At 54.9% G+C, this 68,661-nt stretch overlaps 4 protein-coding genes across 4 annotated transcripts; 3 read left to right on the top strand and 1 right to left on the bottom strand.

The window, feature by feature from the left end:
* The first annotated feature begins 20,673 nt into the window (after window positions 1-20,673).
* On the top strand, window positions 20,674-24,010 carry LOC123628827 (paraneoplastic antigen-like protein 6B). Its single transcript, XM_045538787.1, has 3 exons — window positions 20,674-20,859; window positions 21,126-22,370; window positions 22,440-24,010. The coding sequence occupies exons 2-3, from the start codon at window positions 21,264-21,266 to the stop codon at window positions 22,725-22,727; spliced, it is 1,395 nt and encodes a 464-aa protein (XP_045394743.1). The 5' UTR covers window positions 20,674-20,859; window positions 21,126-21,263; the 3' UTR covers window positions 22,728-24,010.
* Window positions 24,011-30,127: 6,117 nt separating this feature from the next.
* LOC123628826 (paraneoplastic antigen Ma6F-like) lies at window positions 30,128-32,566 on the top strand. The gene is made up of 3 exons (XM_045538784.1): window positions 30,128-30,515; window positions 30,966-31,325; window positions 31,488-32,566. Exons 1-3 carry the CDS (start codon window positions 30,128-30,130, stop codon window positions 32,564-32,566), a joined length of 1,827 nt encoding a protein of 608 aa, XP_045394740.1.
* Window positions 32,567-39,842: 7,276 nt separating this feature from the next.
* On the top strand, window positions 39,843-42,659 carry LOC123628825 (paraneoplastic antigen Ma6E-like). The gene is made up of 3 exons (XM_045538783.1): window positions 39,843-40,521; window positions 41,230-41,448; window positions 41,611-42,659. The coding sequence occupies exons 1-3, from the start codon at window positions 39,843-39,845 to the stop codon at window positions 42,657-42,659; spliced, it is 1,947 nt and encodes a 648-aa protein (XP_045394739.1).
* Window positions 42,660-63,133: 20,474 nt separating this feature from the next.
* Window positions 63,134-65,572, bottom strand: LOC123628824 (paraneoplastic antigen Ma6F-like). Its single transcript, XM_045538782.1, has 3 exons — window positions 65,185-65,572; window positions 64,375-64,734; window positions 63,134-64,212 (listed from the first exon to the last, which is right to left on the bottom strand). The coding sequence occupies exons 1-3, from the start codon at window positions 65,570-65,572 to the stop codon at window positions 63,134-63,136; spliced, it is 1,827 nt and encodes a 608-aa protein (XP_045394738.1).
* Between the last annotated feature and the right edge of the window lie 3,089 nt (window positions 65,573-68,661).

Genomic DNA, 68,661 nt, shown 5'->3' with positions numbered 1-68,661 from the left:
TTCACAGGGTGCACCCTCCCCGGAGTTCCTTGTGTGGCATGTCTTTCTGAGTGGCCCTCACATCCCCAAGTCTCAGGAAACATAGAGTCCCAGGACTGCTCCCTACCATTCTTTCTATTATTGCTCCCTGGAACGAGTCTTCTTCAGAAATGTCCTGCCAGGAAGTTGGTCCTTAGTCTCAGGGCTGGTTCCCCGTTCTCAAAGAAAATACAAAAGTGGGAGTTAGGCCAGGGCTCTGGGATGAAAAACAGGGCCTCTAAGGCACGCCTGCTATCAGCACTTCTCAGTACTGGCTCCACACTTGCAAGAGGGGGTTCAGACAGGGAAACGTGAACAGGCAAACAGGTGAATAGGTGACACAAGTGGTGCCAGGAGAGCACAGCGGGAAAGAAAGCCACAGGAGAGGCCGCAGAGAAGGGCTGAAGGTACTGGGGGGTGATCCCAGGACTCAGTCTGGGACTGGGAGAGAGGACTGGGCAGGGCAGAGCCCCTTCTGTGTCGTGGTCTCTGTTTGCTTGGCCAGATCCCTTCCCTCCAGGATCCCCTATCCTAATCAATCTTGCACATTGTCAGGGCAGAAAACTAAAAACCTGGGGGTAGAGGTAGAACTTTCATCTCATAGTATGGCTGATAGTTAGCTTCACCTGAAAAAGGAATATACAGAAAGCAGAGAGCTGCTGTGCCTGTGCTGATAAAGATTTGGGAACATGTGTATACTGCCAGAATGGTGATCTCCCAGCAAAGACAAAGAGCCTATCTCAGAATTACTTTGAACGTGAGTTTACAGGAGATTCATCAAACTGATAACGAATGAATTAAATTTTGAAGGCACTCAAGAGCGGTATGCCCTACAAAACGAACACAAGGAGCCATACCCAAATGAGATGGCGAGGGAAGAGCAGATGCCACTGGCCATGCACAGAAGCGGACGGGCTAAGAGCACAGAACACGCGTGTGGACTGTCTGTGTGAACTGGCGGGGGAAGGCACACAGGCTGAGCTGCAGTTGCGAACCTCTGCAGCTGGTCTGGTGTCTCGCTCAGCCACCTACCTGCTCCGTGAACTTGGACAAACTACTTACTCTCTCACGGCCTCAGTTTCTTCATCTACAAAGTGAAGATAATGGGATCTGCTACCTAAGGCTTTTTGGAGAATTAAGTGAGTTGTATTTGCAAAGTGCGTGTAAGTGTGCATGCCTGGTGCACTGTAAATGCTATGCAAGCGCTTGTGGTTGCTGTTATTTGTTCCCATTACCTGGCAGACTGATATGGGACCACCTGAGATACAAAGAATGCATGCTAAAGGGGCTTGGTACGGAAATGGAAGAAACCTTCAATCTGTCAGGGAGGCCCGAGGAAGTAGAGACAACAAATGAGAGACTCAGATGAGGAGATTAAAGGGAACCCTCCTCACCCCACCAATACCCATCTTCCTCACATGCCTAGGGAATTTCTGAGAAACTGTTGCAACTTTTAAGATCAACTCAACTTTGTTTTGCATGTAGTTGAAATAACCCAGGAGTGTTGTGAATGGAAAGGAAATAATGTATTTCAGATATATCACACTTCACCATTTGCCCACACCTAGGAATTTACCCATAGGAGATAGCCTGACAAGTTTGCAAAGATGTAGTATAAGGTTGTTCCTCAGTCGTTCATCTTAATGTTGTTTAGAATAATGAAAACCTGGAAATAACCTAAAGACCTATCAATAGTAGACTGGTTAAATATATCACAATATGTTGGTACAGTAGAATCCTATATAGCCACTAAAGAGGATGAATCATTTGTCTACACCTGTATATTCACTGACATGGAAACCTGTCCACAATACATGATTGAGGGTAAAATGGCAGGCAGAGGCTATAGCACATGCATCGGAGTATCCACATCTGCACACACAACTGCAGAGACATGCTTGGAAGAATGCTCATACAAAGGTGGACAGTGATTGCCTCTGGGTGGTGGGATTTCAGGACTTTTGTGTTTTCTTCATGTCTGTATTTTTTTAGTTTCTAGAATGAGCACATATTGTCTTTTGTTATAAAGCAAATCTGATGGGGTAAAAAAAATTGTTAAATGAATGAATGAAATGAATGAATGTTTTAAAAAGCACAAGACACAATAAATAGTTTCCTTTGTTACCCTCCTTCCACTCCTTTCTTGGGAGTTAAGCCGCCATCATTGACGTGTTATCCTTTGAACCAGAAGGGAAATGTCCTGGAAAGGAGAATGCAGTTGGGAACATCTCGTGTATAACGATGAGTTCTGAATGTGGGTGGGTAACAGAGACCAACAAAAAGCTCACACAATATTTGGAGTCCTTTAAATGTTCATTTTTCATCTCAGAACTGGAATTGCAAACCCCAGTTCAATTCATGGCTTCCAAATGGTCATTTTCCACTCTTTCTATGAATGGATCAGGTGTGAGTGTTGCCCATGAGTGACACGAAATAAATAGCAAACCACCCCCACTAGCAGAGCTTGAAAGAGGCTGTGCGCACCTTCACTGAGCAGCAGGCACTGATTTATCCGGCGTTCATGCACTTGCCTGCACGAGAGCCTCACAGCACTTCTCTTTGCAGCATCCATGGTTCCTCTGCTGGCTCTAACTGGGACATCATGGCTGCTTTGGAAATTGGAATCCCTGGCTTTGGGGAAAGAAAGGGGACTTAGCTATTTGTGCTGAGACACTATGGTGTGCCAGAGTTCCATTACAATCATTTAGTATTCAAGGGAAAAGGGCACTCTAGCAGACCCCAGAATGTTCCAAGACTATCTCCACAGGGCTCAATGCAATTTCCGAGAAGGGGTGGGAGATGGGCATGGCATTAGGGGTGGGAAACTGTCAGTTGCAAGAAACAACTGGCTTTGGTCTTCTGGATAGAAAGGGAACCTGAGGTCATCTCAGGCCTTACAGAAGCACCCCCAGCCTAGAAGATAAAAGGACAGAGACAGACCAACGCCTCTGAGGCAGCTTAAGTAAGTTTATCAACAACTCCATTTGACACTGGGCTTTCAACTAGAAAGAGAAACAGAAACGATCTGGTTTTGGCTGCCAAGGAAACAGAAATCTGACCCCTGACTCTCCAACCCCAGCTCAGAGGGTACATGGGAGGTCAGGGGCCTGTACCTCACTAGCATCTCATCCTTACTTATGTCCCTCTGTGCAGGGTCCAGGTACAACCCCCTCCTCCTGGCAGTAGTCTAAGAGCACAGCTGTGAATATCAGAGACTCGTAAAAGACCCAAACCATTCCTACTTACCCTGAGCCTCCTTGGGGAGGGCTGACGTTGGCAGCATTGTAGGAAGAGGTGAAGATGGACAGGAAATGGTCCAAAAGCATTCAGGGGCCCCTCTGCACCAAGTCCAATGCCTACTGAGCGCCTCGTGTGTGCCTAGCTGAGTGCTTTATTCCGTGGAAGCTACGAAAAGGAGTAAACACATCTCAGCTCCTGCGAAGAAAGTCATTTTAGTAGGAAGAAAAGAGTTAAAGCAGATTCCAATGAGCCCCTGTGTGCAGGCATGTGGGGTGGGAAATTCTCTCAGAGGCAAGGAGCTGGCTATATTTGCCCCTAGGACTACACTGAGCACTCCCAACTCCAGTCCCTGCCAGCCCAGCTCTTTGTCAGCTCCATAAATGTTTGTCAGGTGAATTAAAACAATTTGAGAATGAAAGCCCTGAGTACAAAGTCAAGTGGCTAATTCTATGGTAGAGGTCTATGAGGGGGGAGAGGTGGTGGTGCTGGATAAGGGACAGCGGCTTGATAGAGGAAGGTGAGACATGGAGAGAACAGTCATGCCTCTGGCCCATGGCACCAGAAGTCCTTGTAGCAGGAGTCCTGGACCTTTCACTTCCACTGCTTTGCGGGGAGACATCCCCGCTGCCCTGGGCTCCACCCGCCTTCTGCTGGGTCATTGCTACTGCCTAATCACTGGTTCTCTTACCACCTCCAATCTCACACGCTGTCGCTCCATTGTCTACATTGCCACCAGGGTGGCCATTCTGAAATGCAAACCTAGGCATTGTAGGCTTCTGCTTCAAATCCTCTGCAGGCACTGCTTCTAGGATGAAGCCAAATTCCTTGAAGTGGCATTCTAGACCTTTCCCATCCTGCCTGTCTGGCCTCCTCGCCCCCCACTCCTGCCCCCATAAGGCACCATGCTCCAGGAAAATTGTCCTTTTCACTGTTTCCTGAATATATTATGCTCTTTTATGTCTGCAATGCTCCTGCACTTGCCTTTAAAATCATTCAGGTTCGACAGCAATTAGTATCTGGTCCTAAAAATGCCCTCACTATCTTTTCAGGGATTTCAAACATCTAGAACCTCAAAATTACATGTATATGTGAAAAAGGAGACTATGATAACAAAATAGATATGCAATTAGAGAAGCCTAGAAGGAAATACACAAATTTAAAATTAGCCATGTTAAGTAACAGGGTTATGAACAATTTCTTTTTCTTCTACAAGTTGTTAGTGTTGCTATAACATATATTTTAATAATTAAAAAAGACAGCAAGCAATAATGTACTAAATGCTAACAAGGCTTTATTTAGGTAAAAAATCCATTTTGGGGGTAAGTATTCAAGTGAAAGAACATAGTGCGCTGGACTGACCACAGACAGCGTCATGGAGAGAAAAGCCATGAGTAACCTTGGGGGCAGGGAGAAGGGCTCCAAGCGAGTGATAGCCTGAACTACGTCACAGGCTGGAATGAGCAGCCAACGTGAACCAAGACTACTGCCTGTAAAAAGGATGCCAAGGTCCAGAACAAAGCTGGGCGCAGTGGCTCACGCCTGTAATCCTAGCACTCTGGGAGGCCGAGGTGGGAGGATTGCTCAAGGTTAGGAGTTCAAGACCAGCCTGAGCAAGAGTGAGACCCCCATCTCTACTAAAAAACAGAAAGAAATTATCTGGACAACTAAAAATATATAGAAAAAATTAGCCGGGCATGGTGGCGCATGCCTGTAGTCCCAGCTACTCGGGAGGCTGACGCAGGAGGATTGCTTCGGCCCAGGAGTTTGAGGTTGCTGTGAGCAAGGCTGATGCCACGGCACTCTAGCCCGGGCAACAGAGTGAGACTCTGTCTCCAATTTTTTAAATAAATTTAAAAAATATTAAAATTAAAAAAAAAAGGACCAGAACAAGCTGGCTCTAGGAGCACTGGCAAATGGACAGAAGTCAGCCAAGTCCTGGGCAAGAGACAACGTATTTGCACTTGGTGCTGCTATTGCCACCCACGTGGCCGGTACCTGAGAATAAGCTCAGGTGCTAGAGCCTCTGAGCATTTCCAGAGGAGCTCACTTTGTCAGAAGCTGCACTCTTAAATCCCAGGCATTTCCACGGGACCAGCTAGGAAGACCAGTAGCCCAGCGTTCAGCAAGCCCAGTACCCCACAGGCAAACAAAGCGGCTCCCAGTCCCTGTGCACCCTAAAGCCGTAAGTAAAAGTGAACAACCAGTCTTCAAGAGGAAAGACTAAGGCTGCAGCTTCGAGGTTAATACCAGCCAACATGTTTACAGCACACAGCCGAATTTTCACAGCATATTCTAAATGTGATGCAAAACACAATTTATATAAAGGGGGAAATGAAAAACTAAGGAGGTTTTTATTATGCTGGGTAGGCACTGGCTAGTCCCTAGCATGCAGCTGAACCTTGTTTATTCTAGTAGCTGTAGGAGAGCTGATTCTTCAAGCTGTGTCTCTCCAACTGCGTCTTGGGTGTGCAAGTCATGTTTAACAAATGAGCCTAAATTCTGGAAACCAAAAGTCTTATTTAGATATCAAGGTCTCTTAAATCCTCGTGCCAATTCATATCTCCAACACAAGCAATCAAGATAAAGGAAACCTGAAATCTACTCATTTATTTTCTGTTCTAAATCCATTTACCTGGTTTTGAAAAGAGTCCCACTGACATTATTAGATTTGTAGATCTTATATTCTATGTGAACTTTTAAAAAGTTTGCTACTTTGAAAATTTATCTAAATTTCTTAATTTGAAAACTGACCTAAAATCTTTGGGACTAAACACTTTCTTTATTGTGGCCAATTCAGCAGTAAAAAACTAAACTCTCTTCTGCCTGTTCTCCTTGCATCCAGTGAAAACTAGCTGGCACCAAAGAGCAACCAATTATTTCCTTGGGGTCTCTGTACCCCATTACTGGGCCATGGGAAATCCTCCTGGAATCCATGAGCTACTACCTGAGCTAACTGACCAGGACAAAGTGGTGGCTTTTCAATATTTTTTCTCTTACAGTTTGGCATGGTTCAGCAAACTTGATCTTTGAAACCTTTCCAATGTGGCTTCCTACTGCCCACTAATGGTTTCTCACTTAAGTAATATGAGGACTCATTCTGCTAGCCTTCCAAGCAAAAACAAAACATTAGGTCACTGGATCTTCCCTCCTCCACACACCCTCTAGGCATACCCTAAATTACCATTTGTGACAAAGCAATCCTCATCTGAAACTTTTCCCTGCTTCCCAGTGCCTGCACAGTAAGGTCCAGTGAAGCTGATAGCCAGGTGTGTAGACACCAACCTTAAGGACATGATGCTCAGTGAAAGAGGCCAGACATGAAAGGACAAATAGTGTAGGATTCTACTCATAGGAGGTCCCTAGATCAATCCAATCCATAGAGACAGGCAGTAGAATGCTGGGTGCCAGGGGCTGGGTGAGGGGGAGGAGGCACTTTGTGTTTCATGGGGACAGAGTCTCAGTTTGGGAAGATGAACAAGTTCTGGAGATGGATGGTGGTGATGGTTGCACAACACTGTGAATATGTACTTAATGCCACTGAATTATATTAATATACTTAAAAATGGTTAAGATGGTAAATTTTATGTTTTATAAATTTTACAACAATACAGAAGTTTTTTAAAAAGAGCATAGATACCCTGGGGGTTCACTGTATGCATGAAACCTGGATCTTTGCCCCAACACACCTTCAACTGTAGCCTGTCTTCTCGCTAGTCTCTGGAAAGGCCATGTTCATGTCTGTGCTTAAGTCTTTGCACATGACTCCTCTAACCTGTAACACCTCTGCCTGTGACTTCCAAGTCTGCAAATGAAGCTTACATTTCTCCTTCTTTTCTTCCCCACATCACTTACTGTTTAAACGTCTGATGGGGCAGTTAATCTTGCAGTTTCTTGTTATTTCACCATTTTATGCACAGAGTTTGTCCTGCAACCTCTTCCCTAATTTCCCTGATGGTCAGGACTGGGTCTCACGTGTGGCATAATAGAAAACTTCGAGGCACAGAGCAGGTTTCAAAGGTATGATGAAGGATCAAACGGTGAGTGGAAATCAGAAAACTACAGAAGGGTGTCCTATGGGGGCCATCTTCCTCTGAAATGGACAGTCTGCGGAAGTGAAGGATTGGAGCTCCTGGGGAGAAACCGGCTCAGCAGATACACTCCAGGCAGAGGAGGACAATGCATCCTCTATGAGTTGAGGGAGCCTTTCAAGGGGAAAGGGAAACCCCAGCTCACCTCTAAACAGACTGTCAGGAGCCCATCAGCCTTGCCCTCTTCTGGATTATCACTCTGGGGAGCAGCAGAATCCTGGGAATGCAGTGCTGCTGGGAGGGGAGGAAGAAACTATGAGAGAGACAGAGAGACCCGGCCCTGTCCTGCAGCCAGCACACTCCTAAGTGAAAATGTCCATACTGACCAGGTACTCGTCACCTGGGAAATGGCAGCATCAGCTGTCTTACCCACTTCACAGGCACTGGAGTTCAGAATGATATGGGAGACACCGTAGTACTTTGTTAAGTGGAACCGGAATGAAAGTAATGATCACAAGCCAGGATGGCGGAAACCCTAGCAAGGTAGGGTTTTGGTGAGTCTGAATTGAGATACACTGTGCAGGTCAAATACACACCGGATTTCAAAGAGTTAATGCAAAAGAAAGAATTTAAAATATCTCACTGGCGTGCTCGCTTCGGCAGCACATATACTAAAATATCTCACTGGTAAATGTTTATATTGATTATACATTGAAATGATAGATAACACGTTAGGATATGTTGGGTTTAATAAAACGCATCGTTAAAATTAATTTCACCAGTTTCTTTCGACGGGTAAATAAGGCTACTAGATTTAAAAAGCACACATGTGGCTCGCATTGTTTCTATTGGACAGCGTGGGCCCCAAAGGGACACTGCCTAGTACACCGCCCTGTGGCGGTCTGACATCCCCAAGGCAACGGACAGCTTCTTTGCCTCTCCACCCCCGCCCCCCAGGCCCTCTGCCAGCATTGATTTCCTCTTCCCTTGGTCTGGAGAAGGGGCTGATTCCCTCTTTGCCCGCCATAGCCCGAGGGTCTCATCTCTCCACTCCACCATCCGGATTGGTTCCTGCATGGTCACCCTCCCTTCCCATTTGAGGAGTGGGCTCCGCACCAAGCTTCTGCTGCAGTGCCTGGCCCTTTACGATCCAAGCAGTGGGGCAAGGGGAGCCAGTGTAGGGACAGTGGGCTCAGGCCACACCCTCCCCAGCCACTCCGATCTCCTCCTCCAGCTGTCACAGGCGCCTAGGCTTGGCGGTCACTATGGCAACCCGGCCATACAGGCCACCGCAGTCACCGATGGCTGGGCAATGGGCCTACCTCCCAAGCTCCACCAAAGACAGATCGGGGGACGCCCAGCATGGCGCATGTGCACCGTGACAAGGCCACAACGAAAGCCACCACCACCGCCACCGCCGCCGCCGCCGCCGCCGCCGCCGCCTCTCAGGCTCCTTTAGGACCCGCGGCAGCGGCTCCGCCTGGTGCACCCTCAGAAAGCACTGTTCGCCCCCGCTAGCCCCCAAAGGCACACGGGGGTGCACGAGCCCTCCCAGAGGATCCTGGGACTCGTAGTCCGTGGCCCAGACACAGGCCGGCCCATGCTGCTGCCGTCCCTCCACGCGCGCGGGGGCGGGGACTTTGAAGACGAGGGTTCCCGCAGACTAAGCTCTGCGCTGCCTGCAGCCGCTTGTGGCTGGGCGGAGAGGGGGGACGGTGGGCGCTGGCGTTCCCCCGCCGCGTGGCCACCCGCAAAGGCACGTGGCGTTCCCGCGGACGGCGGGGATGGAGCCAGGATCCTGTAGATTGCCTCCCGCCCGGGCTGTGGGTCGGGCGCCTCCAGTGCGCCAGGTAGGCGCGGGGAGCCCGGACAGGCACAGATTCCACCCCCGGGGAGTTCAGCAGTGGCAAAGCAGCAGCGGGGCGACTCACCAGGACCGGCAAGCTACTGAGAAGGGTAGCTGACCCCTAATCCACGGCCGCAGGAGAGGTGAGGCGGAGAGGGAACCTCCTACTGGGGCGATGCTCGGGTTGCTCAGACCTCACTCCCACGGAGCCTCATTCGGCTCTGGGTCTCAGGACCACCCGCATGGACCACAGCTCTGTTTTAAGGACCAATACGATTTAGCCAGGCGAAGGTGAAGGATAATTATGAGTTACACCAACCGTCTCCCTCAACACCCCCAATCCTCATCCAATCCAATACAAAAAGTTCCCTTGATTCCACCCTCCAAATACTTCTCAAATTCGCTTTTCTCCATTTCCATCGCTGCCACCATAGTCCAAGCTGTTAATCTTTATAAATCTGGTTCATGTGTCTCGGGCGTGTGCAAAGACGTTCCAAGGGTTACGTGGGCAGGGCTAGTTTTAATTCCCTGGAGTTTCACGTTCAGGACACGACTTCCTAGACTCCATCTGCTTGGTATCTGGTGGCTTCTTCATGCCAACTCTCCATCCCACAGCCCCATCCACAAGTATAATTTCCCGCCTTCCAAAAGAAAAGCATACACCTTACTCAGCCTGAACTACTCATCCTGATGTACTCAAGTGCATCGTCCCAGGATTTAAAAGTCAGCAGGGCTGGCAAACGAAGGGACAACTGGAATCACTGTTTTAGGGGAGACCCCTTCAGTAATTAATGAAATCACTAGACACTGGTTTAGAGCTTGACTTTTCGTGTCTTACACAAATTGTATTTCTACTGGGAGTGAAGCTCAGTTCTAAACTGCCAGCATTTTAGCCTGTGTTGAGGTATGAATTCAGATATATTGTAGAATGGAGCAGTGGAAATGATTTGGCATCTGCTATCCCACAGTGTTATTAAATAATTTATTTATCTTGAGACAGAGACCCCTGTCTTTTTTCATATACTGAATTTTCCCAGTTATTCTTGATGCTCATGGCTAGGACATGCCAATAGCTAAGGGGAAAAGGCACAAACAATTAAATTTGATTAGGATACTCATTGTTTTCAGTTTATCTGGAATATTCTCTGGTCCTTCCAAATAATCTAGATACAGTGGCTAAAAGCCACAGATTAAAAGGTTTACCTTTTTTTTTCAGGAAGGATGTACTTCATATTATACAGTAAGGTAATTAAAGCCTACTTTTACCAGATCAAATGATGAAATATTTATTCCAATTATAATGGCCTTATTTCACCTTATAAAATGTTTTATATTTTCTACCCCTTTTAAATTGGAAAAAAATTGCTAGATATCACACCAATTAATTTTGAGCAGTATATACTTTCCTCTTTCATTAATGACAAGGGAAAAGTTTGATCATTATATCTAATAAAATCAATGTATTTGTTTCTGAGGTTTACCTGGTTCTTAAATATTTATTCTGCAAAGACCAACACTAAAGTTGAATACAGGCGAGGATGCATACCATGATTTCCATTATAATACCTTCTTTAATAATATAAAATTTAAGTTACAAATCACATAGCTTTATCATAAATTAGGAGATGAGAAACAGCATTATTACCTTGTTTTGCAATTTATTAAAAATGGATAAATTCATTTTATTACCTATATAACATTTTAATCTTGATATTAATGTTTTTGGTAATATCTATGTTAAAAGAAATATGGTTTTTAAATATATTTTTCAAATGGATACTAACACAATTATTTAATTTGAAAAATAAAGTCAGACTATTCTGACAGAAATTAGCACATTAAGTGCCACGTGAGTTGTATTTAACATGCTAGTTTTGAGCCCAGGGCCTCATAAAGCATATGTAACTCACAAGTCTCTTCACCTTGGGAGTTGCGAGAACTATTTTTCAAGTTCCATTAAACTCACGCACAGAAAACAATTAAAAAAAAACAAATTTTTCATTAAATTAGAAAGGATCATTTTGTTTTCAAAATTTTTATTCTATTTTTGTAATAAAACACCGTGGTCCCAAGGAAAAAAAAATTTTTTTCTAGTGTGCCAGTCAGTGTGTTAAGGCTGATTTAGCTCATTGGTATGACAATGATGAATGCTTTTCCCAGTAAAGTTTTATGGTATATATTTGCAATATACTGAATGAGCTAAATCTTCAGATTTAATGTTTCAACAAAAATATGTTTAAGACATATGTAGGGTAAGAACATTTCAACAAAAGCTAGTTATCGGCCGGGCGCGGTGGCTCACACCTGTAATCCTAGCACTCTGGGAGGCCGAGGCGGGTGGATCGTTCGAGGTCAGGAGTTCGAGACCAGCCTGAGCGAGACCCCGTCTCTACTAAAAATAGAAATAAAAATTATGTGGACAACTAAAAATATATATAGAAAAAATTAGCCGGGCATGGTGGCACATGCCTGTAGTCCCAGCTACTCAGGAGGCTGAGGCAGTAGGATCGCTTAAGCCCAGGAGTTTGAGGTTGCTGTGAGCTAGGCTGATGCCACGGCACTCACTCTAGCCCGGGCAACAAAGTGATATTCTGTCTCAAAAAAAAAAAAAAAAAAGCTAGTTATTGTCAAAAGTGTGTTTAAATTAGTAGTCAATGTGCCCAGCCTTTTCTGAGTAAACCAGATTAAACAAAGTACCTCTAAGTGGAAGAATAAGAGATAAAATCTATAGCCATGTCTTTGCAAAGACTTTTTGGTATATTTCTCAGAAACTGCAAAACAAAGGACTCTGATGACTGGGTAACAAATTCTTTTGCATGTCAGGTTGTTTCTAATTCTTTGCAAAGGGACCTATTTGGATTGTCAGGTGACTAGATCCTTGAAATTAATTTTTGAGGAAAGATTATTGTGTGATTGTTGGCAGATACAGTGGAAAGAATTAGAAGAAATAAATGACATACAATATTAAATCTTCTTTTGCTTTCATCTGCTTCTTGAGGTAAAAAAGATAAGTCAGATGAAAATTAAAGCAAAACCCTGTCTCATACTTGCCATACCTCATACTTGTCCAAGAATACATTAATTCATTTAAAAAATTCCTATCAATCTTGTTTTAAAGATTTATTTCTAACAAAATTTTACTTTTCATATTTATAATTATTTACCAAAAATTTTACTATCATTGTTATTTTTGAACAACTGAGTACTACACTGATACAATTTTTTTAATTTAGAGTCTTAAATCACAATGAATAAAATAAAATTTCATTGCCTTTGGGTATATATTCAACAGAGGGATTGCTGAATCATCATTATCATATGGTAATTCAATTTTTTTTCTTTAGGAATCTCCATACTGTTTTCCATAATGGCTGAGCCAATCTACATTCCTACCAACAGTGTATAAGGGTTCACTTTTTTCCACACCCTGGCCAACACTTGTCTATTGTCTTTTTGATAATAACCATCCTACCAGATTTGAGATGATATCACATTGTGGTCTTGATTGCATTTCCCTGATGATTAGTGATGTTGCTCTTTCCATATACCTATTGGCCATTCGTACGTCTTCTTTTGAGAAATGTCTATTGAGGTCCTTTGTCCATTTTCTAATTGGGTTAATTGGATTTTAGGGGGGGTTATTTTGTTTGTTTTTTAGTTGCTGTTTGTTTTTGCTTTTGAGTTGTGTGAGCTCCTTATTTTGGATATTAACCCCTCACGAGATATGTTTCACAAATATTTTCTCACGATCAGAAGGCTGCTTTTTCATTTTAGTGATTGTTTCCTTTGCTGTGCGGGAACTTTTTAATTTGGTATAATCCCGTTTGTCTATTTTTGCTTTTGTTGCCTCAGTTTTTGGTATAATAATCAAAAAATTGTTGCTCAGGCCAATATCAGGTAGCTTGTCCCCCCTATGTTTTCTTCTAGTGTTATGGTTTCAGGACTTACATGTAAGTCTTTAATCCATTTTGAGTGTATGATGTAACATAAAGATCCAATTTTATTCTTTTGCATGTAGATATCCAGTTTTCCCAACACCATTTATTGAAGAGACTGTCTAGCCTTTCTCCATTGTCTCTTCTTGGTAGTCTTGTAGAAAATTAGCTGAGGATGGATTTATTTCTGGGCTCTCAATTCTTTCCCATTGGTCTATGCGTCTCTTTTTCCGCGAGAATCATACTGTTTTGATTACTATAGCTGTGTAATGCAGTTGGAGTTTGGGAGGTGTGCCTCCAAATTTGTTTTTCTCTCTCAAGATTGTTTTTGCTATTTGGGGTCTTTTGTGGTTCTCTATGTATTTTAGAATTGTTTTTTCTATTTCTGTAAAAACTCTATTGGAATTTTGTTGGGACACTTTTCTGTTTCAAGCTCCAACAACCAAGAGTCATGGTTGTCAAGAGGATTGTCTTAGCCAGGCTACATAGAAGTTTAAGAGCCGAGAGTTACACTCTTTGTGCTCTTTGGACCTCCCCCTCGCTGCTGAGATCTCTCAACTCTAGAGCTGCACCTGATCTGCAACAAGCATTTAATAAATACTTGTTGAACCTTTGCATCTCTGTAGCATCTGTTCGCTGAAGGAAATGCATAGAAAAAGATTTTGCGGCTGGGCATGATGGCTCACAACTGTAATCCCAGCATGTTGGGAGGCCAAGGAAGGAGGACTGCTCAAGGCCAGGCATTTGAGACCAGCCTGGGCAACATAGCAAGACCTTGTCTCTACAAAAAAATGCAAAAATTAGCCAGGGATGGTGACACGCACCTGTAGTCCCAGCTACTTGGGATGCTGAGGTGGGAGGATGCCTTGAGCCCAGGAGTTTAAGGCTGCAGTGAGCTATGATCACACCACTGCACTCCAGCCTGGGTGACAGAGTGAGACCCTGTCACTAAAAATAAATAAATAAATAAATAAATAACTTTTGCTTGTCACCTGAATGGACACTAGGACACTGGGGGGTGGGGGTGGGGGGAGGTGGATTCCCTTGATGGATAAGGCAGAGTTTATCTGGTACATTTGCTTGGGGGATAATGTCCTGATGGTTCGTGGTCTACCCTTAGACTGTGCACTCAGTCACAGCAGGGTCTATTTCTGCTCTGGCCTGCAGTCGTGGGTTCAGCACACACTGTAATGAACGCAGTGGGTAACTCCTTCTTGGATGATTAATTAGGGCCATCATTTTGTTTGGGGAAAGCTCTGAAGCCTCCCTAATGTTCTTCCTTCCCAAGCAGGAGGGACAGGAATCTCCTTCACCCCAGGCTCCCTGGAGGCATTTGAACAAGGTCAAATGGGTCAATCAGGAGAGAGAGGGACCATGAAGGAGAGCCACGGACAAGTAGGCAGAGGCTTCAGAGCTCACCGAGGGACCGTTGGACTGGCCTGGGCCCAGCTCCAAAGGGCGGAATCAGACTCTGTCAGCCCGATCAGTGTGGTACTGGGCAGGAATGCTGTCACTCCAAGCATTGATGTGGCCGGTAGGAAAGACAGGCCCGCCCTCCTCTCCTGGGCTGCTCTCCTAGGAAATGGCTGGATTCTGAGAAAGCAGAGCTAGAAGAAGAAAGAGAAAGAAGCCTCAGAGAAAAGCAGGCCCCACTGCCTTGCAGTAGCACAGCCCCACAGCCTGGAAATCGGTGTGCCCACAGTCTCTCTGACACAGGCCTCTGAGATTCCCCTATCCCTGCACTTCACCAGTTCTCACTCTGACCATCCACCCTGCCTCTTAAGAGAGGTGGAGCCTAAATAGGGGTGAGGTACCCATCTATCCACCAGGTGTTCTATGGAAGAAACACGCTATCACAGCACATGAATGCAGAAACGTCTTCAAACCTTTATGACATACACTCTCCAGGGGGGTTCTCGTGGCCACCCCATGAGACAAGCGGGTAGCTCCAAATGACAGATGAGGACATAGGGGGGTTATTTCCTCAGGCAAGCACAATGAAATCCAGGTGCTCTGCGACACAGCCTCGAAGAAGACAATTCCTTTAACAGCCAACTCTCTTTGGACTGCACAGTTCAATGAATGTTGACAATTGCATATAGCCAGTAACTAACCCAGACCCCTATTATGATACAGAAAATTTACGTCTTCCCACAAAATACACTCAAGCTCATTCCCAGTCACCTGAACCTCCCAGAGAGAATCACCCTCTAAATTTCCCACACCAAAGATCAGTCTTCCTGCTCTTGCATTTCACGGATATGGAATCACACACCAGCACTCCCTGTGTCTCACTGATGTCCCTCAGCATGATGTTTGTGAGATACATCCATGCGGTTGCCAGGGTGAGGAATGCACGCCTTTTCACTACTGTGGAGCCCCGCACTGCAGGGATTCACAGAAACTCCCTTCTCCATTGTCACTCACACAAGCATGTGGCTTGGATCGAAGTGGGAAATGGCTATAAAAGGATGCAAGCTTCCTTTGTGAGCATGCCTGCGGGCATTTGTTTCCATTCTCCTTTAAATATTAGAAATGTAACAGATGGATCCTAAGGCAGTTCTACGTTGAGATTTATATTTTTAAAAAAGTAATACACATACTTGAAGGTCTTAGGACAATTTACACTTTGATACTTAACAAGAACTCCATCTCAAGCTGGAGAAGGATCCGAATTGTAGGGGAATCGAACCTTTCCCAGGTGAGGGTGTGAGCAGGGGTGGTTGCTTCTGGAGGCTCTGAGACACAATCTGTCCCATTCCTTGCTCCCAGTTTCTGGTGGCCTCAGGCATAACTTGGCTCATGGCAGCATCACTCCAGTGTTCACATGGGGTTCTCCCTGTGTGCATGTCTCTCTGTGTGTCCGAATGTCCCCTTCTCATAAGGACGCCAGTCATATTGATGATCAGGGGCCCATCCTACTCCAGTATGACCTCACCGAGATCTATCTAAGTACATCTGCGGCGACTCTGTCTATCTCCACATAAGGTCACGTCCTGAGGTACTGCGGGTTAGGACTTCACCGTAGGAATTGGGCAGGGAGGCAGACTCCGTTCCAGGCGCTGGGGATCCCAGGGTGGGAAACACGGTGCTACGCTTTGAATGCTTGTGTCCTCTCTGAGATTTATGTTGAAAGTTAATTCCCAATGCAATAGTACTAAGAGGTGGGGCCTTTAGGATGTGATTAGGCCATGAGGGCTCTGCCTTCATGGATGGGATGAGTCCCTTGTAAAAGGGCTGGAGAGAACTAGGTAAGCCCCCCTCCCCCCACCTTTTGCCCTTTGGTCCCTTCTGTCATGTGAGGACACAAGCGTTCGTCCACTCCGGAGGGCACAGCCACAAGGCACCATCTTGGAAGCAGAGGCCGGGCCCTCACTAGACACGGAACCTGCTGGTGCCTTCATCTTGGACTTCCCAGCCTCTAGAACAGTGAGGAATAAATTTCTGTTCTTTACAAATTACCCAGCCTCATATATTCTGCTGTAGCAGCACAGACGGACTGAGACACACGGGCAAGGCCCCTTCTCCTGGGGTGCCAGCTTGCCATCTGGGAAGGGAGCCCCTGATGCTCAGAAGCAAAGACCCAAGCCAGCATATGTCTCGTGAGGACACACAAGTTGGCACTGCTCTTGAGGGTGTGAATGGAGGGGATTCTGGGGTCTCCTTCTGATTGGTGTGGCCAGGCAGAGGGGGCCTATGGGAGGAGGGGACTGTTCAGCTGAGACACGGGGTTGGGGAGGAGGAGGAGGTGGCCACCACAGGAAGTTCTTGGGGCAGGCTGTCCCACACAGAGGGAGGAGGGAAGGCAAAGGCCGCAGGTGGGAACAAGTCACATGTGCCGCTGGGCCAGGTGAAAAGGCCAATTCTCCAGGAGTCTGGTGAGAGGGGGCTGGGAGCAGGTGGCATGGCACGAAGAGCATAAGGAGAAGCCAGCTCCGGGGGGGGGGGGGGCTGTTGACCAGGACGGGGACTTTGAGTTTACTCTAAGGAGACGGGAAGCCGTGGGGAGGATGTCTCACCGGGAAGGAGCAGGGTCTGGTGGTGTTGCAGAGAGATCAGCCTGGCTGCTGTGTGTGGGGGGAGGAGGTAGAGTAAGGAGGGGCCAGAGTGGAGCCCCAGAGAGCGGGAGATGGGGCCAAGGACCGTGGAGGCATGGAGAAGGGCAGCAGTCATGGACCAGGGCTGACAGAATCCAATGACAGGTGGGATTTGGGGGTGAGGAGAAAAGGAGAGGGGAGAAAGAACGCTGGCATCTTTGCTTGGGCAACCAGGTGGAAGGTGTGGCCCTGTTGGGGAGACGGGGAAGCCTGGGGAAGCAGCGGGCATGCCGAGGGGGGCGGAGCACTCCAGCATCCAAGGGGGCAGTTTGCTGCGCACCTGTGGGGCTTGGGGGAGAGGTCACGTCCAGAGACAGAACATTCGTGAGAGGTGCCAAAATGTCCCAGGGCTGAGGCTGGGAACCCACCTCCACCACGCTGAGCTTGAGCCAAGGAGGAGGAGGAGGAGGAGGAGGAGGGAGGGCCCAGGATGGACAGGTAGGCTGAGAAGGAGGAAGTCAGTCCAAAGGTACGGGGTGGGGGTGGTACCCACAGAAGCTGAGAAAAGAAAGAGTTTAGAGAAGGAAGGAGAGTCAACTGTACGGAGAGGCGGAGACAGTGGGGGCAGAGAAGTGACAAACGAAAGGCAGTTGAGGTGTCACAGCCCAGCCCTGGGGAGGGTAAGAGGTGGGAGGGGATGAGCATCCTGCAGAGCCCTGGACTTGGAGTCAGCAGGTACGGAAGGAAGAAGAGTGGGAAGGGACAAGGCTGAAAACAGGGGAAATTAGTTGACAGTCGGCCTGCAGGCCAGCTGGGCCCGCTGGTGACACCAGCCCCTCATACGTTCCCCATGGGAGTGCCCTCTCTGAGGAAGGGCTCCAGAAAAATCATGGCCAAAACCAAGGAAGAGGACAACGTGTGGTATAAGCCATGGCAGGTCTAATGTCAGGGGCTCAATAGACTGAAAATCTCACAGGGGACATTAAGAGCAGCAGTTTGCCTGTATTGGGATGGGCTGTCTTGGCCCTGGGGGTTGGGCGGGATGGGGTGGTTAGACACGTGAGGCCAATTTAGGAAGCTGGTTTGTGACGGAAGACACATGTTTCTTCCTTTAGCCAGTGTTGACCTGACCGCCCAGGAGGTGGAAAAGCCTAGGGGGCAAGACCACGTCAACCGAAATAACAAACAGAGAGAGGTTCTCTGAAAGAAAAGGATGTTTCTTCGGGAATAGAGCACCGCAAGGGGAATACATGCACCATGGTAAACTACGTGTGTGTACTCAGGGAAGTAAAGGAAGACAAAAGCTTTTAAAGGAAAAGTGAGGAGGATCCCATAATCGTTTTAAGATAATTATCCCTGGCTACGAGGATCAGAAACACAGGTGGCCTCAGTCTGAGGTTGGACAGACGGTTGCTGGGCAGACGTCCTCGCAGAAGTATTTGTAAGATTGCAGTGGCCTTTGTGCAAGATTGTAGTTTTTGCAGAGTCTTTTGTGATAGGTTTTTTTTTAACCAGGCATTTGTGCATGAAAATCCTCCCTTCATGGCCTTCCCCAGCTCCATTTGTCAGGCCTCTCTCTCTCTCCCTCTCTCTCTCTCTTTTAACACAAGTGATGCCATTTTAATTCTGACAACGTTCACAACCATGCAGGCAAGCCAAAGTCCGATTATGAGGCCACCTCCAATGTGAGCTGCTTCTGGGCAATGGCTGAGTGTACACGATGAGAACGCCTTCGACCTTGACCCTAGGCACTTTCTCCTAGACACAGGCCAAGCACACCTCTCTGGGATGACGAGGAAAGGAGCAGAGGAGATTCACAGAAGAGGAGCCGGGAACCGGGCGATAGACTTGGGAGAAGATGGCCAGCCTCACTATCTATCAGGAACACGCAAGGCACACAGTGACGAGGTAGTGTTTCTCCCCGTGGGAGGGGGAAATGGTCAGGGCTGGACAAGACCAAAGGCTGCTCAGGCTGTGGGGCACACAGGACCGCTCCCACACTACCGGTGGGAGGGAACACAGGTGGTAACAGATTAGCAGTGCCTGGCACAGCCCAGGTCCCAGCAGAGCCACTTCTTGGTGTATATCCCAGAGCCTGTCCTGCTGACAGGCACGCGAGGTGCTGGTGGCAGCAGTGTCTGTAGCAGCCAAATACTGGGAACAGCCTGAATGCCCGTCCGTAGGGTTGTAGACAAATAGTCCGGGGCTGTGATTCAGCCAGGAGCAGGAGCAAGCTGGGCCGCCTGGCGGGGAAACTTTGACGAGCGAAGCTTGAGTGAGGAAAGCAAGCTGCCGAAGAGGATGCCAGGCAAGGAAAGAGAAGGGGGCTAGGGAACAACACCCAGAGGTGTGACACCCCCCCCCCCCGTGGGAAGCTGCTTGCCATCTGACTGGTGGAGATGTTGTTCAGAAGGCCCTGGACTCCCGTGACGGGTCAGGTGCAGGGTGGTGAAACCCGCAGGGACTGGAGCTCTCTTTCGAGCCTGGTTGCAGTGTGTAGCTCAGGCAGCAGAGCAAAGGGGAAGGACCTATGGAAGGCCGACTGGGGCCAGACAGGTGGAGGTCTCTGGGAAGGTACGACACCCATGCTGCCCTCAGGGCCAAGAGAAAAACGTCCCAGAGCCCATCAGGCCAGCCGGGGCACAGGGGGCAGGGGACAAATTGAGCACCCCACTCCCAGCGGACTGCCTCTCCATTCACACACTCAGGCAGAGACCCAAATCCCATCTCTGAGAAGGGGCAAGGACTTAAGGACTTGCCCAAGGACACACAGTAAGATACAGGCCCAAGGGGCTAGGCTCTAAGCAGCAGAATGGAAAAGACCCTGACAAACCTGGGTGCCGGCCGGGTCACCCTCCTTGGGGCTGGCCACTGGCGCTGGGGCAGCAAAGCAAAGCCCGTTGGCCCGTGGTGTACCCATGGCGGCCGAGGCCTGTGGTCCCCTGGAGCCAGATGGGCAGCGCCGACATGTCCGACTCTGGGGGAGCGGGGGGAGCGCACGTGGCATCTACTCCAGGGAATCACACCTGGACCAGGTGCTCCTTGCCTCCCCTCACCCAGGCTAGCCACAGAACCAGTCCCAGGTGGGGGTGGGGAGGGGGAGAGCAGGTGAAGAAGCCCCAGAGCCACCCCATCCCCCCTGCCCCTGTCCGGAAGGCAGCACTGGCGGGCACACCCCACACTCAGACCGCTCGCTGGTGGGCTCCCCGCCCCCCCCCCCAGCCAGGGCACATCCAGAGGGGGGCGGGAGACCGCGCTGGGTCTGGGCCGAAGGCGGGGGCCGAAGGAGGGGGAACAACACGGGGAGAGCCAAAGGCGCGGGGACTCGTGGGTACAGACTCTCTCCGACCCCGACCCCGACCCCGACCCCGGGGGTTGGGGGGAGGGGTCCCACCTGTGGCAGGACCCGAGGGGGGGCGGGGAGAGGAGTAGGTGACGTCACCCGCGGTCCTGGGGCGCCCGGGGCGGCGGCGGCAGCCCGGCCGCGTGACCCGCGTGCGCCAATGGCCCGGCGGTCTCCGGGGCGACGCGGAGGGTCCGCGCTCCACGGCCGCCGCGCCCCCGCCCCGCGTCCGCACTGCAGAGAGCCGTGGCGAGCAGGCGCCGGCGCACTGGCCCACGTGCCGCGCCGACAGAGGCAGAGGGAGCGACGGAGAGCGGGGGATCGAGGGGCGCCCGACCCCGCCGCCGCTCCGCGCAGCCCCGAGCCCTGCGCGCTGCGACCCGGACCAGGAGGGACCCCGCCCCGGGAGAAGGTACCGGCCCCGGGGAGGGGAGGGGGCGCTGGGCCCCGGGAGCCTCCGCCGCCCTCCGTCCGCCCCGGCAGGCAGGACTGCGGCAGCCTGGGGGGCGGCGGGCGAGGGCCGAGGGGTGGTGTGGGGAGGGGGCTCCGGCCCGCGGGGACCGGTGGGGGGCGGAGGCGGGGCTTGGCGGCAGAGGCCCCACCGGGGGAGGAGGGGCGGCTGGGGGTGGGGGTGGGGGGTGGGCATTAACCTCGCGCTCGCCCGGTTCGCATTCACAGGCTCTGGAGACCTGGGCCGTTCTCCCCGAGTCCTAGGCTCCCGCCCCAATTCACTCCCCTCCCAGGGCCACCCTGGTCTGCGGTGGGAACCGTTTCCTGCCCCTGGCAGCAGCCCCGCGCAGGCCGAAATTGCAGGCGATGGCGGTGACGATGCTGCAGGACTGGTGCAGGTGGATGGGCGTCAGCGCTCGCAGGGGCCTGCTCATCCTGGGCATCCCCGAGGACTGTGACGAAGCCGAATTTCAGGAGTCCCTGGAGGCCGCCCTGTGGCCTATGGGCCACTTTACCGTGCTGGGCAAAGTGTTTCGAGAGGAAGATAATGCCACTGCGGCCCTGGTCGAGCTTGACCGGGAAGTCAACTATGCTTTGGTCCCCAGGGAAATCCCGGGCACCGGGGGCCCCTGGACCGTGGTCTTTGTGCCCCGTTGCTCAGGCGAGGAGTTTCTTGGTCGTGTGTTTCACTTCCTGGAGCAACAGGGGCAGACGGTGGAGAGCGTGGCCGGTGCCCTGGGCCTGGGGCTGCGCAGGGTGTGCTGGCTCCGCTCGGTCAGTGAGGCGGTCCAGCCCTGGGTGGAGACCGTGAGGTACCAGCGCCTGGGCGTGTTTTCCGGGAGGGACCAGCCAGCCCCAGGGGAGGAGTCCTTTGAGGCCTGGCTAGACCACACCACCGACATGATGCATGTGTGGCAGGGGGTCTCAGAAAGGGAGAGGAGGAGGAGGCTGCTGGAAGGCTTGCGTGGGACGGCCCTGCAGCTTGTGCACGGGCTCCTGGCGGAGAACCCTGCCAGGACAGCGCAGGACTGCCTGGCGGCGCTGATCCAGGTGTTTGGAGACAACGAGTCCCAGGCGACGATCCGGGTCAAGTGTTTGACCGCTCAGCAGCAGTCAGGCGAGCGTCTCTCCGCTTTCGTGTTACGGCTGGAAGTCCTGCTGCAGAAAGCCATTGAGAAGGGGGCCCTGCCCAGAGCCTCCCTCGACCACGTGCGCCTGAGGCAGGTGCTCACCAGAGCCAACCTCATAGAGCCTCTGGATGAAGCGCTGAGGAAGCTGAGGATGGTCGGGAGGTCTCCTACATTCCTGGAGATGCTGGGGCTGGTTCGGGAGTCTGAGGCATGGGAGGCCAGTCTAGCCAGGAGCGTGAGAGCCCCGGCGGGGGATGGGTTGGGTGCCCCAGCCGATGCCCAGGCTGTTGCCAGAGCCAACGCCAAGGCAGAGGATGAAAAGGTGGAGAAGGAGGAGGTGGAGGTTGAGGTGGAGGTGGAGGAGGAGGAAGAGGAGGAGGAGGAGGAGGAGGTAGAGGAAGAGGAGGAGGAGGAGGAGGAGGAGGAAGAGGATGACCACCATCCCGCCCCTGCAGGCCTCGAAGGCCTAGGTCAGGCAGGACCCACTGAGGCCCCCGGGGGCCCCTCCCCAGCCCAGATGGGCAGTGCTTCTGGGGCAGGCCCAGGAGGTCCAGGCTCTGGGCCAGAGAGCCGTGCCCAGGCAGGGGACGAGGAGGCCGAGGAGCCCACCCTGGAGGGGCTCAAACCCATCCCAGAGGAGTCGGAAAACGAGGACGGGGCTGGGGACACGAGCCACCCCGAGTCCTCCTCGGGAAAATAGGCTCAGAAGGCCCAGGGGCTTCCTCTCCTCCCCTCTCAGGCAGCAGCGCCATGGAGACAGGGGGAGGAAGTATCAAGGGCAGGGCCCAGGGAAGGGCCCGCCCAGCCCAAACCAAGCCCCCCGGGCCTCCCACCTCCCCCAAGGGGCCCCGGCCACCATCCCCGGCCCTTCCTGGTGATCCCACATGACCATGTTTGCCACCCAACGGGGAGGGGAGAGGCGCCCCTGCCGTGACACCACCGCACCTGGCCCCAGCCCCAAACCCTGCCAACTCGGGCAGCCGGCCTGGAAGCACCCGTGAGCGGCCTGGGTGAGGGCACCCGAAGACGTCTGCCACCTACACTGGACCGGGAGACCTTAGCGGGACAGAGGCCATCTCAAGGGTGCCGGCTGCCTGGGCCTCCCCAGAGGGGCCCCCCGTTCACCGTCCCCGGGACAGGCCGAGCCCTGTTCTGGGAGGCCCACCCTTATCCGTGTAGGCCCCGTAGCGACCCACGTGTCAAGCACACGCGCCCCCCGGCCACCAGCCACCGTTCCTGTGCAAAGCCGCTGTGTGTGCGCCAGCCCCGGGGGCCACGTCCCGGCCTGCCCGGCCAGCCGCCTCTCGGCCCCGGGCACGTGCTGTGGGCTTCGGTGCCAGCCCGGGCTCTGCTCGCTGTCGTGCAGTGTCGTGAGCTCAGCCTCTGCTTTCTCCGAGTAGATTTAGGCCTACCGCAGCTTGTCCTCGCGGAGATGTGTGTGTTCTTACCCGAGCAGCTCCTCCCCGGAGACCCGGAGCACAGTCCCAGGAGGCAGCGGGAAGGACGACCACGAGGGGGGCGGGGACGCGCACCCCGTGACCTCGGGGAGAAGAGCTGCACCAGGGACGGACGGGGGGCTGTGCTTTGACGTCCACCCCTGCTGTCCCTTGTGACTCAGTTTCCTCGATGTGGTGGGGTGTGTCCTGCTGTGTTTTCCAGTGTCCCGTGACTGTCCTGTGCCGGCCATAGGGCAGGGCCGCGCTCCAGCGGGTGGGCCGGGAGGGGGTCCCTGAAGGGAGTGGACGTTGCCAGAGTCCAGCGTCCCGGCCAGGGGCAGATGCGGGGGCCCTCAGGAGGGAAGCTCATGGCAGGAGGGCCACAGCGGGGACCTGGCAGAGGAGGCACCTGGCCAGGGAGCCCAGGACGAGGACCCTGGGACCTGTGGCCTCCAGTGGCCGTCATCAGTTGCTGTCTGTGTTGTCATTCCCTTCTCTCCAGTGGTTGCAGTAAATGTTTCTGTTCAATAAATTTCATTGCATGTTCCAGCTGAATCTTGTTTCTGCTCTGGGCCGTTGAGGGGGGCGTCCGCTGGGGATGGTTGGGGTGTGGAGGGGACAAGTAAGACCCCTGCTCAGCAACCATGGGAGGCATCTCCAGTGAGAGGGTGAACACTTTGACCACCAGGACATGACATGACATGATGAGGGCTTTTCTGTCTTTCTTTCTTTTTTTTTTTCAATTTTTCTGAGACAGTCTCACTCTGTTCCCCCAGCTAGAATGAAGCGGTATGTTCATAGCTCACTGTATCCTAAGACTCCTGAGCTCACCTGATCCTCCTGCCTCAGCCTCCCAAGTAGCTGGGACTACAGGTGTCTGCCATGCCACTGGGCTAATTTTCCTATCTTTAGTAGAGACGGGGTCTGGCGCTTGGTCAGGCTGGTCTCGCACTCCTGAGCTCAAGCAATCGTCCTGCCTTGGCCTCCCAGAGTGCTAGGATTATAGGCGTGAGCCACCATGCCTGACTGCATTTCTTATATTTTATAGGTGTGTTGTAATGTTTTGAGGTCTTAGTGGTCCTTAAACTTGGCTCATCTTGTTCCCTGGGGCTTTAAAACATTCGTGCAGATGATGCTGGCTGTCTCCCAGACTGGGGGAGGTGCCACCAGCACGCAGTGCCTGGGGTTCAGGGCTGCTGAGTGCGTGTGATGGATGCGGTGGGGCCATGCAACAAGGAACAGTCCTGTCCACAAGGCCAATAACACTCTGATGAGAAAGCCAATATTAGAGTGATAGGGTTTTTGTAAAACCCCAAATGTTTTTAAATTTGAGAAATCTTAGTCTTGAAAAATTTACCATGAAGTAATGAGAACAACTTAATGAGCAACTCAAAATCTCTTGACACCTGTGGGGCTTCTAGGAGGATGGGCACACACATGTCCATACAAACTCCACCTGTAAAGTGACACTTCTCTCAAAGAACAGAAGAGCAGGCCAGGGAGGGGGGCAATGAAAGGGGGCCTGTCATCACTGGTGTGTGTGTAGGGGGGTGTGCTCTCCAAAGGGGTGACATCCAGGCTGCGAGTGGGAGTAGCAGCCTGTTCCAAGAAAAGCTTTCGACTAAATGGATTCGACAAGGTTTAGCCGAGCATTAAAGGGTTCATGCTTTGGGCAGTGTGCAAAACGAAGAGGTTCGGAGAGCTCCATGGCAGCAGCGAGCAGCGGGCTTTCGGAGACTGAATGCAGAAGCAAGGTAAATAAATACTCAGTTGGCTACAGCTAGGTGTTTGCCTTATTGGGTACGACTTGGTGGAAGGTCCTTAGGCAGAGGTGAGTTGGCAGTTTCTGATTGGTTAAGCTTACGTTTTGTTTTAGTGTTTACGTTGGACTTCAGTTTGCTTACGCAAGACTCCAAGGCAGTGGAGCTGTCTCATGCTAGTGATCTCCTAATGAATGTTTTTAAACAAGGCCAAGAGCATAGCATGTATCCTGGCCCTTGGAAGGGCTGGAGCTTGGCACGGTGGTACTGAAAACTGGGGACATAGGGTGCAGAAGATGAGACCTTTTGGGCCCTGCGGGGATGGGGAGGAGTTGGGTTTAATGCCAAGGGCAGCAGGATGCTGTTGGACCTGGCGGGCACCAATCAATCTTTCTGTTCCAGAAAGTTCCCACTTTATGAAGTTAAGTCCACCTGCCATGAAAGGGGCAGAAAGTGACAGGTCTGAGCTCGCCCAGCCTCCCTTGCAGCTGGGCTGCAGGCACATTACCTGAGCTCCAGCAGTCAGATGCACCACACTGCCAACTGAGTCTGAAGCCAAGGTGGGAAGCAGGGCCCACCCGATGGACTGGGTCTCTGCAGATGATGTCTGATTGCGCGCTGCTTCAGGGGCTCCCCTGCCCAGGCTCAGGGACACCACTGGCCCTTGGTTTGCTTCTTAGAACTGGGGCTGCTCTGCACAGAGTCCTTTGCTAGCTCTTCTTACTCCATTCGTCCTCTATGGTTCTTGTCTGTTCACAGTTATGAATGTTTAGAGACTTCATATGACCTGTGGGATAGATTACAGTCTCTCAAACCCCACCAGATGATGCCTCACTGGGTGACTTTTGGTGGCAATTACGAAGATAACGCTTCTCGGAAGAGTAGGGAAACCATCATCTTTGGATAGAAATGAAGAACACAATCTTTATAATAGTTATGACAGTTTAAAGTAAAAATTATGATAGTGCATTATAGGGTTTATAACAGATATAATACATACAACAATCACAGCATAAAAAGATGGGGTGGAGAGGGAATGAATCAATATGGTGAAAAAAGATTCTTAAATTTATGTGAAGTGGTACAATATAAGCCATAAGTAGACAGTAAAAAGTAAAGAATATATATATTTTAATGTCTAGAGCAATCACAAAAAATCAATTTAGAACGGTATTTCTAAAAAGGCAATAGATAAATAAAATGGAATTCTAAAAAATATTTGATGAACCCAGGCAGGAAAGGGTGAACATAAGAGCGAAAATGTATGAGACAGACAGTAAAAAAACAGACCTAAATCCAACCACATAAAAATTACATTAAATGTAAATGTCCTAAACTCCAATGAAAAAGCAGAGACTGTCAGAATGGATTAAAAAACCAAGGCTTTTGCTGCCTAGAAGAGACATAAGTTAAATTTAAAGACTCAGATGGCTTGATAGTAAGAGATGTGCTTATGTTTACTCATGCAAATTGTAAACATAAGAAAGTCAGGATGGCTATATTAAAAGCAGACAAAGTAGAGTTAAAGACAAAGAGTATCACCTAAAATAAAAGGTGATAATGATATAAAGGTCAATTAATTAGGAACACATAGAATTCGTAAATGTGTTTGCACCCAGTAACCGTTTCAAAATATATTTAAAAATTTAAAAAATTAAGAGAGAAATAGAAAATTTCACAATCATAGTTGGAGATTTTCACAATCCTGCCTCAGTAATTGATACTATTGAAGAAATCAGTAAACATATATAGCACCTTTTGGACATTATCAACTACAATGTAAAGCAAACAGTAGAGCAAATTGGACCAATGTGACAAAATGAACTTCTCCTCCGCCAATTTACTTCCCCAACCCTACTTCCTTGTTGGTAGGCCATTTTGTGGGTGGAGAGCCAATAGGGAGGCTCCACGCCTTGCCGCACCAAGCCCCTGCCATTCAAGTAAGGTTGGTCATTGGCACCGCCTCCTGTGCTCGCATCACGTGCTTCCTCCACCCAATCATGTCCCCGCACCGAGGCGCCAAGAACTTTCTCCCTCACCTGGGGATTCTGGGAGAACAACGGTTCCCGGAGCCCGCGTGCCTGAGCACGGAGGAACTGGGAGCCCCTCAGAGCTCCAGGCATGCAGGTCTGACGGAGTCCTTCAGACCCTTCCAGGTGGGACTCCAGAGCAGCCCACGGAGTTGGAGAAGGTGAGCAAGCCGGGGCTTGGCTGGGACTTAGGCCCCACAGTTACCAGGAGGAAGTCCCGCACAGGGGCCTGTTAGCTGCCTGGGTGGGAGCGGAGCCGGCGTGGGGGGAGCGGGCAGAGGTGGGGGGAGGGAGTGGGGAGGGCCTCCCTGTGTGGTTGTGGGGAAGCGGATGGGGGTCCCGGCTCTCTGCGTGGGCATCACTGTAGTGGACGGCTCTAGGCTGCGGAAGCCTGTGAGGAAGGCGCCACTGTGAGGGGAGGCCGCAGAGGAGGGCAGAGGCTACTGTTCCCTACCGTGGGGCGGCCGGAGGGGTGAGGGAACGGGGGCTGGTGGGGGGTGCTCCGGTGTGGGGAGACGGGAGGACGGGCCCACTGGCTAAGCGTGGGCGGCATGAGAGGAGGGCTACAGAGGAGCATCACAGGGTGTGGGGGCCAGAGAGCAGGGCAACCGGCTGCCTCTGGGTGGGGACGGAGGGAAGGGTCCTGGCTGGGGGGCCTGAGAGGAAAGGGCTACCTGCAGCACGGGGGGGAGGGAGCCGGGGGTGGGGGAAGGGTGGCGGAGGTTGGGACCCGGTGGGGGCAGGGAGAGGGAGCGGGTGGGGGAGGGAGCCGGTGGTGGGGGGAAGGGTGGAGGAGGTTGGGATCGGGTGGGGGGAGGGAGAGGGAGCGGGTGGGGGACCGGTGGGGGGAAGGGGAGGGAGCCGGGGGTGGGGGGAAGGGTGGAGGAGGTTGGGATCGGGTGGGGGGAGGGAGAGGCAGAGGGTGGGGGACCGGTGGGGGAAAGGGGAGGAAGCCGGGGGTCGGGGGAAGGGGTGGCGGAGGTTGGGATGCGGTGGGGGGAGGGAGAGGGAGACGGTGGGGGAGCGGTGGGGGGAAGGGCAGGGAGCCGGGGGTGGGGGAAGGGGTGGCGGAGGTTGGGATCGGGTGGGGGACGGCGAGGGAGTCAGTGGGGTACCGGCGGAGGTAGAGGGGGAGGGAGCAGGTTGGGGGGCAGGGAGCGCCCCCTGTGGGGGACTAGAAGAGACGGAGAGGGAAGGGAGGGCTCCTGGGCAGGCCCGCGTGAGCTGAGCGAGGCCGCACGCGTGTGGGGGGGTGATGGGAGGAGTGCGGTAGGACCGCCATGGGGGATGAGCTGGAGGGGAAGGCAGCCTGGCCACCTGCAGGAAGGGTGGCTGCCCGGTGTGGGCAGCCGGGAGGGGAGGGTTAGCTTCTACGCAGGCGGGCGCGCGGCAGTGCGGGCGCGTGGCCTCTGGGGCTGTGGGCTGCGGCTCCCGGCCGTGGGGAACGTGGGAGCAGAGGTGGGGGGAGGGAGCGGGTTGTGGGGCGCCCGGCTGCGGTGTGGAAGGGGCGGGCTCCGGGGGGCACGCATGAGGGGTGGGGGCAGGGGCGGAGGGCTCCCTGCTGTGGAGGCACCCTGCTTCCTGGGGCTAGAGGGGAGTGCCGCCAGCTGTGTGTTGGGGCGCCCGGTAGGGGAGGACGCCTTGCGGCCAGAAGGGGCTGGGCTGGAACGGATGGCTGCCAACCAGGGTGTAGGGGGCTCCGAAGGGGAGGCCCCCGGCTGCCTAGGGTGGAGGTGATGACGGGGGCCCCCTAGCGGTGGTTGTCCACCAAGGCGAGTCAGGGGGTGGGGGCGTTCGGTGAGCTGCTCTGGCCCTCTGCAGTTGGAACTGGAGATGCTTCAGGTTTCCTCTGTGGGTGGTGGCCACAGGCTTGCAGTGGTTTGGAGGGGGCAGGGCCGTGGCCTCTTCACAAAATACAGATCCATTACGAGGGAAAAGTAGACATTCACCTAGATAGGCCATGTTGGGCCATTAAAAAGTGTTAGTAAATTTAAAAGGACTGTGCTTTTTACGCTGAGTTCTCTAACCGTGGTGCATTCATATTTGAAGTCAATGATGATAAATATTTCTAAGTATTTTGAAATGTGTGGGTCAAAGAAGAAATCACAAAGGAACTTAGAAGATGTTTCAAAACGAATTTAAAAAAATACAACTTACCCAAACCACTGGGAGGCCACTAAAGAAGCAATCAGAGGAAAATTTCTTATTTTAAATGTTTATATTAGACAAAAGGAAAGGCAGAAAATCAGGGACCTAGTGGTCCATTTGAAGAAGCTGGACAAAGAAGAGCAAAAGTAAACTAACTGAGGCAAATGAAGAATAATAGAGATAAGAGGGAAAAGAAATGGTAAAATCAAACTATAGAGACAACTAATAAACCCAAATGTTGGCTCTTCTTAAACAGTAACAAAATTGATCAACCCTAGCAAGCCTAGTTAAGACAAAAGAGAATGAACACTAATCAATATCAGGAATGAGAGACAGGACGTTTCTACAGATCATGCAGGCATTACAAAGATGAGGGAATAATTGTGAACAAGTTTATGCCCAAACTTTTGAAAATGTAGATAAACTTGCAAATACCTTTGGGGGACAGAAAGCAACTTACTAGAACTGACACCACATAAAACAGAAAATATAACTGCCCTATATCTTGTAAATGAGTTTAATTTGTTATTTTAAAAGTTCCCTAAAATCAAAGAAACAAAATAAAACAAGTGGGGAGACGCTGCAGGCTCCTCCTCCCTTAGGTAGGGGGAAGCTGAGCAGTAGGAGTGGGTGCGTGGCGCAGACATGCTTCTCTCCCCTGCACACTCAGGCCTCCACAGAGATTGCGACAGACAGTCAGCAACCATCAGCACACACCTCTGTACCATGAACTCCCCCGAGTCCCTGGCCATGGCACTGGCGACACTGCAGGACTGGTGCCGCTGCCTGGGCGTGAACGCGCAGCGCTCCCTGCTCATCCTGGGCATCCCTGACGACTGCCGGGAGGACGAATTCCAGGAGGCCGTGCAGGCTGCGCTGTGGCCCCTGGGCAGGTACCGAGTGCTCGGCAAGGTCTTCAGAAAGGAGCTGGGGGCCAGGGCAGCCCTGGTCGAGTTTGCAGACTATCTAAACCGAAGTGTGATCCCGCGACAGATACCAGGCAAGGGGGGACCCTGGACTGTGATCTTCCTGCCCCAGGCCCATGATGCTGACTTACAGGACAGACCCGATTTCCCTGCAAGGCCCCAGGGTCAAGCAGTGGCCAGATGGGCAGGTGAGGCAGGAACCGCAGGCATGGCAGGGGCTGCAGTTGTGGCAGATATTTCAAGTGAGGCAGGAGCAGCAGTTGAGGCAGGAGCTGCAGGAGAGGCAGGAGCTGCAGGAGGGACAGGAGAGGCAGGAGGTGCAGGAGAGGCAGGAGGTGCAGGAGAGGCAGGATCTTCAGGAGAGGCAGGAGCTGCAGGAGAGGCAGGAGCTGCAGGTGAAGAAGCAGTAGCAGGAGAGGCAGGAGCTGCAGGACAGGCAGGAGCTACAGGTGAAGAAGCAGCAGCTGGTGAGGCAGGAGCTACAGGAGAGTCAGGAGCTGCAGGAGAGGCAGGAGCTGCAGGTGAGGCAGAAGCTACAGGAGAGTCAGGAGCTGCAGGAGAGGCAGGAGCTACAGGTGAGGCAGGAGCTACAGGAGAGTCAGGAGCTGCAGGAGAGGCAGGAGTGGCAGGAGGTGCAGGTGAGGCAGGAGCTACAGGTGAGTCAGGAGCTGCAGGTGAGGCAGGAGCTGCAGGTGAAGAAGCAGCAGCAGGTGAAGAAGCAGCAGCAGGTGAAGAAGCAGCAGCAGGTGAGGCAGGAGGTGCAGGAGAGGCAGGAGCTGCAGGAGAGGCAGGAGCTGCAGGAGAGGCAGGAGCTGCAGGAGTGGCAGGAGGTACAGGAGAGGCAGGAGGTGCAGGAGAGGCAGGAGAAGCAGGAGCTGCAGGTGAGGCAGGAGCTGCAGGTGAGGCAGGAGCTGCAGGTGAGGCAGGAGCTGCAGCAGCTTCAGGAGAGGCAGGAGCTAGAGGAGAGTCAGGAGCTACAGGAGAGGCAGGAGCTGCGGGTGAGGGAGGAGCTGCAGGAGAGGCAGCAGGTGTAGGTGGAGAAGCAGCAGCAGGAGAGGCAGGAGCTGCGGGTGATGAGGGAGCTGCAGGTGTTACAGGAGTTGCAGGTGTGACAGGAGCTGTGGGTATGGCAGGGGCTGCAGGTGAGGCAGGAGCTCTAGGTGAGGTAGAAGTCTTGCACTTCGCAGAAGAAACAAATGGGGCCAGAAGCTGGGCCGAGCACTTGAGGCAGGCTTTGGAGGCTATGTTGGAAAACTTGCCCTACCAGCCACTGAGAACCTTTACTGGAATGGAAGAGCCAGGCCGCAGGGAAGAGTTCTTTGAGAGCTGGCTGAGCCATGCCAAGGACATGCTGTACCTGTGGCGCAACATATCTGAAAGGGAGAGGAGGAGGCGGCTGATGGAGAGCCTGGGGGGCCCTGCCCTGGATCTCATGTGTGGCCTCCTGGCAGAGAATCCTGACACCCCAGTGCAGGACTGCCTGGCCGAGCTCGTGCAGGTGTTTGGGAGCAAGGACACCCGGGTAAGGGCACGGCTGATGTTCCTGACCTGCGCGCAGCGTCCCGAGGAGAATCTGTTTGCCTACGTGGTGCGCCTGGAACGCCTGCTGCATGAGGCCATAGAGAAGGGGGCCTTCCACCCGGCCATCGCAGACCAGGTGCGAGCCCGGCAGGTGCTGCTGCAGGCCCGGCCCAACGCGACGCTGCGGGACAAGCTGCGGAGGATGCGGCTAGAGAGGAGGCCGCCTGGCTTCCTAGGGCTGCTGCGACTCATTCGGGAGACCGAGGCCTGGGAGGCGGTTCTAGATGTGATGGAGCAGGAGCTACGCACAAAAGAGGAAGGGACCCCTGGGGAGGGTGGAGACCCAGCTGCCACCCAGGCCGCCCCTGCCACGGGAGGCGCAGCTGAGGCATCCCCAGCCCGTGACGGTGCCAGCCAGGCTGTTCCTGTCCGTGCAGATGCTGCCCAGGTTACTGCCGGTATCCCGGGAGCCGCCCAGGCCTCCCCTGCACCTGAAGAGGTCGCCGAGGCCTCCCCTGCCGCTCAGGAAGACGACAGTGTCCCTGCCCCTGCGGGCCTGGGTCAGGCAGGACCCACTGAGGCCCCTGGGACTCCCCCCACAGCCCACATATGCAGTGTTTCTGGGGCGAGCCCAGGAGGTCCTGGCCGGGTGCCCGAGAGCCGGGCCCAGGCGGGAGACCAGGAGGCCGAGGAGGCCCCCCTGGATGGGGAGGAGTAGGGAGAGGAGGACAGGGCAGGGGACATGAGCCGCCCCAAGTCCTCCTCAGGCAAACAGGCTCAGAAGGCCCAGGGGCCTCCCACCTCCCCCAGGGGCCCCAGCCACCATCCCCGGCCCTTCCCCCACCCTTCTTGGTGATCCCAAATGACCATGTTTGCCACCCAATGGGGAGGGGAGAGGCACCCCTGCCGTGACACCACCGCACCTGGCCCCAGCCCCAAACCCTGCCAACTCGGGCAGCCGGCCTGGAAGCACCCGTGAGCGGCCTGGGTGAGGGCACCCGAAGACGTCTGCCACCCGCACTGGACCGGGAGACCTTAGAGGGACAGAGGCCGTCTCAAGGGTGCCGGCTGCCTGGGCCTCCCCAGAGGGGCCCCCCCGTTCACCGTCCCCGGGACAGGCAGAGCCCTGTTCTGGGAGGCCCACCCTTATCCGTGTAGGCCCCGTAGTGACCCACGTGTCAAGCACACGCGCCCCCCGGCCACCAGCCACCGTTCCTGTGCAAAGCCGCTGTGTGTGCGCCAGCCCCGGGGGCCACGTCCCGGCCTGCCCGGCCAGCCGCCTCTCGGCCCCGGGCACGTGCTGTGGGCTTCGGTGCCAGCCCGGGCTCTGCTCGCTGTCGTGCAGTGTCGTGAGCTCAGCCTCTGCTTTCTCCGAGTAGATTTAGGCCTACCGCAGCTTGTCCTCGCGGAGATGTGTGTGTTCTTACCCGAGCAGCTCCTCCCCGGAGACCCGGAGCACAGTCCCAGGAGGCAGCGGGAAGGACGACCACGAGGGGGGCGGGGACGTGCACCCCGTGACCTCGGGGAGAAGAGCTGGACCAGGGACGGACCGGGGGCTGTGCTTTGACGTCCACCCCTGCTGTCCCTTGTGACTCAGTTTCCTCGATGTGGTGGGGTGTGTCCTGCTGTTTTTTCCAGTGTCCCGTGACTGTCCTGTGCCGGCCATAGGGCAGGGCCTCGCCCCAGCGGGTGGGCCGGGAGGGGGTCCCTGAAGGGAGTGGACGTTGCCAGAGTCCAGCCTCCCGGCCAGGGGCAGATGCGGGGGCTGGTCAGAGGAGGCGCCTGGCCAGGGAGCCCAGGACGAGGGCCCTGGGACCTGTGGCCTCCAGTGGCCGTCATCAGTTGCTGTCCCTGTTGTCATTCCCTTCTCTCCAGTGGTTGCAGTAAATGTTTCTGTTCAATAAATTTCATTGCATGTTCCAGCTGAGTCTTGCCTCTGCTCTGCGCCGTTGAGGGGGCCGTCCGCTGGGGATGGTTGGGGTGTGGAGGGGACAAGTAAGACCCCTGCTCAGCAACCATGGGAGGCATCTCCAGTGAGAGGGTGAACACTTTGACCACCAGGACATGACATGACATGATGAGGGCTTTTCTGTCTTTCTTTCTTTTTTTTTTTTCAATTTTTGTGAGACAGCCTCACTCTGTTCCCCCAGCTAGAATGAAGCGGTGTGTTCATAGCTCACTGTATCCTAAGACTCCTGAGCTCACCTGATCCTCCTGCCTCAGCCTCCCAAGTAGCTGGGACTACAGGTGTGTGCCATGCCACTGGGCTAATTTTCCTATTTTTAGTAGAGACGGGGTCTGGCGCTTGGTCAGGCTGGTCTCGAACTCCTGAGCTCAAGCAATCGTCCTGCCTTGGCCTCCCAGAGTGCTAGGATTATAGGCGTGAGCCACCATGCCTGACTGCATTTCTTATATTTTATAGGTGTGTTGTAATGTTTTGAGGTCTTACTGGTCCTTAAACTTGGCTCATCTTGTTCCCTGGGGCTTTAAAACATTCGTACAGATGATGCTGGCTGTCTCCCAGACTGGGGGAGGTGCCACCAGCACGCAGTGCCTGGGGTTCAGGGCTGCTGAGTGCGTGTGATGGATGCGGTGGGGCCATGCAACAAGGAACAGTCCTGTCCACAAGGCCAATAACACTCTGATGAGAAAGCCAATATTAGAGTGATAGGGTTTTTGTAAAACCCCAAATGTTTTTAAATTTGAGAAATCTTAGTCTTGAAAAATTTACCATGAAGTAATGAGAACAACTTAATGAGCAACTCAAAATCTCTTGACACCTGTGGGGCTTCTAGGAGGATGGGCACACACATGTCCATACAACCTCCACCTGTAAAGTGACACTTCTCTCAAAGAACAGAAGAGCAGGCCAGGGAGGGGGGCAACGAAAGGGGGCCTGTCATTACTGGGGTGTGTGTGGGGGGGGTGTGCTCTCCGAAGGGGTGACATCCAGGCTGCGAGTGGGAGTAGCAGCCTGTTCCAAGAAAAGCTTTCGACTAAATGGATTCGACAAGGTTTACCGAGCATTAAAGTGTTCATGCTTTGGGCAGTGTGCAAAACGAAGAGGTTCGGAGAGCTCCATGGCAGCAGCCAGCAGCGGGCTTTCGGAGACTGAATGCAGAAGCAAGGTAAATAAATACTCAGTTGGCTACAGCTAGGTGTTTGCCTTATTGGGTACGACTTGGTGGAAGGTCCTTAGGCAGAGGTGAGTTGGCAGTTTCTGATTGGTTAAGCTTACGTTTTGTTTTAGTGTTTACGTTGGACTTCAGTTTGCTTACGCAGGACTCCAAGGCAGTGGAGCTGTCTCATGCTAGTGATCTCCTAATGAATGTTTTTAAACAAGGCCAAGAGCATAGCATGTATCCTGGCCCTTGGAAGGGCTGGAGCTTGGCATGGTGGTACTGAAAACTGGGGACATAGGGTGCAGAAGATGAGACCTTTTGGGCCCTGCGGGGATGGGGAGGAGTTGGGTTTAATGCCAAGGGCAGCAGGATGCTGTTGGACCTGGCGGGCACCAATCAATCTTTCTGTTCCAGAAAGTTCCCACTTTATGAGGTTAAGTCCACCTGCCATGAAAGGGGCAGAACATGCCAGGTCTGAGCTCGCCCAGCCTCCCTTGCAGCTGGGGTGCAGGCACATGACCTGAGCTCCAGCAGTCAGATGCACCCACTGCCAACTGAGTCTGAAGCCAAGGTGGGAAGCAGGGCCCACCCGATGGACTGGGTCTCTGCAGATGATGTCTGATTGCGCGCTGCTTCAGGGGCTCCCCTGCCCAGGCTCAGGGACACCACTGGCCCTTGGTTTGCTTCTTAGAACTGGGGCTGCTCTGCACAGAGTCCTTTGCTGGCTCTTCTTACTCCATTCTTCCTCTATGGTTCTTGTCTGTTCACAGTTATGAATGTTTAGAGACTTCATATGACCTGTGGGATAGATGACAGTCTCTCAAACCCCACCAGATGATGCCTCACTGGGTGACTTTTGGTGGCAATTACGAAGATAACGCTTCTCGGAAGAGTAGGGAAACCTTGATCTTTGGATAGAAATGAAGAACACAATCTAATATAATAATATAATAGTATAATAATATAATAGTTATGACAGTTTAAAGTAAAAATTATGATAGTGCATTATAGGGTTTATAACAGATATAATACATACAACAATCACAGCATAAAAAGATGGGGTGGAGAGGGAATGAATCAATATGGTGAAAAAAGATTCTTAAATTTATGTGAAGTGGTACAATATAAGCCATAAGTAGACAGTAAAAAGTAAAGAATATATATATTTTAATGTCTAGAGCAATCACAAAAAATCAATTTAGAACGGTATTTCTAAAAAGGCAATAGATAAATAAAATGGAATTCTAAAAATTATTTGATGAACCCAGGCAGGAAAGGGTGAACATAAGAGCGAAAATGTATGAGACAGACAGTAAAAAAACAGACCTAAATCCAACCACATAAAAATTACATTAAATGTAAATGTCCTAAACTCCAATGAAAAAGCAGAGACTGTCAGAATGGATTAAAAAACCAAGGCTTTTGCTGCCTAGAAGAGACATAAGTTAAATTTAAAGACTCAGATGGCTTGATAGTAAGAGATGTGCTTATGTTTACTCATGCAAATTGTAAACATAAGAAAGTCAGGATGGCTATATTAAAAGCAGACAAAGTAGAGTTAAAGACAAAGAGTATCACCTAAAATAAAAGGTGATAATGATATAAAGGTCAATTAATTAGGAACACATAGAATTCGTAAATGTGTTTGCACCCAGTAACCGTTTCAAAATATATTTAAAAATTTAAAAAATTAAGAGAGAAATAGAAAATTTCACAATCATAGTTGGAGATTTTCACAATCCTGCCTCAGTAATTGATACTATTGAAGAAATCAGTAAACATATATAGCACCTTTTGGACATTATCAACTACAATGTAAAGCAAACAGTAGAGCAAATTGGACCAATGTGACAAAATGAACTTCTCCTCCGCCAATTTACTTCCCCAACCCTACTTCCTTGTTGGTAGGCCATTTTGTGGGTGGAGAGCCAATAGGGAGGCTCCACGCCTTGCCGCACCAAGCCCCTGCCATTCAAGTAAGGTTGGTCATTGGCACCGCCTCCTGTGCTCGCATCACGTGCTTCCTCCACCCAATCATGTCCCCGCACCGAGGCGCCAAGAACTTTCTCCCTCACCTGGGGATTCTGGGAGAACAACGGTTCCCGGAGCCCGCGTGCCTGAGCACGGAGGAACTGGGAGCCCCTCAGAGCTCCAGGCATGCAGGTCTGACGGAGTCCTTCAGACCCTTCCAGGTGGGACTCCAGAGCAGCCCACGGAGTTGGAGAAGGTGAGCAAGCCGGGGCTTGGCTGGGACTTAGGCCCCACAGTTACCAGGAGGAAGTCCCGCACAGGGGCCTGTTAGCTGCCTGGGTGGGAGCGGAGCCGGCGTGGGGGGAGCGGGCAGAGGTGGGGGGAGGGAGTGGGGAGGGCCTCCCTGTGTGGTTGTGGGGAAGCGGATGGGGGTCCCGGCTCTCTGCGTGGGCATCACTGTAGTGGACGGCTCTAGGCTGCGGAAGCCTGTGAGGAAGGCGCCACTGTGAGGGGAGGCCGGAGAGGAGGGCAGAGGCTACTGTTCCCTACCGTGGGGCGGCCGGAGGGGTGAGGGAACGGGGGCTGGTGGGGGGTGCTCCGGTGTGGGGAGACGGGAGGACGGGCCCACTGGCTAAGCGTGGGCGGCATGAGAGGAGGGCTACAGAGGAGCATCACAGGGTGTGGGGGCCAGAGAGCAGGGCAACCGGCTGCCTCTGGGTGGGGACGGAGGGAAGGGTCCTGGCTGGGGGGCCTGAGAGGAAAGGGCTACCTGCAGCACGGGGGGGAGGGAGCCGGGGGTGGGGGAAGGGTGGCGGAGGTTGGGACCCGGTGGGGGCAGGGAGAGGGAGCGGGTGGGGGAGGGAGCCGGTGGTGGGGGGAAGGGTGGAGGAGGTTGGGATCGGGTGGGGGGAGGGAGAGGGAGCGGGTGGGGGACCGGTGGGGGAAAGGGGAGGAAGCCGGGGGTCGGGGGAAGGGGTGGCGGAGGTTGGGATGCGGTGGGGGGAGGGAGAGGGAGACGGTGGGGGAGCGGTGGGGGGAAGGGCAGGGAGCCGGGGGTGGGGGAAGGGGTGGCGGAGGTTGGGATCGGGTGGGGGACGGCGAGGGAGTCAGTGGGGGTACCGGCGGAGGTAGAGGGGGAGGGAGCAGGTTGGGGGGCAGGGAGCGCCCCCTGTGGGGGACTAGAAGAGACGGAGAGGGAAGGGAGGGCTCCTGGGCAGGCCCGCGTGAGCTGAGCGAGGCCGCACGCGTGTGGGGGGGTGATGGGAGGAGTGCGGTAGGACCGCCATGGGGGATGAGCTGGAGGGGAAGGCAGCCTGGCCACCTGCAGGAAGGGTGGCTGCCCGGTGTGGGCAGCCGGGAGGGGAGGGTTAGCTTCTACGCAGGCGGGCGCGCGGCAGTGCGGGCGCGTGGCCTCTGGGGCTGTGGGCTGCGGCTCCCGGCCGTGGGGAACGTGGGAGCAGAGGTGGGGGGAGGGAGCGGGTTGTGGGGCGCCCGGCTGCGGTGTGGAAGGGGCGGGCTCCGGGGGGCACGCATGAGGGGTGGGGGCAGGGGCGGAGGGCTCCCTGCTGTGGAGGCACCCTGCTTCCTGGGGCTAGAGGGGAGTGCCGCCAGCTGTGTGTTGGGGCGCCCGGTAGGGGAGGACGCCTTGCGGCCAGAAGGGGCTGGGCTGGAACGGATGGCTGCCAACCAGGGTGTAGGGGGCTCCGAAGGGGAGGCCCCCGGCTGCCTAGGGTGGAGGTGATGACGGGGGCCCCCTAGCGGTGGTTGTCCACCAAGGCGAGTCAGGGGGTGGGGGCGTTCGGTGAGCTGCTCTGGCCCTCTGCAGTTGGAACTGGAGATGCTTCAGGTTTCCTCTGTGGGTGGTGGCCACAGGCTTGCAGTGGTTTGGAGGGGGCAGGGCCGTGGCCTCTTCACAAAATACAGATCCATTACGAGGGAAAAGTAGACATTCACCTAGATAGGCCATGTTGGGCCATTAAAAAGTGTTAGTAAATTTAAAAGGACTGTGCTTTTTACGCTGAGTTCTCTAACCGTGGTGCATTCATATTTGAAGTCAATGATGATAAATATTTCTAAGTATTTTGAAATGTGTGGGTCAAAGAAGAAATCACAAAGGAACTTAGAAGATGTTTCAAAACGAATTTAAAAAAATACAACTTACCCAAACCACTGGGAGGCCACTAAAGAAGCAATCAGAGGAAAATTTCTTATTTTAAATGTTTATATTAGACAAAAAGAAAGGCAGAAAATCAGGGACCTAGTGGTCCATTTGAAGAAGCTGGACAAAGAAGAGCAAAAGTAAACTAACTGAGGCAAATGAAGAATAATAGAGATAAGAGGGGAAAGAAATGGTAAAATCAAACTATAGAGACAACTAATAAACCCAAATGTTGGCTCTTCTTAAACAGTAACAAAATTGATCAACCCTAGCAAGCCTAGTTAAGACAAAAGAGAATGAACACTAATCAATATCAGGAATGAGAGACAGGACGTTTCTACAGATCATGCAGGCATTACAAAGATGAGGGAATAATTGTGAACAAGTTTATGCCCAAAGTTTTGAAAATGTAGATAAACTTGCAAATACTTTTGGGGGACAGAAAGCAACTTATTAGAACTGACACCACATAAAACAGAAAATATAACTGCCCTATATCTTGTAAATGAGTTTAATTTGTTATTTTAAAAGTTCCCTAAAATCAAAGAAACAAAATAAAACAAGTGGGGAGACGCTGCAGGCTCCTCCTCCCTTAGGTAGGGGAAGCTGAGCAGTAGGAGTGGGTGCGTGGGACAGACATGCTTCTCTCCCCTGCACACTCAGGCCTCCACAGAGATTGCGACAGACAGTCAGCAACCATCAGCACACACCTCTGTACCATGAACTCCCCCGAGTCCCTGGCCATGGCGCTGGCGACACTGCAGGACTGGTGCCGCTGCCTGGGCGTGAACGCGCAGCGCTCCCTGCTCATCCTGGGCATCCCTGACGACTGCCGGGAGGACGAATTCCAGGAGGCCGTTCAGGCTGCGCTGTGGCCCCTGGGCAGGTACCGAGTGCTCGGCAAGGTCTTCAGAAAGGAGCTGGGGGCCAGGGCAGCCCTGGTCGAGTTTGCAGACTATCTAAACCGAAGTGTGATCCCGCGACAGATACCAGGCAAGGGGGGACCCTGGACTGTGATCTTCCTGCCCCAGGCCCATGATGCTGACTTACAGGACAGACCCGATTTCCCTGCAAGGCCCCAGGGTCAAGCAGTGGCCAGATGGGCAGGTGAGGCAGGAGGTGCAGAAGAGGCAGGAGCTGCAGGAGGGACAGGAGAGGCAGGGTCTTCAGGAGAGGCAGGAGGTGCAGCAGAGGCAGGAGCTTCAGGAGAGGCAGGAGCTGGAGGAGAGGCAGGAGCTACAGGAGAGGCAGGAGCTGCAGGAGAGGCAGGAGCTGCAGGTGAAGAAGCAGCAGCTGGTGAGGCAGGAGCTACAGGAGAGTCAGGAGCTGCAGGAGAGGCCGGAGGTTCAGGTGAGGCAGGAGCTGCAGGAGAGGCAGGAGCTGCAGGTGAGGCAGGAGCTGCAGGAGAGGCAGGAGCTACAGGTGAGGCAGGAGCTGCAGGTGAGGCAGGAGCTACAGGTGAGGCAATAGCAGGTGAGGCAGGAGAGGCAGGAGCTGCAGGTGAGGCAGGAGAGGCAGGAGCTGCAGGTGAGGCAGGAGCTGCAGGTGAGACAGGAGCTACAGGAGAGGCAGGAGCTGCAGGTGAAGAAGCAGCAGCTGGTGAGGCAGGAGCTACAGGAGAGTCAGGAGCTGCAGGAGAGGCAGGAGCGGCAGGAGGTTCAGGTGAGGCAGGAGGTTCAAGTGAGGCAGGAGCTGCAGGAGAGGCAGGAGCTACAGGTGAGGCAGGAGCTGCAGGTGAGGCAGGAGAGGCAGGAGCTACAGGTGAGGCAGGAGAGACAGGAGCTGCAGGTGAGGCAGGAGCTGCAGGAGAGGCAGGAGCTGCAGGTGAGAAAGGAGCTACAGCAGAGGCAGGAGCTGCAGGTGAAGAAGCAGCAGCTGGTGAGGCAGGAGCTACAGGAGAGTCAGGAGCTGCAGGAGAGGCAGGAGCGGCAGGAGGTTCAGGTGAGGCAGGAGGTTCAAGTGAGGCAGGAGCTGCAGGAGAGGCAGGAGCTACAAGTGAGGCAGGAGCTGCAGGTGAGGCAGGAGAGGCAGGAGCTACAGGTGAGGCAGGAGAGGCAGGAGCTGCAGGAGAGGCAGGAGCTGCAGGTGAGACAGGAGCTACAGGAGAGGCAGGAGCTGCAGCAGCTTCAGGAGAGGCAGGAGCTGCAGGTGAGGCAGGAGCTACAGGAGAGGCAGGAGCTGCGGGTGCGGCAGGAGCTGCGGGTGAGGCAGGAGCTGCAGGAGAGGCAGGAGGTGCAGGAGAGGCAGGAGCTGCAGGTGAGGCAGGAGCTGCAGCAGCTTCAGGAGAGGCAGGAGCTGCAGGAGAGGCAGGAGCTGCCGGTGAGGCAGGAGCTGCAGGAGAGGCAGGAGGTGTAGGTGGAGAAGCAGCAGCAGGAGAGGCAGGAGCTATGGGTGAGGAGGGAGCTGATGGTGTTACAGGAGTTGCAGGTGTGACAGGAGCTGTGGATATGGCAGGGGCTGCAGGTGAGGCAGGAGCTCTAGGTGAGGTAGAAGTCTTGCACTTGGCAGAAGAAACAAATGGGGCCAGAAGCTGGGCCGAGCACTTGAGGCAGGCTTTGGAGGCTATGTTGGAAAACTTGCCCTACCAGCCACTGAGAACCTTTACTGGAATGGAAGAGCCAGGCCGCAGGGAAGAGTTCTTTGAGAGCTGGCTGAGCCATGCCAAGGACATGCTGTACCTGTGGCGCAACATATCTGAAAGGGAGAGGAGGAGGCGGCTGATGGAGAGCCTGGGGGGCCCTGCCCTGGATCTCATGTGTGGCCTCCTGTTAGAGAATCCTGACACCCCAGTGCAGGACTGCCTGGCCGAGCTCGTGCAGGTGTTTGGGAACAAAGACACCCGGATAAGGGCACGGCTGAAGTTCCTGACCTGCTCGCAGCGTCTCGAGGAGAGTCTGGTTGCCTACGTGGTGCGCCTGGAAGGCCTGCTGCACGAAGCCATAGAGAAGGGGGCCTTCCACCCGGCCATCGCAGACCAGGTGCGAGCCCGGCAGGTGTTGATGCAGGCCCGGCCCAACGCGACGCTGCGGGACAAGCTGTGGAGGATGCAGCTGGAGAGGAGGCCGCCTGGCTTCCTGGGGCTGCTGCGACTCATTCGGCAGACCGAGGCCTGGGAGGCAGCTCTAACTATGAGGGAGCAGCAGCTGCGCACAGGAGAAGAAGGGACCCCTGGGGATGGTGGAGACCCAGGTGCCGCCCAGGCCGCCCCTGCCGCGGGAGTCCCAGCTGAGGCCTACCCAGCCCGTGACGGTGCCAGCCAGGTTGTTCCTGTCCGTGCAGATGCTGCCCAGGTTACTGCCGGTAGCCCGGGAGCCGCCCAGGCCTCCCCTGCCCCTGAAGAGGTCGCCGAGGCCTCCCCTGCCACTCAGGAAGACGACAGTGTCCCTGCCCCTGCGGGCCTGGGTCAGGCAGGACCCACTGAGGCCCCTGGGACTCCCCCCACAGCCCAGGTGTGCAGTGCTTCTGACGCGAGCCCAGGAGGCCCTGGCTGGGTGCCCGAGAGCCGGGCCCAGGCGGGAGACCAGGAGGCCGAGGAGGCCCCCCTGGATGGGGAGGAGTAGGGAGAGGAGGACAGGGCTGGGGACATGAGCCGCCCCAAGTCCTCCTCAGGCAAACAGGCTCAGAAGGCCCAGGGGCCTCCCACCTCCCCCAGGGGCCCCAGCCACCATCCCCGGCCCTTCCCCCACCCTTCTTGGTGATCCCAAATGACCATGTTTGCCACCCAACGGGGAGGGGAGAGGCGCCCCTGCCGGGACACCACCGCACCTGGCCCCAGCCCCAAACCCTGCCAACTCGGGCAGCCGGCCTGGAAGCACCCGTGAGCGGCCTGGGTGAGGGCACCCGAAGACGTCTGCCACCCGCACTGGACCGGGAGACCTTAGCGGGACAGAGGCCATCTCAAGGGTGCCGGCTGCCTGGGCCTCCCCAGAGGGGCCCCCCCGTTCACCGTCCCCGGGACAGGCCGAGCCCTGTTCTGGGAGGCCCACCCTTATCCGTGTAGGCCCCGTAGCGACCCACGTGTCAAGCACACGCGCCCCCCGGCCACCAGCCACCGTTCCTGTGCAAAGCCGCTGTGTGTGCGCCAGCCCCGGGGGCCACGTCCCGGCCTGCCCGGCCAGCCGCCTCTCGGCCCCGGGCACGTGCTGTGGGCTTCGGTGCCAGCCCGGGCTCTGCTCGCTGTCGTGCAGTGTCGTGAGCTCAGCCTCTGCTTTCTCCGAGTAGATTTAGGCCTACTGCAGCTTGTCCTCGCGGAGATGTGTGTGTTCTTACCCGAGCAGCTCCTCCCCGGAGACCCAGAGCACAGTCCCAGGAGGCAGCGGGAAGGACGACCACCAGGGGGGCGGGGACGCGCACCCCGTGACCTCGGGGAGAAGAGCTGCACCAGGGACGGACCGGGCGGCTGTGCGAGGCTCCCCGGGGGCTGTGCTTTGACGTCCACCCCTGCTGTCCCTTGTGACTCAGTTTCCTCGATGTGGTGGGGTGTGTCCTGCTGTGTTTTCCAGTGTCCCATGACTGTCCTGTGCCGGCCATAGGGCAGGGCCACGCCCCAGCGGGTGGACCGGAGGGGGTCCCTGAAGGGAGTGGACGTTGCCAGAGTCCAGCGTCCTGGCCAGGGGCAGATGCGGGGGCCCTCAGGAGGGAAGCTCATGGCAGGAGGGCCACAGCGGGGACCTGGCAGAGGAGGCACCTGGCCAGGGAGCCCAGGACGAGGGCCCTGGGACCTGTGGCCTCCAGTGGCCGTCATCAGTTGCTGTCCCTGTTGTCATTCCCTTCTCTCCAGTGGTTGCAGTAAATGTTTCTGTTCAATAAATTTCATTGCATGTTCCAGCTGAGTCTTGCCTCTGCTCTGGGCCGTTGAGGGGGGCGTCCGCTGGGGATGGTTGGGGTGTGGAGGGGACAAGTAAGACCCCTGCTCAGCAACCATGGGAGGCATCTCCAGTGAGAGGGTGAACACTTTGACCACCAGGACATGACATGACATGATGAGGGCTTTTCTGTCTTTCTTTCTTTTTTTTTTTTCAATTTTTCTGAGACAGTCTCACTCTGTTCCCCCAGCTAGAATGAAGCGGTGTGTTCATAGCTCACTGTATCCTAAGACTCCTGAGCTCACCTGATCCTCCTGCCTCAGCCTCCCAAGTAGCTGGGACTACAGGTGTGTGCCATGCCACTGGGCTAATTTTCCTATTTTTAGTAGAGACGGGGTCTGGCGCTTGGTCAGGCTGGTCTCGAACTCCTGAGCTCAAGCAATCGTCCTGCCTTGGCCTCCCAGAGTGCTAGGATTATAGGCGTGAGCCACCATGCCTGACTGCATTTCTTATATTTTATAGGTGTGTTGTAATGTTTTGAGGTCTTACTGGTCCTTAAACTTGGCTCATCTTGTTCCCTGGGGCTTTAAAACATTCGTACAGATGATGCTGGCTGTCTCCCAGACTGGGGGAGGTGCCACCAGCACGCAGTGCCTGGGGTTCAGGGCTGCTGAGTGCGTGTGATGGATGCGGTGGGGCCATGCAACAAGGAACAGTCCTGTCCACAAGGCCAATAACACTCTGATGAGAAAGCCAATATTAGAGTGATAGGGTTTTTGTAAAACCCCAAATGTTTTTAAATTTGAGAAATCTTAGTCTTGAAAAATTTACCATGAAGTAATGAGAACAACTTAATGAGCAACTCAAAATCTCTTGACACCTGTGGGGCTTCTAGGAGGATGGGCACACACATGTCCATACAACCTCCACCTGTAAAGTGACACCTCTCTCAAAGAACAGAAGAGCAGGCCAGGGAGGGGGGCAACGAAAGGGGGCCTGTCATTACTGGGGTGTGTGTGGGGGGGTGTGCTCTCCAAAGGGGTGACATCCAGGCTGCGAGTGGGAGTAGCAGCCTGTTCCAAGAAAAGCTTTCGACTAAATGGATTCGACAAGGTTTAGCCGAGCATTAAAGGGTTCATGCTTTGGGCATTGTGCAAAACGAAGAGGTTCGGAGAGCTCCATGGCAGCAGTGAGCAGCGGACTTTCGGAGACTGAATGCAGAAGCAAGGTAAAGAAATACTCAGTTGGCTACAGCTAGGTGTTTGCCTTATTGGGTACGACTTGGTGGAAGGTCCTTAGGCAGAGGTGAGTTGGCAGTTTCTGATTGGTTAAGCTTACGTTTTGTTTTAGTGTTTACGTTGGACTTCAGTTTGCTTACGCAAGACTCCAAGGCAGTGGAGCTGTCTCATGCTAGTGATCTCCTAATGAATGTTTTTAAACAAGGCCAATAGCATAGCATGTATCCTGGCCCTTGGAAGGGCTGGAGCTTGGCATGGTGGTACTGAAAACTGGGGACATAGGGTGCAGAAGATGAGACCTTTTGGGCCCTGCGGGGATGGGGAGGAGTTGGGTTTAATGCCAAGGGCAGCAGGATGCTGTTGGACCTGGCGGGCACCAATCAATCTTTCTGTTCCAGAAAGTTCCCACTTTATGAGGTTAAGTCCACCTGCCATGAAAGGGGCAGAACATGCCAGGTCTGAGCTCGCCCAGCCTCCCTTGCAGCTGGGGTACAGTCACGTGACCTGAGCTCCAGCAGTCAGATGCACTCACTGCCAACTGAGTCTGAAGCCAAGGTGGGAAGCAGGGCCCACCCGATGGACTGGGTCTCTGCAGATGATGTCTGATTGCGCGCTGCTTCAGGGGCTCCCCTGCCCAGGCTCAGGGACACCACTGGCCCTTGGTTTGCTTCTTAGAACTGGGGCTGCTCTGCACAGAGTCCTTTGCTGGCTCTTCTTACTCCATTCTTCCTCTGTGGTTCGTGTCTGTTCACAGTTATGAATGTTTAGAGACTTCATATGACTTGTGGGATAGATGACAGTCTCTCAAACCCCACCAGATGATGCCTCACTGGGTGACTTTTGGTGCCATCTACGAAGATAACACTTCTCAGAAGAGTAGGGAAACCTTGATCTTTGGATAGAAATGAAGAACACAATCTTTATAATAGTTATGACAGTTTAAAGTAAAAATTATGATAGTGCATTATAGGATTTATAACAGATATAATACGTAGTTATAGTACATACAACAATCACAGTATAAAAAATGGGGTGGAGAGGGAATGAATCAATATGGCGAAAAAAGATTCTTAAATTTATGTGAAGTGGTACAATATAAGCCATAAGTAGCCAGCGAAAAGTAAAGAATATATATTGTAATCTCTAGAGCAATCACAAAAAATCAATGTAGAACGGTATTTGTAAAAAGGCAATAGATAAATAAAATGGAATTCTAAAAAAATATTTGATTAACCCTGGTTAATGCATTGTTTCCAGCTGAGTCTCGCCAAGTGAGTGTAACTGAGCTTCGGGTGGGCCGGGGGTGGTGTGGGCTGGGGGTGAGGGCAATGGTGGCCGGCTTATCATTGGGGTGTGTGCATGGCAGGGTCTGTGAGTGCCAGTGGCATCCCCCAGGCTGTTCGGGAGTGGGCGACTGACTGCTGGTGGGCGTGGGCAGTGCCTGGTTGGGTCCCCAAGGCCATCGTGGGGCTCCCAGGTACCAGTGGGTCAGACATTGAAGGGAGGGTGAGGGCCAGCAGGCTGACCTGGGGGCCCCAGGATCCCCGATGGGCAACACTGTGGGGAGCTCAGGGCATCCAGGCGGGTCACAGAGGCCACGTGTGTGATCCCAGGCTGGCAGTCAAGGTCAGGGAAGGGCCCCAGAAGGGCGTGGTCATGAGGTCAGGTGCCCAGTCCAGAGCTGTGTGCCGGGCCCTTCCTCGTGGCTCACGGGGGTGGCATCTTCACAGTCACCTAGTTCAGCCCCCCCAGGCCTAGCTCCCGAGGGAGGTTTGGTGACAGGTCTGGGTGTGATGGCTGAGGGGCAGAGTGGATCTGATCCAAGGATGGGACTTCTCTTGGTCTTCTGTGGTCAGGGACAGACCTAGGGCAGGACGTCCTTCAGTGTGTTTTGCTCCTGGACAGAATTGAGCAAGGACTTTTCCTAGTTCGCTCTGCTCAAGGGACAGACCTGAGGAAAAAACCTCCCTCATTCCTTCCTTCTGATAGACAGACTTGAGGACAAACTCTGTCAGTTGTCTATTCTCAGGGATACACCTAAAAACAGGACCTCTCTCAGTCCTCTGTGCTCAGGGACAGACCTAGGGCAGGACCTCCCTCAATCCAGTCTGCTCATGGACAGACTTGGCACGGACCTCTCCCAGTCCACTCTGCTCAGGGGAGAGACTCGAGGACACATCTCCCAGTCCTCTCTGCTCAGGGACAGGCCAGAGGACAGGACTCCAGTCAGCCCCCTCTGCAAAGGGACATATTTGAGGACGTGATCTCATTCAGTCCTCTCTGCTCAGGAAGAGGCCACAGGATGGGGCCTCTCACAGTCCCCTCTGCTCAGCCTCACCCACCAGGATGTTGCCTGATTGGGTCCCCCACCTGCTGCTCGAGCCTTCTGTGACCCTGGGAGGCCCCCGCCTAGCCGGTGGGGTTGTCTCAGTCCCTGGGTGTCCAGGAAAGCACCTGGGTGGGCCTGTGTGGCAGGCCACACACGGTGCCACCAGAGGCACTTGGTGAGGACTGTGCAGCTGAACCCAAAGTATAATAGAAGCTCTGCAATCGGGATGTGCCAACGGCTGGGCAGGGCTTAAGGGGACAGGGCCCCCCGCTGTAGGAGCCCTCAGCCAGATCCATCAAGGGTCTCCCTGCTCCCGACAGGTGGGGAGGCGGCTGTGCCTCCTGGAACCTTCCTCCTGCATCCCCCGCTTGATCCATTCGAGGATTCACAGCCCACCGAGTCCAAGACTGGTGCTCACACACATTCAGGGACACACTCACACCACACACATCCACTGACAAACTCACATGTCCACACACGTTCCATGACACACTCACATTCAATGACACACATTCAATTCAGTACGATACTCACACATACTCAATGATACACAGTCAACGACACACATGTCCACACACGTTCCATGACACACTCACATTCAATGACACATACATTCAACAAGACACACATTTAATCACAGACAGGTTCAATGATACACAGTCACACAATTTAGTGACACACATATGTTTGGGGACACACATGCAATGACCTGCACGTTCAGGCACATTCGCTGACACACATTCACACGCATTGACTGATACGGACAACTCAGTAACACACTCAGACACATTAACTGACGCAGATTTATTGACACACGCACTCAACGACATACACTCACAATGACAAACTCACACACTCGCACACAATGACAACGTTCAGCGACACGTTCACATGCTCACACACGTGCAATGACACTCATCCACAATGACGTACATACTTATGACAGCACAAACTCACACACATGCTCACCCGCAAACACGGTCACACGCACACCCGTTCGATGACACTCACACACTCCTGCACACATTCACCCCACTCGCCCTCAGAAGTTCACCTGCATCCATCTGCTCACACTCACACGGTCCCACAGTCACAGCCCCACACACGCACACACTCACACTCACGCTTTCGGGATCCCAGCACACAAGCCACTCTGAACCAGGGAAACGCAAGGAGGCCCCTCCGCCCCCCCAGCCCTGCTGTCAGCAGCTCTCATCCCGCGGCCGCGTCCCCCAGACACAGGGTCCTGCAGGCCGGGCGGGCAGCCGCAGTTCCTGGCCCTGGCTCTTTGGCGGCCTTGGGGACTGTGTCGTTCGTCTGCAGCGTGGGGATGGTCAGAGGCTCTGTCCCTTCAGAGCTGCTGGAGGTCTCCCGTGGGCACAGATGTAGTGAGCCCAAGGGCCACTCCCCATTTCTGGGTCAAGAATCCTGTCCCCTCCGGGCACATATGCAGGGAGTGGCCGAATCCCTCATCCTGGTCCTGTCTCCAGAAGACATTGCATCCCAGGAACTGCCGATCGGGGCTGCCCTCGATTTGGGGCGGGCTTGCCGGCCTGTGGGGGAGAGGGCCAGACCCCAGCAGGTTAAGGAGGCCGGGTTCCAGGCCCCTCATTGCTGACGAGGACGGTCCCCTCTGAGAACTGCCCCTCTGGACACAGTGCTCAGGGTAGGGGTGTCCCAGATCCACAGGGCTGTCCACGCCCACACGAGGCAGGGTCATCCTCAGGCAGCTCTGGGGGCTTGTCGGGCTGCAGGGACCCAAGGCGGAAAGGAACGGCCCCCAGGGATGGGCTGAACTGAGTGGGTGGGCAGACAAGTCCCCTGAGTGTGAGCCCAGCTCACAGCTCCGGACCGGGCACCTGACCTCATGTCCACGCCCTTCTGGGGCCCTTCCCTGACCTTGACTGCCAGCCTGGGATCACACACGTGGCCTCTGTGACCCACCTGGATGCCCTGAGCCCCCCACACTGCTGCCCAGCGGGGATCCTGGGGCCCCCGGGCCAGCCTGCCCGTCCCTTCAACGTCTGACTGGCTCGTGCCTGGGGGCTCCTCGAGGGCCGTAGTGACCCAACCAGATGCCGCCCACGCCCACCGGCACCCGGTCGCCTGCGTCCGACCAGCCTGGGGGACCCCACTGGAACTCACAGACTCTGCCCTGCACATACCCCGATGATAAGCCGGCCACCATTGCCCTCACCCCCAGCCCACACCACCCCCGGCCCACCCGAAGCTCAGTTACACTCACTTGGCGAGACTCAGCTGGAAACAATGCATTAACCAGGGTTAATCAAATATTTTTTAGAATTCCATTTTATTTATCTATTGCCTTTTTACAAATACCGTTCTACATTGATTTTTTGTGATTGCTCTAGAGATTACAATATATATTCTTTACTTTTCGCTGGCTACTTATGGCTTATATTGTACCACTTCACATAAATTTAAGAATCTTTTTTCGCCATATTGATTCATTCCCTCTCCACCCCAATTTTTATACTGTGATTGTTGTATGTACTATACATACGTATTATATCTGTTATAAACCCTATAATGCACTATCATAATTTTTACTTTAAACTGTCATAACTATTATAAAGATTGTGTTCTTCATTTCTATCCAAAGATCAAGGTTTCCCTACTCTTCCGAGAAGCGTTATCTTCGTAATTGCCACCAAAAGTCACCCAGTGAGGCATCATCTGGTGGGGTTTGAGAGACTGTCATCTATCCGACAGGTCATATGAAGTCTCTAAACATTCATAACTGTGAACAGACAAGAACCATAGAGGAAGAATGGAGTAAGAAGAGCCAGCAAAGGACTCTGTGCAGAGCAGCCCCAGTTCTAAGAAGCAAACCAAGGGCCAGTGGTGTCCCTGAGCCTGGGCAGGGGAGCCCCTGAAGCAGCGCGCAATCAGACATCATCTGCAGAGACCCAGTCCATCGGGTGGGCCCTGCTTCCCACCTTGGCTTCAGACTCAGTTGGCAGTGGGTGCATCTGACTGCTGGAGCTCAGGTCACGTGCCTGTACCCCAGCTGCAAGGGAGGCTGGGCGAGCTCAGACCTGGCACGTTCTGCCCCTTTCATGGCAGGTGGACTTAACCTCATAAAGTGGGAACTTTCTGGAACAGAAAGATTGATTGGTGCCCGCCAGGTCCAACAGCATCCTGCTGCCCTTGGCATTAAACCCAACTCCTCCCCATCCCCGCAGGGCCCAAAAGGTCTCATCTTCTGCACCCTATGTCCCCAGTTTTCAGTACCACCATGCCAAGCTCCAGCCCTTCCAAGGGCCAGGATACATGCTATGCTCTTGGCCTTGTTTAAAAACATTCATTAGGAGATCACTAGCATGAGACAGCTCCACTGCCTTGGAGTCTTGCGTAAGCAAACTGAAGTCCAACGTAAACACTAAAACAAAACGTAAGCTTAACCAATCAGAAACTGCCAACTCACCTCTGCCTAAGGACCTTCCACCAAGTCGTACCCAATAAGGCAAACACCTAGCTGTAGCCAACTGAGTATTTCTTTACCTTGCTTCTGCATTCAGTCTCCGAAAGCCCGATGCTCGCTGCTGCCGTGGAGCTCTCCGAACCTCTTCGTTTTGCACACTGCCCAAAGCATGAACCCTTTAATGCTCGGCTAAACCTTGTCGAATCCATTTAGTCGAAAGCTTTTCTTGGAACAGGCTGCTACTCCCACTCGCAGCCTGGATGTCACCCCTTCGGAGAGCACACCCCCCACACACACACCCCAGTGATGACAGGCCCCCTTTCGTTGCCCCCCTCCCTGGCCTGCTCTTCTGTTCTTTGAGAGAAGTGTCACTTTACAGGTGGAGGTTGTATGGACATGTGTGTGCCCATCCTCCTAGAAGCCCCACAGGTGTCAAGAGATTTTGAGTTGCTCATTAAGTTGTTCTCATTACTTCATGGTAAATTTTTCAAGACTAAGATTTCTCAAATTTAAAAACATTTGGGGTTTTACAAAAACCCTATCACTCTAATATTGGCTTTCTCATCAGAGTGTTATTGGCCTTGTGGACAGGACTGTTCCTTGTTGCATGGCCCCACCGCATCCATCACACGCACTCAGCAGCCCTGAACCCCAGGCACTGCGTGCTGGTGGCACCTCCCCCAGTCTGGGAGACAGCCAGCATCATCTGCACAAATGTTTTAAAGCCCCAGGGAACAAGATGAGCCAAGTTTAAGGACCACTAAGACCTCAAAACATTACAACACACCTATAAAATATAAGAAATGCAGTCAGGCATGGTGGCTCACGCCTATAATCCTAGCACTCTGGGAGGCCAAGGCAGGACGATTGCTTGAGCTCAGGAGTGCGAGACCAGCCTGACCAAGCGCCAGACCCCGTCTCTACTAAAAATAGGAAAATTAGCCCAGTGGCATGGCACACACCTGTAGTCCCAGCTACTTGGGAGGCTGAGGCAGGAGAATCAGGTGAGCTCAGGAATGTTAGGGTACAGTGAGCTATGAACATACCGCTTCACTCTAGCTGGGGGAACAGAGTGAGACTGTCTCAGAAAAATTGAAAAAAAGAAAGAAAGACAGAAAAGCCCTCATCATGTCATGTCATGTCCTGGTGGTCAAAGTGTTCACCCTCTCACTGGAGATGCCTCCCATGGTTGCTGAGCAGGGGTCTTACTTGTCCCCTCCACACCCCAACCATCCCCAGCGGACGCCCCCCTCAACGGCCCAGAGCAGAAACAAGATTCAGCTGGAACATGCAATGAAATTTATTGAACAGAAACATTTACTGCAACCACTGGAGAGAAGGGAATGACAACAGGGACAGCAACTGATGACGGCCACTGGAGGCCACAGGTCCCAGGGCCCTCGTCCTGGGCTCCCTGGCCAGGTGCCTCCTCTGCCAGGTCCCCGCTGTGGCCCTCCTGCCATGAGCTTCCCTCCTGAGGGCCCCCGCATGTGCCCCTGGCCGGGAGGCTGGACTCTGGCAACGTCCACTCCCTTCAGGGACCCCCTCCGGTCCACCCGCTGGGGCGAGGCCCTGCCCTATGGCCGGCACAGGACAGTCACGGGACACTGGAAAACACAGCAGGACACACCCCACCACATCGAGGAAACTGAGTCACAAGGGACAGCAGGGGTGGACGTCAAAGCACAGCCCCCGGTCCGTCCCTGGTCCAGCTCTTCTCCCCGAGGTCACGGGGTGGGCATCCCTGCTGCCCTGGTCGTCGTCCTTCCCGCTGCCTCCTGGGACTGTGCTCCGGGTCTCCGGGGAGGAGCTGCTCGGGTAAGAACACACACATCTCCGCGAGGACAAGCTGCGGTAGGCCTAAATCTACTCGGAGAAAGCAGAGGCTGAGCTCACGACACTGCACGACAGCGAGCAGAGCCCGGGCTGGCACCGAAGCCCACAGCACGTGCCCGGGGCCGAGAGGCGGCTGGCCGGGCAGGCCGGGACGTGGCCCCCGGGGCTGGCGCACACACAGCGGCTTTGCACAGGAACGGTGGCTGGTGGCCGGGGGGCGCGTGTGCTTGACACGTGGGTCGCTACGGGGCCTACACGGATAAGGGTGGGCCTCCCAGAACAGGGCTCGGCCTGTCCCGGGGACGGTGAACGGGGGGCCCCTCTGGGGAGGCCCAGGCAGCCGGCACCCTTGAGACGGCCTCTGTCCCTCTAAGGTCTCCCGGTCCAGTGCGGGTGGCAGACGTCTTCGGGTGCCCTCACCCAGGCCGCTCACGGGTGCTTCCAGGCCGGCTGCCCGAGTTGGCAGGGTTTGGGGCTGGGGCCAGGTGCGGTGGTGTCACAGCAGGGGCGCCTCTCCCCTCCCTGTTGGGTGGCAAACATGGTCATTTGGGATCACCAGGAAGAATGGGGGATGGCCGGGGATGGTGGCTGGGGCCCCTGGGGGAGGTGGGAGGCCCCTGGGCCTTCTGAGCCTGTTTGCCTGAGGAGGACTTGGGGCGGCTCATGTCCCCAGCCCTGTCCTCCTCTCCCTACTCCTCCCCATCCAGGGGGGCCTCCTCGGCCTCCTGGTCTCCCGCCTGGGCCCGGCTCTCGGGCACCCAGCCAGGGCCTCCTGGGCTCGCGTCAGAAGCACTGCACACCTGGGCTGTGGGGGGGGTCCCAGGGGCCTCAGTGGGTCCTGCCTGACCCAGGCCCGCAGGGGCAGGGACACTGTCGTCTTCCTGAGCGGCAGGGGAGGCCTCGGCGACCTCTTCAGGGGCAGGGGAGGTCTGAGCGGCTCCCGGGCTACCGGCAGTAACCTGGGCAGCATCTGCACGGACAGGAACAGCCTGGCTGGCACCGTCACGGGCTGGGGAGGCCTCAGCTGCGCCTCCCGCGGCAGGGGCGGCCTGGGCGGCCTGGGCGGCAGCTGGGTCTCCACCGTCCCCAGGGGTCCCTTCTTCTCCTGTGCGCAACTGCTGCTCCCTCATAGTTAGAGCTGCCTCCGAGGCCTCGGTCTCCCGAATGAGTCGCAGCAGCCCCAGGAAGCCAGGCGGCCTCCTCTCCAGCTGCATCCTCCGCAGCTTGTCCCGCAGCGTCGCGTTGGGCCGGCCCTGCATCAGCACCTCCTGGGCTCGCACCTGGTCTGCGATGGCCGGGTGGAAGGCCCCCTTCTCTATGGCCTCGTCCAGCTGGCCTTCCAGGCGCACCACGTAGGCAACCAGACTCTCCTCAGGACGCTGCGCGCAGGTCAGGAACTTCAGCCGTGCCCTTATCTGGGTGTCTTTGTTCCCGAACACCTGCATGAGCTTGGCCAGGCAGTCCTGCACTGGGATGTCAGGATTCTCTGCCAGGAGGCCAGACATGAGACACATGGCAGGGCCCCGCAAGCTCTCCACCAGCCGCCTCCTCCTCTCCGTTTCAGATATGTTGCGCCACAGGTACAGCATGTCCTTGGCATGGCTTAGCCATCTCTCAAAGAACTCTTCCCTGCGGCCTCGATGTTCCATTCCAGAAAAGGTTCTCAGTGGCTGGTAGGACAAGTTTTCCAACATAGCCTGCAAAGCCTGCCTCAAGTGCTCAGACCAGCCTCTGGCCTCATTTGTTTCTTCTGCCAAGTGCAAGACTTCTAACTCACCTAGAGCTCCTGCCTCACCTGCAGCCCCTGCCATACCCACAGCTCCTGTCACACCTGCAACTCCTGTAACACCTGCAGCTCCCTCCTCACCCATAGCTCCTGCCTCAACTGCTGCTGCTTCTTCACCTGCAGCTCCTGCCTCTCCTGCAGCTCCTGCCTCACCTGCAGCTCCTGCCTCTCCTGCCTCTCCTGCAGCTCCTGCCTCTCCTGCAGCTCCTGCCTCACCTCCCGCTTCTGCCACTCCTGCAGCTCCTGACTCTCCTGCTGCTCCTGCCTCTCCTGCAGCTCCTGCCTCTCCTGCCTCACCTCCCGCTGCTGCCACTCCTGCAGCTCCTGACTCTCCTGAAGCTCTTTCCTCTCCTGCAGTTCCTGCGTCACCTGCAGCTCCTGACTCTCCTGCTGCTCCTGCCACTCCTGCAGCTCCTGACTCTCCTGCTGCTCCTGCAACTCCTCCCTCTCCTGAAGCTCTTTCCTCTCCTGCAGTTCCTGAGTCACCTGCAGCTCCTGACTCTCCTGCTGCTCCTGCCACTCCTGCTCCTCCTGCAACTCCTCCCTCTCCTGAAGCTCTTTCCTCTCCTGCAGTTCCTGCGTCACCTGCAGCTCCTGATTCTCCTGCTGCTCCTGCAACTCCTCCCTCTCCTGCAGCTCCTGCCTCAACTGCCTCCCCTGCAGCTCCTGCCTCCCCTGTAGCTCCTGCCTCTCCTGCAGCTCCTGCCTCTCCTCCCGCTGCTGCCTCACCTGCAGCTCCTGCCTCTCCTGCAGCTCCTGACTGTCCTGCTGCTCCTGCCTCTCCTCCCGCTGCTGCCTCTCTTGCAGCTCCTGACTCTCCTGCTGCTCCTGCAACTCCTCCCTCTTCTGCAGCTCCTGCCTCTCCTGCCTCAACTGCCTCACCTGCAGCTCCTGCCTCACTTGAAATATCTGCCACAACTGCAGCCCCTGCCATGCCTGCAGTTCCTGCCTCACCTGCCCATCTGGCCACTGCTTGACCCTGGGGCCTTGCAGGGAAATCGGGTCTGTCCTGTAAGTCAGCATCATGGGCCTGGGGCAGGAAGATCACAGTCCAGGGTCCCCCCTTGCCTGGTATCTGTCGCGGGATCACACTTCGGTTTAGATAGTCTGCAAACTCGACCAGGGCTGCCCTGGCCCCCAGCTCCTTTCTGAAGACCTTGCCGAGCACTCGGTACCTGCCCAGGGGCCACAGCGCAGCCTGCACGGCCTCCTGGAATTCGTCCTCCCGGCAGTCGTCAGGGATGCCCAGGATGAGCAGGGAGCGCTGCGCGTTCACGCCCAGGCAGCGGCACCAGTCCTGCAGTGTCGCCAGCGCCATGGCCAGGGACTCGGGGGAGTTCATGGTACAGAGGTGTGTGCTGATGGTTGCTGACTGTCTGTCGCAATCTCTGTGGAGGCCTGAGTGTGCAGGGGAGAGAAGCATGTCTGTGCCACACACCCACTCCTACTGCTCAGCTTCCCCCTACCTAAGGGAGGAGGAGCCTGCAGCGTCTCCCCACTTGTTTTATTTTGTTTCTTTGATTTTAGGGAACTTTTAAAATAACAAATTAAACTCATTTACAAGATATAGGGCAGTTATATTTTCTGTTTTATGTGGTGTCAGTTCTAATAAGTTGCTTTCTGTCCCCCAAAAGTATTTGCAAGTTTATCTACATTTTCAAAACTTTGGGCATAAACTTGTTCACAATTATTCCCTCATCTTTGTAATGCCTGCATGATCTGTAGAAACGTCCTGTCTCTCATTCCTGATATTGATTAGTGTTCATTCTCTTTTGTCTTAACTAGGCTTGCTAGGGTTGATCAATTTTGTTACTGTTTAAGAAGAGCCAACATTTGGGTTTATTAGTTGTCTCTATAGTTTGATTTTACCATTTCTTTCCCCTCTTATCTCTATTATTCTTCATTTGCCTCAGTTAGTTTACTTTTGCTCTTCTTTGTCCAGCTTCTTCAAATGGACCACTAGGTCCCTGATTTTCTGCCTTTCTTTTTGTCTAATATAAACATTTAAAATAAGAAATTTTCCTCTGATTGCTTCTTTAGTGGCCTCCCAGTGGTTTGGGTAAGTTGTATTTTTTTAAATTCGTTTTGAAACATCTTCTAAGTTCCTTTGTGATTTCTTCTTTGACCCACACATTTCAAAATACTTAGAAATATTTATCATCATTGACTTCAAATATGAATGCACCACGGTTAGAGAACTCAGCGTAAAAAGCACAGTCCTTTTAAATTTACTAACACTTTTTAATGGCCCAACATGGCCTATCTAGGTGAATGTCTACTTTTCCCTCGTAATGGATCTGTATTTTGTGAAGAGGCCACGGCCCTGCCCCCTCCAAACCACTGCAAGCCTGTGGCCACCACCCACAGAGGAAACCTGAAGCATCTCCAGTTCCAACTGCAGAGGGCCAGAGCAGCTCACCGAACGCCCCCACCCCCTGACTCGCCTTGGTGGACAACCACCGCTAGGGGGCCCCCGTCATCACCTCCACCCTAGGCAGCCGGGGGCCTCCCCTTCGGAGCCCCCTACACCCTGGTTGGCAGCCATCCGTTCCAGCCCAGCCCCTTCTGGCCGCAAGGCGTCCTCCCCTACCGGGCGCCCCAACACACAGCTGGCGGCACTCCCCTCTAGCCCCAGGAAGCAGGGTGCCTCCACAGCAGGGAGCCCTCCGCCCCTGCCCCCACCCCTCATGCGTGCCCCCCGGAGCCCGCCCCTTCCACACCGCAGCCGGGCGCCCCACAACCCGCTCCCTCCCCCCACCTCTGCTCCCACGTTCCCCACGGCCGGGAGCCGCAGCCCACAGCCCCAGAGGCCACGCGCCCGCACTGCCGCGCGCCCGCCTGCGTAGAAGCTAACCCTCCCCTCCCGGCTGCCCACACCGGGCAGCCACCCTTCCTGCAGGTGGCCAGGCTGCCTTCCCCTCCAGCTCATCCCCCATGGCGGTCCTACCGCACTCCTCCCATCACCCCCCCACACGCGTGCGGCCTCGCTCAGCTCACGCGGGCCTGCCCAGGAGCCCTCCCTTCCCTCTCCGTCTCTTCTAGTCCCCCACAGGGGGCGCTCCCTGCCCCCCAACCTGCTCCCTCCCCCTCTACCTCCGCCGGTACCCCCACTGACTCCCTCGCCGTCCCCCACCCGATCCCAACCTCCGCCACCCCTTCCCCCACCCCCGGCTCCCTGCCCTTCCCCCCACCGCTCCCCCACCGTCTCCCTCTCCCTCCCCCCACCGCATCCCAACCTCCGCCACCCCTTCCCCCGACCCCCGGCTTCCTCCCCTTTCCCCCACCGGTCCCCCACCCTCTCCCTCTCCCTCCCCCCACCCGATCCCAACCTCCTCCACCCTTCCCCCCACCACCGGCTCCCTCCCCCACCCGCTCCCTCTCCCTGCCCCCACCGGGTCCCAACCTCCGCCACCCTTCCCCCACCCCCGGCTCCCTCCCCCCCGTGCTGCAGGTAGCCCTTTCCTCTCAGGCCCCCCAGCCAGGACCCTTCCCTCCGTCCCCACCCAGAGGCAGCCGGTTGCCCTGCTCTCTGGCCCCCACACCCTGTGATGCTCCTCTGTAGCCCTCCTCTCATGCCGCCCACGCTTAGCCAGTGGGCCCGTCCTCCCGTCTCCCCACACCGGAGCACCCCCCACCAGCCCCCGTTCCCTCACCCCTCCGGCCGCCCCACGGTAGGGAACAGTAGCCTCTGCCCTCCTCTGCGGCCTCCCCTCACAGTGGCGCCTTCCTCACAGGCTTCCGCAGCCTAGAGCCGTCCACTACAGTGATGCCCACGCAGAGAGCCGGGACCCCCCATCCGCTTCCCCACAACCACACAGGGAGGCCCTCCCCACTCCCTCCCCCCACCTCTGCCCGCTCCCCCCACGCCGGCTCCGCTCCCACCCAGGCAGCTAACAGGCCCCTGTGCGGGACTTCCTCCTGGTAACTGTGGGGCCTAAGTCCCAGCCAAGCCCCGGCTTGCTCACCTTCTCCAACTCCGTGGGCTGCTCTGGAGTCCCACCTGGAAGGGTCTGAAGGACTCCGTCAGACCTGCATGCCTGGAGCTCTGAGGGGCTCCCAGTTCCTCCGTGCTCAGGCACGCGGGCTCCGGGAACCGTTGTTCTCCCAGAATCCCCAGGTGAGGGAGAAAGTTCTTGGCGCCTCGGTGCGGGGACATGATTGGGTGGAGGAAGCACGTGATGCGAGCACAGGAGGCGGTGCCAATGACCAACCTTACTTGAATGGCAGGGGCTTGGTGCGGCAAGGCGTGGAGCCTCCCTATTGGCTCTCCACCCACAAAATGGCCTACCAACAAGGAAGTAGGGTTGGGGAAGTAAATTGGCGGAGGAGAAGTTCATTTTGTCACATTGGTCCAATTTGCTCTACTGTTTGCTTTACATTGTAGTTGATAATGTCCAAAAGGTGCTATATATGTTTACTGATTTCTTCAATAGTATCAATTACTGAGGCAGGATTGTGAAAATCTCCAACTATGATTGTGAAATTTTCTATTTCTCTCTTAATTTTTTAAATTTTTAAATATATTTTGAAACGGTTACTGGGTGCAAACACATTTACGAATTCTATGTGTTCCTAATTAATTGACCTTTATATCATTATCACCTTTTATTTTAGGTGATACTCTTTGTCTTTAACTCTACTTTGTCTGCTTTTAATATAGCCATCCTGACTTTCTTATGTTTACAATTTGCATGAGTAAACATAAGCACATCTCTTACTATCAAGCCATCTGAGTCTTTAAATTTAACTTATGTCTCTTCTAGGCAGCAAAAGCCTTGGTTTTTTAATCCATTCTGACAGTCTCTGCTTTTTCATTGGAGTTTAGGACATTTACATTTAATGTAATTTTTATGTGGTTGGATTTAGGTCTGTTTTTTTACTGTCTGTCTCATACATTTTCGCTCTTATGTTCACCCTTTCCTGCCTGGGTTCATCAAATAATTTTTAGAATTCCATTTTATTTATCTATTGCCTTTTTAGAAATACCGTTCTAAATTGATTTTTTGTGATTGCTCTAGACATTAAAATATATATATTCTTTACTTTTTACTGTCTACTTATGGCTTATATTGTACCACTTCACATAAATTTAAGAATCTTTTTTCACCATATTGATTCATTCCCTCTCCACCCCATCTTTTTATGCTGTGATTGTTGTATGTATTATATCTGTTATAAACCCTATAATGCACTATCATAATTTTTACTTTAAACTGTCATAACTATTATATTATTATACTATTATATTATTATATTAGATTGTGTTCTTCATTTCTATCCAAAGATCAAGGTTTCCCTACTCTTCCGAGAAGCGTTATCTTCGTAATTGCCACCAAAAGTCACCCAGTGAGGCATCATCTGGTGGGGTTTGAGAGACTGTCATCTATCCCACAGGTCATATGAAGTCTCTAAACATTCATAACTGTGAACAGACAAGAACCATAGAGGAAGAATGGAGTAAGAAGAGCCAGCAAAGGACTCTGTGCAGAGCAGCCCCAGTTCTAAGAAGCAAACCAAGGGCCAGTGGTGTCCCTGAGCCTGGGCAGGGGAGCCCCTGAAGCAGCGCGCAATCAGACATCATCTGCAGAGACCCAGTCCATCGGGTGGGCCCTGCTTCCCACCTTGGCTTCAGACTCAGTTGGCAGTGGGTGCATCTGACTGCTGGAGCTCAGGTCATGTGCCTGCACCCCAGCTGCAAGGGAGGCTGGGCGAGCTCAGACCTGGCATGTTCTGCCCCTTTCATGGCAGGTGGACTTAACCTCATAAAGTGGGAACTTTCTGGAACAGAAAGATTGATTGGTGCCCGCCAGGTCCAACAGCATCCTGCTGCCCTTGGCATTAAACCCAACTCCTCCCCATCCCCGCAGGGCCCAAAAGGTCTCATCTTCTGCACCCTATGTCCCCAGTTTTCAGTACCACCATGCCAAGCTCCAGCCCTTCCAAGGGCCAGGATACATGCTATGCTCTTGGCCTTGTTTAAAAACATTCATTAGGAGATCACGAGCATGAGACAGCTCCACTGCCTTGGAGTCCTGCGTAAGCAAACTGAAGTCCAACGTAAACACTAAAACAAAACGTAAGCTTAACCAATCAGAAACTGCCAACTCACCTCTGCCTAAGGACCTTCCACCAAGTCGTACCCAATAAGGCAAACACCTAGCTGTAGCCAACTGAGTATTTATTTACCTTGCTTCTGCATTCAGTCTCCGAAAGCCCGCTGCTGGCTGCTGCCATGGAGCTCTCCGAACCTCTTCGTTTTGCACACTGCCCAAAGCATGAACACTTTAATGCTCGGTAAACCTTGTCGAATCCATTTAGTCGAAAGCTTTTCTTGGAACAGGCTGCTACTCCCACTCGCAGCCTGGATGTCACCCCTTCGGAGAGCACACCCCCCCACACACACCCCAGTAATGACAGGCCCCCTTTCGTTGCCCCCCTCCCTGGCCTGCTCTTCTGTTCTTTGAGAGAAGTGTCACTTTACAGGTGGAGGTTGTATGGACATGTGTGTGCCCATCCTCCTAGAAGCCCCACAGGTGTCAAGAGATTTTGAGTTGCTCATTAAGTTGTTCTCATTACTTCATGGTAAATTTTTCAAGACTAAGATTTCTCAAATTTAAAAACATTTGGGGTTTTACAAAAACCCTATCACTCTAATATTGGCTTTCTCATCAGAGTGTTATTGGCCTTGTGGACAGGACTGTTCCTTGTTGCATGGCCCCACCGCATCCATCACACGCACTCAGCAGCCCTGAACCCCAGGCACTGCGTGCTGGTGGCACCTCCCCCAGTCTGGGAGACAGCCAGCATCATCTGTACGAATGTTTTAAAGCCCCAGGGAACAAGATGAGCCAAGTTTAAGGACCACTAAGACCTCAAAACATTACAACACACCTATAAAATATAAGAAATGCAGTCAGGCATGGTGGCTCACGCCTATAATCCTAGCACTCTGGGAGGCCAAGGCAGGACGATTGCTTGAGCTCAGGAGTTCGAGACCAGCCTGACCAAGCGCCAGACCCCGTCTCTACTAAAAATAGGAAAATTAGCCCAGTGGCATGGCACACACCTGTAGTCCCAGCTACTTGGGAGGCTGAGGCAGGAGGATCAGGTGAGCTCAGGAGTCTTAGGATACAGTGAGCTATGAACACACCGCTTCATTCTAGCTGGGGGAACAGAGTGAGGCTGTCTCACAAAAATTGAAAAAAAAAAAAGAAAGAAAGACAGAAAAGCCCTCATCATGTCATGTCATGTCCTGGTGGTCAAAGTGTTCACCCTCTCACTGGAGATGCCTCCCATGGTTGCTGAGCAGGGGTCTTACTTGTCCCCTCCACACCCCAACCATCCCCAGCGGACGGCCCCCTCAACGGCGCAGAGCAGAGGCAAGACTCAGCTGGAACATGCAATGAAATTTATTGAACAGAAACATTTACTGCAACCACTGGAGAGAAGGGAATGACAACAGGGACAGCAACTGATGACGGCCACTGGAGGCCACAGGTCCCAGGGCCCTCGTCCTGGGCTCCCTGGCCAGGCGCCTCCTCTGACCAGCCCCCGCATCTGCCCCTGGCCGGGAGGCTGGACTCTGGCAACGTCCACTCCCTTCAGGGACCCCCTCCCGGCCCACCCGCTGGGGCGAGGCCCTGCCCTATGGCCGGCACAGGACAGTCACGGGACACTGGAAAAAACAGCAGGACACACCCCACCACATCGAGGAAACTGAGTCACAAGGGACAGCAGGGGTGGACGTCAAAGCACAGCCCCCGGTCCGTCCCTGGTCCAGCTCTTCTCCCCGAGGTCACGGGGTGCACGTCCCCGCCCCCCTCGTGGTCGTCCTTCCCGCTGCCTCCTGGGACTGTGCTCCGGGTCTCCGGGGAGGAGCTGCTCGGGTAAGAACACACACATCTCCGCGAGGACAAGCTGCGGTAGGCCTAAATCTACTCGGAGAAAGCAGAGGCTGAGCTCACGACACTGCACGACAGCGAGCAGAGCCCGGGCTGGCACCGAAGCCCACAGCACGTGCCCGGGGCCGAGAGGCGGCTGGCCGGGCAGGCCGGGACGTGGCCCCCGGGGCTGGCGCACACACAGCGGCTTTGCACAGGAACGGTGGCTGGTGGCCGGGGGGCGCGTGTGCTTGACACGTGGGTCACTACGGGGCCTACACGGATAAGGGTGGGCCTCCCAGAACAGGGCTCTGCCTGTCCCGGGGACGGTGAACGGGGGGGCCCCTCTGGGGAGGCCCAGGCAGCCGGCACCCTTGAGACGGCCTCTGTCCCTCTAAGGTCTCCCGGTCCAGTGCGGGTGGCAGACGTCTTCGGGTGCCCTCACCCAGGCCGCTCACGGGTGCTTCCAGGCCGGCTGCCCGAGTTGGCAGGGTTTGGGGCTGGGGCCAGGTGCGGTGGTGTCACGGCAGGGGTGCCTCTCCCCTCCCCATTGGGTGGCAAACATGGTCATTTGGGATCACCAAGAAGGGTGGGGGAAGGGCCGGGGATGGTGGCTGGGGCCCCTGGGGGAGGTGGGAGGCCCCTGGGCCTTCTGAGCCTGTTTGCCTGAGGAGGACTTGGGGCGGCTCATGTCCCCTGCCCTGTCCTCCTCTCCCTACTCCTCCCCATCCAGGGGGGCCTCCTCGGCCTCCTGGTCTCCCGCCTGGGCCCGGCTCTCGGGCACCCGGCCAGGACCTCCTGGGCTCGCCCCAGAAACACTGCATATGTGGGCTGTGGGGGGAGTCCCAGGGGCCTCAGTGGGTCCTGCCTGACCCAGGCCCGCAGGGGCAGGGACACTGTCGTCTTCCTGAGCGGCAGGGGAGGCCTCGGCGACCTCTTCAGGTGCAGGGGAGGCCTGGGCGGCTCCCGGGATACCGGCAGTAACCTGGGCAGCATCTGCACGGACAGGAACAGCCTGGCTGGCACCGTCACGGGCTGGGGATGCCTCAGCTGCGCCTCCCGTGGCAGGGGCGGCCTGGGTGGCAGCTGGGTCTCCACCCTCCCCAGGGGTCCCTTCCTCTTTTGTGCGTAGCTCCTGCTCCATCACATCTAGAACCGCCTCCCAGGCCTCGGTCTCCCGAATGAGTCGCAGCAGCCCTAGGAAGCCAGGCGGCCTCCTCTCTAGCCGCATCCTCCGCAGCTTGTCCCGCAGCGTCGCGTTGGGCCGGGCCTGCAGCAGCACCTGCCGGGCTCGCACCTGGTCTGCGATGGCCGGGTGGAAGGCCCCCTTCTCTATGGCCTCATGCAGCAGGCGTTCCAGGCGCACCACGTAGGCAAACAGATTCTCCTCGGGACGCTGCGCGCAGGTCAGGAACATCAGCCGTGCCCTTACCCGGGTGTCCTTGCTCCCAAACACCTGCACGAGCTCGGCCAGGCAGTCCTGCACTGGGGTGTCAGGATTCTCTGCCAGGAGGCCACACATGAGATCCAGGGCAGGGCCCCCCAGGCTCTCCATCAGCCGCCTCCTCCTCTCCCTTTCAGATATGTTGCGCCACAGGTACAGCATGTCCTTGGCATGGCTCAGCCAGCTCTCAAAGAACTCTTCCCTGCGGCCTGGCTCTTCCATTCCAGTAAAGGTTCTCAGTGGCTGGTAGGGCAAGTTTTCCAACATAGCCTCCAAAGCCTGCCTCAAGTGCTCGGCCCAGCTTCTGGCCCCATTTGTTTCTTCTGCGAAGTGCAAGACTTCTACCTCACCTAGAGCTCCTGCCTCACCTGCAGCCCCTGCCATACCCACAGCTCCTGTCACACCTGCAACTCCTGTAACACCTGCAGCTCCCTCATCACCCGCAGCTCCTGCCTCTCCTGCTGCTGCTTCTCCACCTACACCTGCTGCCTCTCCTGCAGCTCCTCCCTCACCCGCAGCTCCTGCCTCTCCTGTAGCTCCTGACTCTCCTCTAGCTCCTGCCTCTCCTGAAGCTGCTGCAGCTCCTGCCTCACCTGCAGCTCCTGCCTCACCTGCAGCTCCTGCCTCACCTGCAGCTCCTGCTTCTCCTGCCTCTCCTGCACCTCCTGCCTCTCCTGTACCTCCTGCCACTCCTGCAGCTCCTGCCTCTCCTGCAGCTCCTGCCTCTCCTGCAGCTCCTGCCTCTCCTGCACCTCCTGCCTCACCTGCTGCTGCTTCTTCACCTGCTGCTGCTTCTTCACCTGCTGCTGCTTCTTCACCTGCAGCTCCTGCCTCACCTGCAGCTCCTGACTCACCTGTAGCTCCTGCCTCACCTGCACCTCCTGCCACTCCTGCCTCTCCTGCAGCTCCTGACTCTCCTGTAGCTCCTGCCTCACCTGTAGCTCCTGCCTCTCCTGCAGCTCCTGACTCTCCTGTAGCTTCTGCCTCACCTGCAGCTCCTGCCTCTCCTGCAGCTCCTGACTCTCCTGTAGCTCCTGCCTCACCAGCTGCTGCTTCTTCACCTGTAGCTCCTGCCTGTCCTGCAGCTCCTGCCTCTCCTGCTACTGCTTCTTCACCTGCAGCTCCTGCCTCTCCTGCAGCTCCTGCCTCTCCTGAAGATCCTGCCTCTCCTGCACCTCCTGCCTCTCCTGCACCTCCTGCCTCTCCTGTCCCTCCTGCAGCTCCTGCCTCTCCTGCAGCTCCTGCCTCAACTGCTGCTCCTGCCTCACTTGAAATATCTGCCACAACTGCAGCCCCTGCCATGCCTGCGGTTCCTGCCTCACCTGCCCATCTGGCCACTGCTTGACCCTGGGGCCTTGCAGGGAAATCGGGTCTGTCCTGTAAGTCAGCATCATGGGCCTGGGGCAGGAAGATCACAGTCCAGGGTCCCCCCTTGCCTGGTATCTGTCGCGGGATCACACTTCGGTTTAGATAGTCTGCAAACTCGACCAGGGCTGCCCTGGCCCCCAGCTCCTTTCTGAAGACCTTGCCGAGCACTCGGTACCTGCCCAGGGGCCACAGCGCAGCCTGCACGGCCTCCTGGAATTCGTCCTCCCGGCAGTCGTCAGGGATGCCCAGGATGAGCAGGGAGCGCTGCGCGTTCACGCCCAGGCAGCGGCACCAGTCCTGCAGTGTCGCCAGTGCCATGGCCAGGGACTCGGGGGAGTTCATGGTACAGAGGTGTGTGCTGATGGTTGCTGACTGTCTGTCGCAATCTCTGTGGAGGCCTGAGTGTGCAGGGGAGAGAAGCATGTCTGCGCCACGCACCCACTCCTACTGCTCAGCTTCCCCCTACCTAAGGGAGGAGGAGCCTGCAGCGTCTCCCCACTTGTTTTATTTTGTTTCTTTGATTTTAGGGAACTTTTAAAATAACAAATTAAACTCATTTACAAGATATAGGGCAGTTATATTTTCTGTTTTATGTGGTGTCAGTTCTAGTAAGTTGCTTTCTGTCCCCCAAAGGTATTTGCAAGTTTATCTACATTTTCAAAAGTTTGGGCATAAACTTGTTCACAATTATTCCCTCATCTTTGTAATGCCTGCATGATCTGTAGAAACGTCCTGTCTCTCATTCCTGATATTGATTAGTGTTCATTCTCTTTTGTCTTAACTAGGCTTGCTAGGGTTGATCAATTTTGTTACTGTTTAAGAAGAGCCAACATTTGGGTTTATTAGTTGTCTCTATAGTTTGATTTTACCATTTCTTTTCCCTCTTATCTCTATTATTCTTCATTTGCCTCAGTTAGTTTACTTTTGCTCTTCTTTGTCCAGCTTCTTCAAATGGACCACTAGGTCCCTGATTTTCTGCCTTTCCTTTTGTCTAATATAAACATTTAAAATAAGAAATTTTCCTCTGATTGCTTCTTTAGTGGCCTCCCAGTGGTTTGGGTAAGTTGTATTTTTTTAAATTCGTTTTGAAACATCTTCTAAGTTCCTTTGTGATTTCTTCTTTGACCCACACATTTCAAAATACTTAGAAATATTTATCATCATTGACTTCAAATATGAATGCACCACGGTTAGAGAACTCAGCGTAAAAAGCACAGTCCTTTTAAATTTACTAACACTTTTTAATGGCCCAACATGGCCTATCTAGGTGAATGTCTACTTTTCCCTCGTAATGGATCTGTATTTTGTGAAGAGGCCACGGCCCTGCCCCCTCCAAACCACTGCAAGCCTGTGGCCACCACCCACAGAGGAAACCTGAAGCATCTCCAGTTCCAACTGCAGAGGGCCAGAGCAGCTCACCGAACGCCCCCACCCCCTGACTCGCCTTGGTGGACAACCACCGCTAGGGGGCCCCCGTCATCACCTCCACCCTAGGCAGCCGGGGGCCTCCCCTTCGGAGCCCCCTACACCCTGGTTGGCAGCCATCCGTTCCAGCCCAGCCCCTTCTGGCCGCAAGGCGTCCTCCCCTACCGGGCGCCCCAACACACAGCTGGCGGCACTCCCCTCTAGCCCCAGGAAGCAGGGTGCCTCCACAGCAGGGAGCCCTCCGCCCCTGCCCCCACCCCTCATGCGTGCCCCCCGGAGCCCGCCCCTTCCACACCGCAGCCGGGCGCCCCACAACCCGCTCCCTCCCCCCACCTCTGCTCCCACGTTCCCCACGGCCGGGAGCCGCAGCCCACAGCCCCAGAGGCCACGCGCCCGCACTGCCGCGCGCCCCGCCTGCGTAGAAGCTAACCCTCCCCTCCCGGCTGCCCACACCGGGCAGCCACCCTTCCTGCAGGTGGCCAGGCTGCCTTCCCCTCCAGCTCATCCCCCATGGCGGTCCTACCGCACTCCTCCCATCACCCCCCCACACGCGTGCGGCCTCGCTCAGCTCACGCGGGCCTGCCCAGGAGCCCTCCCTTCCCTCTCCGTCTCTTCTAGTCCCCCACAGGGGGCGCTCCCTGCCCCCCAACCTGCTCCCTCCCCCTCTACCTCCGCCGGTACCCCACTGACTCCCTCGCCGTCCCCCACCCGATCCCAACCTCCGCCACCCCTTCCCCCACCCCCGGCTCCCTGCCCTTCCCCCCACCGCTCCCCCACCGTCTCCCTCTCCCTCCCCCCACCGCATCCCAACCTCCGCCACCCCTTCCCCCGACCCCCGGCTTCCTCCCCTTTCCCCCACCGGTCCCCCACCCTCTGCCTCTCCCTCCCCCCCACCCGATCCCAACCTCCTCCACCCTTCCCCCCACCCCCGGCTCCCTCCCCTTCCCCCCACCGGTCCCCCACCCGCTCCCTCTCCCTCCCCCCACCCGATCCCAACCTCCTCCACCCTTCCCCCCACCACCGGCTCCCTCCCCCACCCGCTCCCTCTCCCTGCCCCCACCGGGTCCCAACCTCCGCCACCCTTCCCCCACCCCCGGCTCCCTCCCCCCCGTGCTGCAGGTAGCCCTTTCCTCTCAGGCCCCCCAGCCAGGACCCTTCCCTCCGTCCCCACCCAGAGGCAGCCGGTTGCCCTGCTCTCTGGCCCCCACACCCTGTGATGCTCCTCTGTAGCCCTCCTCTCATGCCGCCCACGCTTAGCCAGTGGGCCCGTCCTCCCGTCTCCCCACACCGGAGCACCCCCCACCAGCCCCCGTTCCCTCACCCCTCCGGCCGCCCCACAGTAGGGAACAGTAGCCTCTGCCCTCCTCTGCGGCCTCCCCTCACAGTGGCGCCTTCCTCACAGGCTTCCGCAGCCTAGAGCCGTCCACTACAGTGATGCCCACGCAGAGAGCCGGGACCCCCATCCGCTTCCCCACAACCACACAGGGAGGCCCTCCCCACTCCCTCCCCCCACCTCTGCCCGCTCCCCCCACGCCGGCTCCGGCTCCGCTCCCACCCAGGCAGCTAACAGGCCCCTGTGCGGGACTTCCTCCTGGTAACTGTGGGGCCTAAGTCCCAGCCAAGCCCCGGCTTGCTCACCTTCTCCAACTCCGTGGGCTGCTCTGGAGTCCCACCTGGAAGGGTCTGAAGGACTCCGTCAGACCTGCATGCCTGGAGCTCTGAGGGGCTCCCAGTTCCTCCGTGCTCAGGCACGCGGGCTCCGGGAACCGTTGTTCTCCCAGAATCCCCAGGTGAGGGAGAAAGTTCTTGGCGCCTCGGTGCGGGGACATGATTGGGTGGAGGAAGCACGTGATGCGAGCACAGGAGGCGGTGCCAATGACCAACCTTACTTGAATGGCAGGGGCTTGGTGCGGCAAGGCGTGGAGCCTCCCTATTGGCTCTCCACCCACAAAATGGCCTACCAACAAGGAAGTAGGGTTGGGGAAGTAAATTGGCGGAGGAGAAGT

This window comes from Lemur catta, chromosome X, assembly GCF_020740605.2.
Source record: "Lemur catta isolate mLemCat1 chromosome X, mLemCat1.pri, whole genome shotgun sequence".
NCBI lineage: Eukaryota > Metazoa > Chordata > Mammalia > Primates > Lemuridae > Lemur > Lemur catta.
The sequence above is the reverse complement of the archived record's forward strand: the minus strand, read 5'-3'. Positions and strand labels throughout refer to the sequence as shown.

What these genes read in the sequence shown, in the direction of transcription:
- LOC123628825 (XM_045538783.1), top strand. Translation starts at nt 39,843, where the DNA reads ATGGCGCTGGCGACACTGCAGGACTGGTGCCGCTGCCTGGGCGTGAAC. An exon ending in AGGAGAGGCAGGAGCTACAG is followed by an intron (nt 40,522 to 41,229) that starts GTGAGGCAGGAG and finishes CAGCAGCTTCAG; the next exon opens with GAGAGGCAGGAGCTGCAGGT. An exon ending in AGCTGCAGGAGAGGCAGGAG is followed by an intron (nt 41,449 to 41,610) that starts GTGTAGGTGGAG and finishes ACTTGGCAGAAG; the next exon opens with AAACAAATGGGGCCAGAAGC.
- LOC123628826 (XM_045538784.1), top strand. Translation starts at nt 30,128, where the DNA reads ATGAACTCCCCCGAGTCCCTGGCCATGGCACTGGCGACACTGCAGGAC. An exon ending in AGCAGTGGCCAGATGGGCAG is followed by an intron (nt 30,516 to 30,965) that starts GTGAGGCAGGAA and finishes CAGGAGGTGCAG; the next exon opens with GTGAGGCAGGAGCTACAGGT. An exon ending in AGGAGAGGCAGGAGCTGCGG is followed by an intron (nt 31,326 to 31,487) that starts GTGAGGGAGGAG and finishes CAGGAGCTCTAG; the next exon opens with GTGAGGTAGAAGTCTTGCAC.
- LOC123628824 (XM_045538782.1), bottom strand. Translation starts at nt 65,572, where the DNA reads ATGAACTCCCCCGAGTCCCTGGCCATGGCACTGGCGACACTGCAGGAC. An exon ending in AGCAGTGGCCAGATGGGCAG is followed by an intron (nt 64,735 to 65,184) that starts GTGAGGCAGGAA and finishes CAGGAGGTGCAG; the next exon opens with GTGAGGCAGGAGCTACAGGT. An exon ending in AGGAGAGGCAGGAGCTGCGG is followed by an intron (nt 64,213 to 64,374) that starts GTGAGGGAGGAG and finishes CAGGAGCTCTAG; the next exon opens with GTGAGGTAGAAGTCTTGCAC.
- LOC123628827 (XM_045538787.1), top strand. Translation starts at nt 21,264, where the DNA reads ATGGCGGTGACGATGCTGCAGGACTGGTGCAGGTGGATGGGCGTCAGC. An exon ending in TGGAGAAGGAGGAGGTGGAG is followed by an intron (nt 22,371 to 22,439) that starts GTTGAGGTGGAG and finishes GAGGAGGAGGAG; the next exon opens with GAGGAGGAGGAGGAAGAGGA.